Genomic DNA, 72,089 nt, shown 5'->3' on the forward strand with positions numbered 1-72,089 from the left:
AAAAACTCCACGAGATTTGGATCAATTTGAACAAAAACGAGTTAAGAAATAATAGAAATTGAAGGAAAAAGGATGAGTTTCTTTTGAAATTGAAGAAGAAAAATGTGTTTGGATACTTAGAAAATCAAAATAGTTGAGAGAATTTCAAGAGAAAACTCCTAATCTTATATCTAACAAAATTTTCAAATGATCAAAAGTATGGAGGGAAGCGACAGTGGATGGTCTTATATAGCCAACCAATTTTTAAAATTTAGTTTATTTACCATAAAACCCCTTCCTATTCTCTCCCTTCTCCAACTAAATCCCCTTTCAATTAGAACTCTTTGTTTTCTCATTTGACCTCTAAATTAAAATTCCGTTTCAATTTAATCCTACTAATTTATATTTATTGACCTGATTATTATTTTATTATTTTTATTATTTTACTTTATTTTATTTTATTTTATTTTCTATGACTTTTATTCCAATATCTCTCTCGAACCCATGACTTAATTACTCGATTCTACTAACCGATTTTTTGGGTGTGACAATCGTTTAGACCATCCTGATCAATAATGATACAACAAGATAAGAATTTACATAGATATTTATTAAAGAACCTGAAAATTCTTCATTTATCAAGTGTTGCTTGTTCTCAATGAAGATTTAAAATCTCACTAGAAAATTTTGAGATTGAATCTCTTGCATTTTTTAAAGAAATATGGGTATCTTGCAAGTGGATATTTTGATATGATTTTAGTAAATGCATCTACAAGTTAATCACATGCGAATTATTAACTCGCAACCTGTAGTTTGCGACATTACTTATTTAGTGATTTTTTATGAACAAAACTTTTAGATTATGCAATCGAAATATTTTTTACTTATGTTTGTGGGTTTATTTCTTAAACTTTAAATGATTAATTTATACTAGATTACACTGCGAATAACTATTGCAAAGCTTGTTGCTTATACATATAAAATGGTTTAGTAGAATTTATGAAGTAAATGCCACCAATTAGTAACTAAATCATATCTTTTGAGAGTAAAACTTTTGTATATGCGTAAGGATATGATATTTTACATGAATTGACACTTGTATGCATCATACCAATAAATTATGTTAAATACTCATTTAAAATTGACTTTTGACCAGAGTCAAATATAACCCATTTTACAAAATTTTGAGTGTGCAATATATGTTCAAGGTGCTCCACCACAATGCACAAAATGGATATTCAAAGAAAGTAGAGAATATATATTAATTATTAATCTTATTGTATTATTAAATGTCTTGAACGAATTGGAAATTTAATTATGATATGATTTGGTGATTACTATTTTAATTTGATAGTTTTCCAACATTAGGGAGAGAAATAACAGTTAAATGAAATCATTAATTGTGATGAGTTATCATTATCTAAATGCTCAGAGAAAGTAATTTGAACCAAAATTTCAAAATGAGGGTTCACTTTGTTGCAAGTTAACAGGTAAGATGTATTTATTGACCTAATAAGAATGTCCAAGTGTTATATACCAAATAATGTGTTGAAATCTAAGTAGGACAACCTATTAGAATAAAGGAAAGTATTGCATGCCTAAAGCATGACAGATTGATTGATTCCGAAAAAGCTCTCGTAAAAAAAATACTAAACCAAGATGATCATATAATGGAAACATGTGCTCCTGAAGAGATCCAAGACATAACGAATTATTAAAACTCCAAAAGAGATTCAGATATCTAAATATGAAAATGGTGAAAATAAAAAATCTCGATAAGTTATGTCAATACGAGATAATGTGGAATCAAAATGAAAAGTTGTCGACAACGGTTTCGCATGCAATACTATTGTTAAAATAATGAAAGAAAAGGAAGATCTTGAATCAATTTGTCAAGAAATATAAACATGAAATACATTGGCTAAAATGAAAAAACGCAATTCAGGTAAAATTAAATTCATAAAGTTTCTAGATTGATACTCTAAACATTTAACGGTATAAAGCCAGTGAGATTCAAATAGATATCTTATTATTTTGGCATTTTATACTTCACACGCATCTTATGATTGTTGCTACAATCTATATTGTGGAAGTTTATATTAAAATCTTTGAAAAATTAAAATGCTAGTAGCATACATAAATTCCCAAGAAATTGTTTCATACAGTTGTGTAAATATTTATATAAATTTATTTGAGCATGTATTAGTATAAAAGACCATGATTAAAGTTTGTTATGATTACTATTGAAACTCTTGAAGAGATAAAATATATTCTCTCAAAAATTTTCTCACTCATGACTTTCAAATGAATGATGATATAAATACTTAGTAAGGTCATTCAAGTGATCATTTGAAAAATTCATATCCATATTAGAACACGAGAATTTAAGATATCATATAATATTATCATGAGGGGAGTAAATATCGCTATACACTTTTTTCTTTAACCAAGTTTTATCCTTCTAGATTTTCCTAGTTTTGTTTTTAATATGACACATTATCTATCAAAAACATCCAAAGAGAAGTGTTATAAATATTTTATTATTAAATATATATCCTTCAAGATAAATTTGATATACATTAAGACTAATGTTTATTAGAAGTAATCTTTTATGTTATATATACTTCTTATGTCTATAAATATAAACTTTGTAAAAACATTATAAACATGATCAATAAAATTTATGATTCTCTTTTGTTCTATCAATTTCTTTATTCTTTACTCTTGCTTATCTTTATTTCATAAGATATAACAATTTATCTGAAGATTTAAATGTATCAAATCCTAAAGCTACTTTATTACACAATCTCGTAAATAAAACATGGAACTCTAGACGGATTAAATTAATATAAATTATATAAAAAACTGTGTAAAATTAAATTAATTTTGCGACATTTGCCAAATGCTTGACCAATATCGAAATATTTTAAAGCAAAAACGAATATTCCACATATTAAGAGCTAAGTCTATCCATGCTCTTGAATTTTCGCAAACACCTCAAAGGACAAAAAGTACCTGAGCAAAAGAAAAATAAAATTAGGGGCATCATGTTGAGGAAATAAAACACAGCTCGTACCCGAAAGAAAACGGAGCAAAATGCTCTTTTCTTCCGTTTTCTTCTTCAGGAAGCAGCCAAAACATTTGTGTCGGAACATATACCGCGGTAACTTTAGCTGCAGACTGCTTCAATTGCAAGTCTCTTAGTAGTACCAGGACACAAGCCCTTATCGAAGTTCTCTTCTGTTAGTTCTATGGCACACTCATTCTTACCTAGGCAGACCTGTCGTGCACAGAACATTAGGAAGGAAAAATTAGTGTTAATTAATATGCATTAATACTATACACAGATATGTGTGTTCACTGAACATGACTATAAATAATCACCTAGATTACGGGCTTATCTGCAATCACAGCTTAGTTGACTTAGTTTCTCCGACATTCTTAGTCCAACTATTTGTGTTATACAAACTCCTTGGCACCAGATTCTGCTGCCAACTTTTCTAATATTTTGCAAATTCTTGGCTACGGTTGATTCCTTGAGTAATTGTACAAAACATGCACATGACTTACGGTGCATGACTTATGGCTATGCGGAGATGCGATAACCTAAACTTTTGGGATAAGCGAAATGGCAATATGTACACAATCTATATCTATCTATACCATATTTAAGCCTCTAAATAAATTGATATCATGAATCAATTAGACACCAACTTAATTGAAAAATGACCAAAAAACATTGTTCTTTTATAAAGCAATAAAAAATATAACTATCAGATTGTATTTATCTTTGTATATTTTATATAAAATCCAAAAATCAATTTAAATCTAAAATATATACAAAGAATTTAAACCTAAAACCATAGAAGTTATAGCTTTAATTTTACTATTTCACCCAAAGTCATATTTAACTTTTATATAAATATGTCATACATATTTCTTTCTTAACATACATTGTGAGTATATCATAATCTAATATATAAATAACACTTACCGAGTCACAAGTTATGTAACTCCATTTACTTATCAAAACCTCCCCTTAAAAATCTCACTCAAATAATAGCATACATAAAAGTGAAACTATATAATGAAAATTTACATATTATATTTTTATAAAAAATCATCCACTCTTGTACTTTTCTCTCCACTGTTTAAGAAACCAACACCCTTTTCCCTTTTAAAACCTACCACAATCTTAAAAATATTAATATTTTTATTACAGCGCATGTATATAAAAACAGCGTATTTATAATTCAGATTTTATTTAAAATAATCTCTAATACATAATAAAATGTATGGTTTAAATTTAATTATAATAACATATGTGATATGTACGAAAAAAAAATAAAACAACAATTTAAATTGTAAGAAAAATTAAAATAAAATTTAATTAATAAAAATTAAAGATTGAATTAACCTAAAGCACTAACACAATCAATGACATTATCTATATATATTGAACATGATGCTGATTGAAAACAATTTTTATGTAAAAAACACCCTTGAAAATTTTATCTTTCCTTTTAAAATTACCACTATCTTAGAAAATATAATTTTCTTAAAAGATTAATCATATATTGATACTATTATTTAAGTCGCTGATCAAGTTGATGTCTTAAATTAATCAGATATCGTTAATTTGGAAAAAGACTAATTCATCTTTTCTATTAAATGATTATATATTATTTTGATGACTATTTTTTTCATACTTTTATATAAGTTGAAGGTTCAAAAGGAATCTTTAGTATTTATTGTATCATTTTATTTATTTAATTATCCTTTCTATTTAATTAGGTCGTCAATAAAGATTTTTTAGTTTGTGTTTTCCTAAAAGAGAACTCCTTTATTGTAACTAAACTAACTAGTTGTAACTTCAATTCATAGATAAAATTCAACAAAACAAAAAGGGTTCTTTTATCATTTTCATTTTTAATGATTCATTTCTCATTCTTTTGTATGATTTTTATGAATCTATAAACAAATGCTTATTAATTGACTGAATAAATGAATGAAAAATATGATTTTTAGAGATCACAATTTCAGCACCACCCCAACAATCTAACATATTTAAGTTCCAAAATATGTTCAATGAATTCATAAACAAGTTCTTACCACTACACCAATAATAATTATTAAGTAAATTTTAAAAAGTAATTTTTACATAAAATGTTTTCTGCCACCTACTAAATTTGACAGAATTGATGTCACGAGATAATCAAGCACCAACTCAATTAAAAATTTTATGGAACTGTCCTTTCATGTTTAAAATAAGTTATACTTTTGAGGTTACTTTAGTTCTTTTATTTTTATAAAAACAAGTGAAAATTACCACTAAAATAAAGCTTTATTTTAATCTAATATTTACGCTTTTAATTGTATTATGCATATCTTATTACCTTCATCAATTATATATATTAATAATATTATTGATTGAGTTAGTATTACAAGTTAACTCGATATCGCCTTAAGATTGATACAACACTATAATAAACAACCGTAGTGCATTTAATATTTTTAATCGATGTATTTATGCTTTTAAATTTCATTTTACTAACAATTAAATCTTTTTTTTCATTTTAATAATGTACATATTGAATATGTATATTCAAAATACGTAATTTTCACGTACATACACTTGTTATACATATACTTGTATTGATTATATTGTTATTGATTGAGTTAGTGTCACAAGTTAACTCAACATCAACTAAAGAATAATAACAACATTAAGATAAACAATAATATTGCATTTAGTATTCCTAATCTGATTTGTTTACATACTTAAATTTTTTTACTCACAATTTAATCTATTTTTTATTTATAATATCGTACATCCTTCACGTGATATTACTAATTAATTTCAAACCATATATTTTATTATTTATTATTTATTACATATTAGTGTCACAAGTTAACTCAACATCAACTAAAGAATAATAACAACATTAAGATAAACAATAATATTGCATTTAGTATTCCTAATCTGATTTGTTTACATACTTAAATTTTTTTACTCACAATTTAATCTATTTTTTATTTATAATATCGTACATCCTTCACGTGATATTACTAATTAATTTCAAACCATATATTTTATTATTTATTATTTATTACATATTATTTTAAACACTTCTTGGTGTTTTAAGCACATAGTTTTCATATGCATTTGCATAAAAGGGACTAATTTATCTTTTTGTTAAATGATTACTATTGTTATTTTAACGGTGCAAAGTTAACATATCTAAATTTTGAGGACATCTTCAATGGATTTATAAACATTTTTTTATCACTGCACCAGTAATAATCATTAAGTAACTTTTAAAAGATATTTTCTTACTTGCATCGTGTATCTATGCTATTATTTAAATATCTGATAATGTCACTATCAATCGAGCACTTACTCAATTAAAATTTCCAAAATGATCATTCATATTTAAAATAAATTATATTATTTGAGATTACTTTAATCTTTTTCATTTTTATAAAACCAATAAAAGTTACATATAGTGAAATTTAAACCCATTCCATTTGGGTCAATAAACAATTAACTTTAACAATAAAACAAAGTTTTATTTTGACCTAATATTTATATTTTAATTGTATTATGCATACTTTATTATTGTAATGTATTTAATTTTCTTAATATGATGTATTTATGTGTTTAAATTTTGTTTTACTCACACTTTAATTTATTTCTTTTATTTTAATACCGTACATATTATATACATTATTATATTTTAAATAGGTTGTTTGCTCACACGTACTGGGTGAAAGGTAGACTAGTATTATCTATGGTTCTTCACCCACTTATACAGCTGAAGTTGGAGTAACCTTACCTTTTCGACTGCCAATGTTGAGTTAGGATCATGGCACTTCCCCATGCTGTAAGACCCACACTTTCCTGTAGGATTTCCGAAGCTAGCAAATTTCACATTAGAAATCAAAGTATTTTTTGGGCACTTCAGATGGGCAGCCGATTTTCCACTTCCACCTTTACGTACTGGCGCCTGGTCTACCATAGGAAAGTCCTCAGCAATGAGAGAACATAGGCCCGATATTTTGCGTTTCGAGAAAGTAATTTTTGTTGGATCTCCACCTTTCTCCTCAAAGATAACCAAAATGTTTCCAGATGGCTTGAACCAAGAACGGGGAACATGGTACCTGGTTAATGGCAAAAACACATTTTTAATCACTCCTCCAAGAAACCTTTTCTATTCCTTTTTTTTGGATGAAGTCTGGAGAATAAAAAGGAAGCCTTTTAAGGGAAGTAACATATTCAAAGTAGAATATGGTGATAAATGTATGCAAGGGACAAAGAGTGATGACGTATCTTAAAATTTCACAATTTTAGTCTAGCTTTAAGTCAATAAAATAGAAAAACGATAACTTGGTGACTTCAAGTTCACCGATTATTGATAAACTAAAATGGAAAACACAAACACATGTAAATTGCCTTGAATAACTAATGTATTACCCATAAATAGACCAAAAAATAATACAACATGATCTATTAACATGGTTGATCGATAATTGAAATTTCTTAACCTCGGATACCTGAAAGATTTGGCAAATATTCCTACGTTTGTCAATATAACCCTTATGGTATATCAACCCCAGCCATGCTTTTGTGAGTTTTTTCTCAATAAAAAATTCTATGGTCAAGGAAATTATATTACTAATACCCATTTATTTAATGCATTTAGTGTGAAGTCTGAGTTCAGAAGAAGAGTAGTTTTAATCATCTCAGACTGGGCTTACCATCTTTGTGTTGGTTCTCCACAACCAGTAAGGCATTTGTCTGGGAAGAATTTTCCTCTGTAATCACACTCCTCTACACACTTTTCATGTTCAGAACTTTTTATTGGCCAGTATCTTCCAATCTCTTCTCCATTTAACCATGCTAGACCTTTTCCCATATGAATCATATCCAGACCAACTGGTTCATTCCCTGATGGAGAATCCACAACAACCTGTCAAAGCTTAAATACTTCAGTTCTTTCCTTTCTTTTTCTTTCAATATTGAACAAAGGTAGATTAAGCAATTAAGTATTTAGCTGCAAAAAATATTTATCCAAAATTAAATTTGACCTGGAAATAAGAGCCTTTTACCTTGTACCATGTCAAAGGCTGATTTTTTGGTGGTTCTGAGGTTGACACCCAATTTATGCTATTCAAACCGTCTGGTTTGTATATACTCAAGTGTTCTCCTTGCAATCCAATCTGCATAGAGCATAACAAGGATAGAAAAAGGCTTTCAGAGTTTTAAAGGCTGTAACTAATAAGATATTCTAGCCCTTCCAAGGCTTAGGAAGATAAGAGATGCTTCCTTTCGGAAACAAATTCTTTGAACCTATGGCCACATCAACCTTAGCCTAAGAATAAATCAAGGATTACAGGGCCCAAATCTAGCTAAAATTAGATTTATTAATATGTGATATTTAGCTAGCTGGACAGCCCATCTTGCTCAAATTAGATTACTAGCATTAAGCACTATAATTGTACAGCTACTTTGCCATAGCATAAAAAAATCTAGGTTTTAAAGTGATAATGCGACAATTTTATCTTATTTTTAAACATTATACGGTAAAATATGATAAACAGAACTCTAGATCTGTTCTGTTTGATATTTTCAGCAATTTCCAGCTTCTAGACTCTGCTGTGTTGTCTCTTTCTTAGCACAAGATTAGCAGAATCTAAAATTGTAGAACTGACTATAATCCACTGTTGAATTATTCAAGACTAAATTTGAAAATACCACTGATGGAGAACATGCTAGCAAGTTTTGGAAGAAAATCTATTCGAAGCCTAAATGGTCAAAACTTTCAAGGGTCTAACCGACTATCATCCCAACAAATTTCAATCCAATATACAGCTTTGCAAATTAAAAAAATAATAATAATACAGTTCTGCACTTTCAAAGACTGACAATCAAATAAAATATGAGATATTATTCTCGCCCAAACTCAATAAAGCCAAATACCTTGTAGGTCCATCTAGACATAGATAAATCCATTGTTCCATTGTTGAGCCCCTCGATCTTGACACTTGTTAGTCCTGCTCCTACCCATTCATATAACCCTCCTGCATTCTAAAACCAGGAATAGTCTGACTTTCAAAAGCATATCATGACTGAAAAAAAATACAAAGTCCCAAGGCAAATTGTACAAAGCTATACAACTAGTAAAATTATAGAAGGGACGAGAATTATCAATTCTAACTTGCTTGTGAACATGATTACACATATAAAAAATATAGCAATTTAAAAGCCCAAGATCAGATGTGGGATGGGGACAGATAAGGAGAATCAAGATATTTCACTATTAGCCACTAATGATCCATTCTATATCCAGTTTAGGATCCACATATAGTCACCAGAATAGGACCCAAATCAGACTCAACATGGTTGACAAGTCAGCCGAAACTTGAAGAATTCAGATAGAAGAAAAAGTTCAAGAAAACATCCTACAGTGCTTATGGACTCTATAGATAATTTCATACTTCACTCATGCTTATAAGCAAGAAATAAAATGACAAATCTCAAAAAAAAGGTTTTGTGTCTATCAACTGGTCCGAATAAAACAGATTCATATTGAAGATAAGCTGTTTAAAACATCAGAGGATCACCCGTATGCATAGGCAGAGGAGTCAGAATCAGCTCGAGAGAATATAGAAAATCACCTAAGGTTCCTAGTACCCTATTTTTGGGTAGTTATGAGGAAGCCCAAGGAAGGAGGGGGCCTCATCTCTCCTAAAGAGAGGTAAGAACTGCACGGCCAAGCTTTTGCTTGTTAAAACCCCTATAAACTTGGTCCAAGGGAAATTCACTCATTAAAGCGGCAAGAAAGATATGTGGAAAAAAGTTCAAAAATGTCTTCTTAAATTACACAACAATTAGATTTGATGCAGATTAGCCTATTAAAGTTTCAGTACTGCGTGTTTCAAATTAGTTGAAGAGAAGGAAGAACCATGGATAACTAGAATATCTAGTAAAATTTTAACAACCAATCAACATGATGCTAAAATTTGAAAGAAGAGGGCAGCAAGGAAACAAAGCCTATCATGTAAGTGAAAACCAGCATTGCTGCCATGGAACTCTAAACAAATATTGGAATACTTAAACAAACATGCAAGCAAGAATGTGTTTTACGAATAACTAACCTGTAGGCCCACTGTCATGCTTAACAGTGCAATTTCATTCTTTCCCGCCTTGAGAGAAATTGGACTCTCAAATTTGAAGGGAGAATGTGAGCCATTTCCAGAAGCACTACCTGTAAAATGCCGGAATTTTTTTAAATTTTATTACAATTATCTCCACGTGATAGACCCATAGCAAACTTGAGGAAATACAATGCTGTTCAATTTATAACTTGCAAAATAAATCAATCAACAATATCCATTAACTAAAAGGCAAGGAGAATCTTTGTTGGTGCACGGGTATATACGCATGCATTAATAGGAACCACTTTAAACATTAGGTTATAGTGGAAATTATGATGGGAAAATATTACTTATATGCCATCTGCAGCCATTTGCTCAGTCTTTAATGATCAGTTAGGTTTTAAAGAAACATGCTTTCAACAATCAACAACCATGAAAGAAATGACAAAGTCAATTAGAAGCAAAGCACATCATATTGATTGTGAAATTTCCATGTGGAATCTGGAGCCCTGAATAATGCTGCAGAGCCATCATCTCCAATGGGAAACCCTTGCAACTTGGGGTTGACAACTTGAATGTCTCAAGTTCAAACCTTGGAGATAGGACAGAATCACCTCCCAATATATAGCAGCTATAGCTCAAGTCCAGTGGAACACCATATACAGCAAAGAAACAATTATTAATGACCACCACCACCATAAATAGTTTCATTGTTGAAATGGTTAAAAGTCAGTTTTGGAATCCTAAACCCTAGTGTTGTAAAATAGTAAAAAGTTTTTCCTAGAGGCTATGACAGTGAAATTATCCTAAAAATAGAAAACCAAAGCTGGAAAACCACATGACATATGAAGCTACTTATGGCAATTGAAGTTTCCAGCATGCTGATCTGGGTTGTTTGTTATTAGTCCCTAAAAGAAAACTAAGCCAGAGAAGAGAAATGAAACTTACACCCAATTTAAGATGTTTCCTATCATGTTATTATCACAAAGAAATATTAAAGTCATGAGATTCATGGCACTCAAGTATAAATCTATATCAATAATGGAGCCTGCAGTCAAGGAAGATCCAAACTATAGACCATAGAGGCAAAGGAACTTCTGCTAAGGTGACAACAATAGAAAAACATGAAAAACAAATTCAAGGCATGTAGTATGATTCCCCAAAACTCACATTGAGAATTTATTAGAATCCACTATCATATATATGTAGAGATTTGTATCTAAACTTGTAGGCAACTTCTGTAGACAAAAATAGTGAGACCCAAAGCGCACAATACACAAAAATCATCTCACAAGTATCAAGTCTCCATAAATATACCACAGGGGATCCTCAGAAATTCCAAATGTGGGATTTGGGGTGTGGTAACAACTAGGTCCTAGAAATGTTCATTCTACTTTCCTTCAGCATCAAGCATGAATTCTGACTCCAAAAGTCTGACTTGTTCACCGAACAATGAGAAGTGAATAATAAAACTTAATTTAAATTAAATTGTCTATCCAGACCAGAAAATGGAGAAGTGCAAAATTTGAGAGTAAGGGTGATAGCACACAAGATGAAAATTGCATATTGACATGCCTATCAATAATTTTATTATAAGATAGTATTTCAAGAAAGGACATTTAGGAACACCAGTAATAACCTTGGCGTTCTTGATTCACAAAAGCATGAAGAGCATGCCCCTTTGACTCAATAAGGAGGAGTGGATGGCTTGCCTTCTTCAGAAATTCTTCATTTTCACCAACAATTATACTGCAATTCAAGGATACTCATACTATGAGCTGGTAAGGCTATATTACAATATCATAGAACCAAGACTTACTAAAGGCATATGCACACCCCAAAACCAAGTTGAATTTGGATCAAGTTAGCATACCAGAAGAGCTCTATATCTCAGATTCTATAGTATAGATAAGAAACTTTGCTTCTCAAATGAAAGAAGGTTTTAAAGTTATGAAATACATACCACAGCAAGAAGATTTTAATTGGGAAAAGAATTATAAAATTAGCATAACACTGATTTCTCATATGGTTCATTTTTTTATGTTAACTATAAGCTTAGAAAGGCCAGAGCTCCAAATACATGCAATTCAGTTTTACGAATCCTTGTTAAGCATATAGCACCCATAATTAATACTATAAGACACTGTACCACAACTATATCAGCATGATTCCTTCTTCAAGCGGGGGAGGCAGTATCGGGCACCTATAAGTTATAACCTCCATAGCTAGTAGAAACATTGAACCACTATCAAGCGATGATAATCAGGTGATGGGAGATAAAATGAGTAAATTCACAAATCTATAAGCACCAAAGATCCATATCATTAAGCCAATGATGGTGGAACAACATGACATGCTTCTACTTTAAGGCATGCCCCTTCATGCCTATTTATCATTTAGTCATCCAAATCCTATTGAACTCCGAAAGACAAGTTTAGCCAGTTCCACAGAGAAATACAAACCTGGTTGTATACCAGAGGTAGTCAGTAGTATCTTTCGTGGTATTTATATGATCCACAAAATCATTTTTAGCAAAGTCAGCTACTCCCCAGATTCCAGCATTCTCCACAAATACATCCCATTTAAGAGCTTTCAAGCGTTTACTTGGGGACGTGACTGATGGCGTCAACTCCTCGGGCATCATTTCAACTAGAGATGCCTGTGAACCTATCTGTTGACATATAGCAATCAGAGGCTGAGCTTTTTTGGAGCAAGAGGGGCCCTTGCCCCCTCCCACCTCCCCCACACCCAAAATTTTGACAATTCTTCACATATATATGAATATATATACATATAAATTCATACTGGTCCCTTCAAAATAAATTTATACATTATAGATTAAAAAAAAAGTAAAATTAAATTGTTTTTTTTTTATTATTTTACTTGCCAATTTTTGTTTTTAAACTCTTCAAATTAATCAATTTGTCATTCAAGTCACTGTCATATGTTTTGTGAACTTAGAACTGATTTTTCTAAATATTAGCCTTTTCTACAAAACTACAAGACATCTACTAAGAGTATTGAAAGGTTGTATTTTTTATATCTTTGCCGTCTCGTGCTTGTCTTCTTCAATTTTCAACTCCAAATCCATAACTAGAACATATATATATACATACTAGTTTTACAAAGTTTCCCATCTTTTATGCATGTGAGAATTCCTTATCTTTGCTAAGTTTTGAATATTGAACAAGAACCCTTTTACTTTCTATGGCTAAAATATATATTAGCTTGTTTAAAAATTAAATTCATTACATCCCAAGTCAGGAAACTCAAAAAAAAAAAATTGTTTATTCTAGGAAATGAGATTAAGAGAGCAAAATGGTATATATTATAGGTATATATGTGTGCATGAAAATAACAGCAAAGTAGATATGTTTGCAATGAATTCAGTCAAAATTATAACAAGAACATGTTCTATGAGATCGCAACTTTTTTCTTAAGCAATTTAATCTTGTAATTGCCCCCCCACCCCTCACAAAGAAAAAAGAAATATATATATATGTGTATATATAAATGTCAAGATCTGCCACTATAGGCAATGGATGAATGTTCAGACATTGATGTGTATAAATAATTTTTTTGAAAAAAAAAAGAAAAAAATTTACCTTCGCCGTGTTAAACACAACATTCTTACAGTCGGGCAGAATGCTGACTGACCATGAAGGCAGGTGATATGACACATTCCGGAACACTACATTCTTGTCAGTTTTATCATCCAGGTTAGCAAGAAAGGCAGCACATACTTCTGAACCATCATCATAAACATCAGCCTGCAGTGAAGTGGTTGTTCAGATAACAAAAGTCAATCAAAAGAATAGAATAATTGAGTCATTAACACACACAGTAAGTTTTATATAAATGCGATAATGCCACATTTTAGAATAACATGGAAACAAGACAACAAAAACCAAAGGAGAAAACAACTAACTCAAATATGTTAACTAAACGGGATTAATGACATAAAACATTCTAGCATCTTGCTACCTATCACAATATAATCAAAATTTCTACTCTTGTCCCGAAAATGACTTAAATATGTGCTGTTCTTATCAAGCAGCTACCTAATGTCCTGAGTATTTGTCTAATTAAGAGTGCAGGTTACAGGATTTACATTTTGGTGAAAAAGTACTTTTTGACCTAACTAAACAAATTCTCGTATCAGAGATTCTAAATTGAGAATCTACTTAATGTCCAGATAAATTTGGCTGATTAAAAATGTACGTTACAGGATTGATATTTTGGTGAAATAGTACTTTTTGACCTAGCTGTTAGCATCAAAAGATTTTGTGAAAACAAATTGTTGTTTCAAATTCTAAATTGACTGTCTCATATTATGTTTTGTGTCTTCAAGGTTTCAGTTTCGCTGAAAAACCTTTTTTTCCCCAGTGCCTCCGAGCGAAGGCTACATTTTAACAAAAACATCAAAAGCAACAATCACAGAAGGGATGTTTAAGATTCTTATAAAAGGGGGTTTTCTTGAACTCAAAACAATATTTTTACTGTCATGAAGGGAAGTTCTTTATGAATAACGTAAGGTAGCAACTGCGACCGAACCTCTTTAGAAAAGTGAAAAGACAGAAGTAAAGGGGAACTTTAAAGTTGGTGATCTGCCCCCATATGAAGAGGTGAGCACCCAAGAGGTGGAGTAGTACTAAGGAAGAGCAACAATGATAGGAGATTAGGAGAGAAATACTGTTATCTGAAACTAACTGGTAATCAAAACAATTTAGAAATCAGGTAATTGCTATACTAGGAAAATTGACTAAAATGTTGCAAATGTTTAAATGGTATGATTTGGAGAACTCAATAATTTTCTAATATGTACTTACGTTGTTTTTTAAGTTTAAATGAATCTAAAAAGATATTTCAAATTGGAAGATAAGTACAAGGTGACGACTGAGCTTATAACAATTTAAGGGAAAAAAGTTAACGCATAAAAGTTGTTTAACCGTAAAAGCAACAAGACTTACATGAATATGCAAATATGATTTACTAACAAAATCCCAGAGAAAGAAAAATGTCATCTCAAATGTTATGTGGAAAAAGTTGTAAAGAAGGAAAGCTTACCTCTTGGGAAGGACCTAGTGATAAAGTAGTTGGTTCACTCTTTAGCAATGCATGCTCAGATAACTTTATAGCTTTATGGAGTTCCTTTAGGTGTCCCCATTTTGGAAGCCTAGGTAACCCTAGAAGAGAACCCACCAAATATTTAAATACTCTGGCAGAGAATACACTTACTGACAGATAGCATTAAACCAGCTTACCATACTCATCAATTGGAGCTTCATAATCATAACTTGTTGTAATGAAAGGTCCACCTGATGTTCGACCAAAGTTTGTTCCACCATGATACTACACGACAGAAAAAAGAAGTAATATACTAAAGAACAAAATGACCAAGTAACACATTAACAAATAAGTTAACTACATGCGTTCAAAAAGATATCTGACACTAGGATTGACTAGCACACCATGTAGTAATTATGTACACTTCCTCCTTTCTGGAAAAATCGAGCAACAGAAAAAGCAACATCTTCTGCTGGCCTGTGAGGGTCTCTTGCCCCAAATGTTTTAAACCTGAAAAAGCAAAATACTGATTGCAACAAAACTGAACAGAAATCAGATGATCATAAAACGCATGCACACAAAGAACCATATATCCAGGTTATTAATCGAAAATACAAGGAAATAAAACCCTAAAGAAAAAAGAATTGTGAAGGAAACACCCCCCAATATAAAGTACATATTTGAATGCAAGATAGTTCCAGTCAAACAAGTAATAAGTGTGGTTATCAAAAGGTTCCCGTTGCTTAAAACTCTATGTTTCTTCAAGATTATGTTGAAAGTTTTCAAGAGCATTTAATAAAACTGTTTCATAACCTAACTGGGAAAATAATACCCTTATTCTATTCTAATAAACTACTAAAAGATAAGGAAAATAATTCCCTTATTCTAATAAACTATAAAAAATAAAATAAAATATTCTTAGAATATCTCAAATGATTTATTCTAAGATTTATCTACCTAAATAACTTTAAAATATATCCCAAAATATATGGGTTTCACATATTTCAACATCTGTATCATCAGAAAAAAAACAAAATTATATTTGATATGCAAGATTACCGAACACATCCAACATGAAATTAATCAACTGAAACAAACAGTAAATTAAAATATTACCATCCAGGCCAATTTTCAGTCCAAATTTTGGGCTTGTTTGGAGAATTAGGTGTGAATTGATCACAGTAAAAGGAGTTACAAGTATTAATCTGCAACATAGAAGAAACGTTATGGTTAGTCTTTATGCTAAATAGATAAGTTTTTTTATCATGTAATAAATAAAAGCAATAGCTCTGAACATTTTCTTTTATTGCAAGCAGCCATGACCCAATTTAAAATTTTAGAAAACATAAAACCTGAAGCAAGAAGCGCAAAGTTGTTATAATAGAGAATATAGTAGACACTGAATCTTAATAATCCAGAAAATCAACTCAAGACAACCATATAGCTGCTACCCTAGTAGCATGTATATAATGAATGCATATTTGATCCTATTAGTCTATGCCGACTGTTTTAAGGCAAACAGCTAACGAGTGCTTATAGGCCATAGATAAAGGTACACCTACAGATATCATGGAATCCCAAAATATGGACTACAGAGGTTGGCAGGACAAGTTTTATCTTTTTAATATCCTTGGATGTACTGTTATACATGAGTTCTTCCTTTCACTAATATTTAACTATGTAGTATGTGTAGATGCAGGGAATAAAAAATGAAAATAAGAACAGAGAAAACAAGATTTCCATATGAAAAGTAACTGAAATTGTTGGACATGAGTGGATTCTAAGAGTTATTCATGGGAGGAAATGTTAAATTTATAAATGCAAACTGTATTTGGCTTCTTAACGTAACAACATTGATCTGAAATGAACGAACCTATAATATCACAGAAAAATAAATGTCTACTGGAGAATAAGGAACAGCTTACGCCTTTTTCTTTTCAGGAACTATGAGAATTCAAGATTATGAGATACTGAAAAGTAATCGATTTTGGCATCTTACCCTAGCCCATTCAGAAGAACTATGGGACTGAAATTTATTTTAAAATATAATAGAAGAAAGAATATGGCACACATTGGACACATGCAAACAGAAGGAATCATACTTCATTTGTATTCATTTGGCAGAAAATTTAAGTTAAAGTGATAATGTGAAAGTGAAAATGGATGAACGGATCGATGGATAGAGAAAATAGGGATAAAGACTGAATCTGTCATTAGAAAGAAAAAAAGAAAAAATTAGAAGTGAAAAAAAATCTCACCACAGGGTCAGGAGCATCATCTTGTTGACACATTATCCAAGGTACTCCAATATTCTGAGAAACTGCCATTCTAGCAGCCCATGTAACATAACGCTTTGCCCCTTCTCCATAAAATTTTTCGTAATATCCATATTCATTTTCAACCTGCAGTTAAGAGGACAATGTTTAATGTACACTGACAGCAATTGCTATGAACCGGGAGCACATCAATTGATTGAAAAAATAATAAAAAGATGCTTCAAGCAAGAAGCAGAATTGAAAATGAAAAGGCAAAGAAATAAGCATAAACTAATGCAGCATTCTTCTTTCTATGGTAAGAACTATTGATATGTCAATCTTTCAATATATCAGCACTTAACTTTACATCAACCCAGGCTGCATAACTAGAAAGTTTACTGCTATCCAGTATTGTTTTCAATAATATCTCATGAATTCACTTAAACGTTTTCACACATCCATTCAAGGAAAACATACACCATGCGTGATCTAAACGAACTCAACTTCTTGAGAAAGTGGATATTCTTCTAAGAAAAATACCATTCTAAGTAAACAAGTCATAATTGATATGGTTAGATTCAAAAAACTCACAATAGTATCTTCGATTACAATTTCAAAATTGTAAAAATTGTGAAGATGCCCCTAGAGTTATTATACTTGTTCCTTTCACGTAAACTCAAGGATGGAAGATTCGTAAATAATATTTCTGTGAGATTTTACTCATGAAAAATGGAAACAGCAAAATAAACTGTTTCATTGATAACCAAATCATCCCAATGGTAAGGAAGAAGTCCTAGAATGTTTATGTCCCAAGTTCAAGTCCACTACATGTTTTAGTTCGACTTTATGTTGGTTCTGTTTTCTTTATTTATTCTTTGTTTGGTCTGTTTATTGATTTCTTCCATAAATTACTACATGATTTACATTGAGATTCGAAAGTTATTTGATCGCAATTAGAATTTGTACTTTTAAATGAAAATGTGACCTCAAAAAGAACAAAGTACAATTCAAGGATTTCAAGCTATAGCATAGCATCTCTTAGAGTCAAAGGATTAGAGGAGAGGACCCTCCATGTATAGATTTTCTATTCAAGTGGAACAAACGAAAATGAATGTTAACAAAAGTTAACAACCTCTCTATTGCTAAGTAACGAATTTCTCAAACCATTAGTCACTACGATAGCACAAATTTAATCAATTTATCACGACGTCATACCCTCAGATGTAAGCATTCTTGAAATATGTGAAACCCATATATTTTGGGATATATTTTAAAGTTATTTAGGTAGATAAATCTTAGAATAAATCATTTGAGATATTCTAAGAATATTTTATTTTATCTTATTAGAATAAGGGAATTATTTTTCTTATCTTTTAGTAGTTTATTAGAATAAGGGAATTATTTTCCCAATTAGCTTATGACTCTTTTCTTTATTTAAATTCAGTTGTTTGTTTAATAAAATATAGAACAGTTTTATTAAATGCTCTATTGAAAACTTTCATGGCATCTGAGCTAGGTTATCTCTAGTAACATCATGGTTAAAACAACATTCATTGGAGATAAGTGATCCAACAATCAAACAGACGAAGAAAGTTTTACCGTTGAAACAACTAATGAAAATTATGAAGGCCAAAGTTCTCTAGAAGGGTCGCCATTCACTAAACAACAACTAGAGTATCTACACAAGCTTTTTCAATCACCACAATTCCGGATGAATTTTTATCTTCCTAACTCATCCAATAACCCTTTTTCCTCCTTTGCCCAATTAGGTACTGATTTTTCTGTTTTTTTCAATGCCAAGCCTTGTAAAACAAACACGTGGATCGTTGATTCTGGAGCTAGTGATCACATGACTAGTAGTCATTTTCTTTTTTCAACTTACACACCTTGTGCAGGAAACAAAAAAATCAACGTAGCAGATGAGTTGTTCTCGGCAATAGCCGAGAAAGGCACTGTTAAAATTTCGCCTTCCTTGGTTTTACATGTGTCAAATCTAGCTTGTAATCTCATATCGGACAGTAAATTATCCCAGTCCTCGAATTGTCATGTTATATTTGACTCCTCTATGTGTAAATTTCAGGACATAATCTCAGGTAGGATGATTGGCAATGCTAAAGAATCTATTGGAATTTACTTTCTTGACGACGACCATCTAAGTCAACCAACAACTACTTTATGTTTAAATCCTGCTTCTAGTTTTGATAAGGTTATGATTTGGCATTATAAGCTTGGACATCCTAATTTTTACTATTTAAGATATTTGTTACCTGATCTATTTAAAAATAAAAGTCCTTCTCATATCACTGTGAATTTTGTGAATTGGCTAAAAATTATCGGTCATTCTTCCCACCTCAAAAATATAAAGCTTTCAAACCTTTTTCGTTAATTCATAGTGATGTTTGAGTACCTTCAAGAGTCTCAACTTTTTTAGGAAAACGTTGATTTGTCACATTTATTGATGATCATACTCGAATTTGTTGGGTGTTTTTATTAAAAGATAAGTCTGAAGTTAAAAATGGGTTTCAGTCTTTTTATGCTATGGCGAAAACACAATTTGGTGTGAGAATAGAAGTACTTCGGAGTGATAATGGTGGGGAATTTTTTAGTGACCAATTACGTGTTTTCTTAACCAAACATGGTATAGTCCACCAAAGCTCTTGTACAAATACACCACAACAAAATGGGGTTGCAGAAAGAAAAAACCGACATCTTTTGAAAGTAACTAGAGCCTTGATATTCACTAGTCAGGTAACACATTATCTTTGGGGTGAAGCATTGTTAACAGTTACATGTCTTACTAATAGAATGCCTAGTAAAACTCTAAACTATAGAACTTCTTTCAGTCTCTTTAAAGATAATTTTCCTAACTCTAAATTGATCACAGATTTATCCCTCACAGTTTTTGGGTGTAGTGTTTTTGTTCATCTTCACAGCCAAGGTAAACTAGATCCTAGAGCAAAAAAATGCGTCTTTTTTGGCTATGCTTCTAATAAAAAGGGTTACAAATGTTACGATCCAATTGATAGGAAGATTATTGTTACCATGGATGTCACATTTGTTGAAACACAATCTTACTTGATTCTAATCTTTAGGGAGGGAATTATAGTAAGGAAGATTCTATAATTGATCAAGAAAACACTAGAATTATACAACATAGGGATTCTACTAATGGGGAAGGTGAATTTATGATTAACACGGAAATTAATGATGTTAATGTTATTAATGAAAAGTAGTATGAAGGTGTAGAGTCTGATTATGAGAATAAAGAACAAACAAAGGAGTTAATTGTTTACTCAAGAAGAAATCGAAATCAAGAAAGTGAAGTCCACCAGATTCATCACCAAGAACTCGACCCGCAAGATCTTGTCAAAAGTCCAAGTAAAGCTTATAATCTAACCAATGAATTTTCTGATTTAGATATTCCAATTGCTAAAAGAAAATGTGTTAGAAATGTTGTCAAATATCTCATGTCTAACTTTGTGTCCTATAAAGCCTTGTCTTTGACATTCTCAACCTTTATTTCGTGTCATGATACTGTGAAAATACCCAAAAATGTGAAAGATGCTTTATAAGTTCCTGAGTGGAAGGAGGCTATTTTAGAGGAGATGCGCGCTCTTGAAAAAACAGGTACATGGGAAACAGTGGAATTACCTGTAGGGAAGAAAACTATGGGCTGTAAATGGGTGTTCACAACCAAATTCAAACCGGATAGATCTTTAGATAGATACAAAGCCCGACTGGTGGCTAAAGGGTACACTCAAACATACAGGATAGATTATTTTGAAACATTTGCTCCAGTAGCCAAATTAAATTCTGTTAGAGTTCTTTTATCAATTGTTGTTAATCTTGATTGGTCCTTACAGCAACTAGATGTCAAGAATGTTTTCCTAAATGGGAAACTTGAAGAAGAAGTTTACATGGATCCTCCTCCAGGTTTTGAAGAAAAATTTGGAACTCGAGTATGTAAGCTCAGGAAATCTTTGTATGGTGGAAAGCAGTCTCCTCGAGCTTGGTTTGAACGGTTCACTAAAGATGTTAATAAACAAGGTTACTCACAAGGGCAAGCTGATCACACAATGTTCTATCGACACTCACAAAGGGGTAGAATAGCAGTTATTATAGTTTATGTCGATGATATCATTCTTATAGGAGATGATGTGGATGAAATAAGGCGTCTAAAGGAGCATCTAGCATTGGAGTTTGAGATCAAAGACTTGGGTCCTTTGAAATACTTTCTTGAAATGGAAGTCACTCGATCAAAGAAGGGTTTGTGGTCTCTCAGAAAAAATATGTGATTGATCTTTTAAAAGAGGTTGGAATGAGTGGTTGTCGCCTAGCTGACACACCAATTGATCCAAATGTAAAATTCGGAAATAAAGAATGTCAATTAGTTGATAAAGGGTAGTACCAAAGATTAATCGGTAAGTTAATTTACTTATCACATACAAGGCCAGACATAGCTTTTGCAGTGAGCTTAGTGAGTCAATTTATGCACTCCTCAATAGAGGAACATGAAGAAGCAGTGTTTCTGATTCTGAGATACTTGAAGAGTTCACCTGGAAAGGGCTTATTCTTCAAGAAATCCGAACAAAGAGAAATTGAAGCTTATACAGATACAGATTGGGCAGGCTCAATAACAGATAAAGGATCTACATCAGGATACTGTACATTTTTTTGGAAAAACCTTGTGACTTGGCCAAGCAAAAAACAAAATGTTGTAGCAAGAAGTAGTGCAGAGGTTGAGTTTAGATCAACAGCTCAAGGAATTTGTGAAATGATGTGGTTAAAAAAAATTATGGAAGAGCTGAATAAACCAATAACTTCACCAATGAAGTTGTATTGTGATAGCAAAGCTGCCATTAGTATTGCTCACAACTCAGTCCAGCATAAAAGAACTAAACATGTTGAGATTGATAGATACTTTATCAAGGAGAAGATTGAAGAAGGCCAAGTGTGCATGTCGTTTGTTCCTTCAAAACAACAGATTGCTGACATACTCACCAAAGGGCTCTCTAAGACGAGCTTTGATTTTCTTTTAAGCAAGTTGGGCATGATTGATATATATGCACCAACTTGAGGGAGGGTGTTGAAATATGTGAAACCCATATATTTTGGGATATATTTTAAAGTTATTTAGGTATATAAATCTTATTTGGGTAGATAAATCTTAGAATAAATCAATTGAGATATTCTAAGAATATTTTATTTTATCTTGTAGTAGTTTATTAGAATAAGGGAATTATTTTCCCAATTAGGTTATGACTTTTTTCTCTATTTAAATTCAGTTGTTTAGTTAATAAAATATAGAACAGATTTATTAAATGCTCTCTTAAAAACTTTCAAGCATAATACCTATCATGCAGGGTAAATTTTAAGAGAGCATCCCACCTTAAACAAATCATCTGTAGGTGGAGAGACCTATGTCATATAATGTGCCCAGCATACCCCAAAATTGTTTGGGAGTTTTGTAACCACATAACACTCCTCATCAAATGTTGGGGCATAGACAAGATACCAAATTTAATCAAGTGTAATTTTATCATGCTTGAAAGAATTGGCTCCCTACATTTTTAATTTGTCCATGATATTTCAATGCATCCATCATCGCCAATCAAATATGCATGATCCAACAAAAAAAAATATGCATGATCCAACAAAATTGAAACTAATACATGCTAATCGTGATTAAAGATGTAACGGAAAGTAATAAAATGAAAAATAAAGGAGGGGGCTGGAGCACATGTTAATGCACAGCTCAGACCAGCAGGTTCAGAAAAGGAAAATTTCTCAAAGGCCACTTCCAAGTTTAGTATTGTACTTGCCTGGGCCAGGATGATTGGACCTCCTTGCGGTGCAAAAAGCTTCTCCTGCTTCATGAGGTTCACTATGAATGTTGTGAAATTCCGCATGTAATACTAAGCCACAAAAAACAACCAACTCAATAAGTTAGCAGTAAAGCACGAAATTAACAGTTTAACAATAAAGGTAGAGATAACTACAGGGGCCACTATTCCCCAAACTAGAACAACAACAGATCCAAATTCTCACCTTGAAGGGTTCATTATCAGTTCGAAACACAGTTCCAGGGACATAGTGCAACCAGGCAGGTACCCCCCTGTATTAAACACATTTTATTTAATCCAAGCAAGGAACGCATAGCTCCTTGATGCTTTAATATAATCAAATCAATATATGTTTAATTCAGTGACTTCAGGCATCAAGCATCATCATTTTAAAATCTAAGATAAAAATGTAAACACACCCAAAATTCCATTCAGCAGCTACAAAGGGGCCAATTCGAAGAATCATATACATCCCGGCTTGCTGAACAATCTTTACAAATTTGACTAGATCGTATCGCCCTTCAAAATTGTACTGCAAATTAACAATCAAAGGTCAAAAGCTTTGAGCTTCGTCGACAAAAAGTACGTCACATTTTGAGCAGTATTCGTCCAACAAACCAATGCAACAGATTTGGGAAACTCACTTTTCCTGGAGAAAGCTCATGTCCATTCCAAAATACGTAAGATTCAATGACATCAACCCCTCCTTCCTTTGCTGTTTGAACCAGCCCTGGCCACATCTGCCACATTACAGTTAAAGATTAAGCTTATGAAAATTCAGAATGTACATTCCAAAGAAACCATAAAAATGGATAAACAAGTAATAGGTGAATTGCTTAAACTGAGAAAGAAGCAAAATTGGATGAAGAAAGTTAATTAGGAAAATCTTCGCATCGTTGAAGAGATTGTGACACCGCATCAATTACATGACTTCCGCATTGAAATGAAGCTTTGTATTAAGTAAAGTGAATGGGAAAAAGTGTAGTAAAATGCAAATGTGCACCAGAACTAGCCAAACGAAATTAAAAACAAAAAGAACGAATCAAATCCCATTAGAAATTAGGCAAATTGGTTGTGTCATTTTAGAAAGAGTAAAGTATGTAAAATAAAAGTGAAAAAGAAACCGCCTTACCGCCGGAACGCTGCGGGGGTAATGAATGGCAGCGGAAATGAGAAGCTTGCGTTGGCCATCAATGATGAGAGAGCGGCGGTCATAGGTTACATTGCCAGCGAAACAAGAGTTAAACAACGAAGTAAAGAAACAAAACAAGAGAAAAAGGAAGAAGATCTTCATTTATTTTCGTTTTAATCTGGATATTTTTAGATTTGAGCTCGACTTTAAGTGTTTTAGGTTTTATAAGAAAGAGGAATTAAAGCTGAAGAGAAGAAAGAGTGAGAGTGACAGTGATGAATTCATGTGCATAAGCGTTGGCATTGCTGACTGCTGAGACACTCAATGTGACAGACAGGCGTGGGATGTGGGAAAGAGTAGTGGATAACAATGGACAACTGGGAAGATTTGCCGCGTTTTCTTTTCTTCTTTTTTTTATTTTTTGCCGACAAAATATCTAACAAATTGATCCTGATCGTAGGTGTTGGACGACTGTTTGGATAGCTTGCAATCTATATATCCAACATCGTCTCAAGTAGAGAAATCCAATCTGATCATACATTAGGCGAAGATCCAGTCAAAAAAAACTTGTCAGAGGTACTTGTATTAAATTCTAGTCTTCATTTTTTAGACTTAATTTAATTTTTTTTTGAAATAAATATCAGATTGGGCTAAATAAAACTTAGGAATTTACATAAGAGATCAAAAACATGAAAAAACAGAAACCCAGTAATCAGACTAGGCCCAACAAAATGAAAAACAAAAACATTAATAAAAAGGAAACCTAATCACCTAGGAAATGAAAAAAGGAAACAACTCAACAGCACATTAATTAGCCGTTCCCTCTGCCCAATCAGCCTCAACAGTTATAACGCGTCTTGTCCCTTCAATTTCAAATCACCTTTCAAGACGTTTTGAAAATCAAAAGCTTAGTATAGTAACTCTGAAATCTACTTTACTCCGAAACCATCTCTTCATTTCTCCCTTATCCTGCTTCAATCTGGTTCTCTCACCCTATCGATTTCTGCTTGAATCTCTGCGACTCCAGGGACTCTTCCGACCAGGTAATCTCCTCTATTACTTTTAATCGCTTCAGATGCTAGAATATGCGCAAGGTTATTTGTAGATCTTGGGGTATATTCGAACTTACAATCTTTAAAGTATAGCGAAAGCTGATGGATATCATGAATAAACGCACTGACCAGTGATTTATCTGGATTTTTTGTTTTACACTTCTTTATTATTGATAACGAATCTCCTTCAATAATAGCTCTGTCCCACTGCATGTGAACGCCGATCTGGAGGGCTTTCCTGCATGCAATTGCTTCCGCTCCAAAAGCTGATGGAACCCATTGAAGAACCTTCGAACAAGATAAGAGAACTGAACCCTCTTCGTCTCTGGCTACAACTCTAATAGCTGCTTTATTTTGTCCTCTTACATAAGCTGCATCAAAATTGATTTTGACAAAACTGTCCGTTGGTCTTATCCATTTTTCCACAGTTGTGGAAGATTGTCGACTAGTTTTAGCAACTGAGTCTAACTCAATAATGTAACTATTAACAAAACTCCTCATTTCTTTTACAGATTTACTTCCTTTTTATGTAATATGTTGTTCCTATCACCCCCAAATGGCCCATACTGCAACACAGAAAATCCGACGGTGGGATGCTGAACACTGAGAAAAGACCCAGGTTAACCACTGTTGAAACCCCATCTGGTTATCCTGCACATATCTAAGGAATGATAACTCTCTCCACACTGATATTGTAACAGGGCACTCTCGAAAAAGATGTTCTATGGATTCAGACCCAAAACCACACCGAGGACACACTAAAGACCAAAACCACACCGAGGACACACTGAAGTACTCGTTAGCCGTCTAAGTAACATATTAGCGCGAGTAGCTAGGAAGTTCCACGAGATCTTCCAAACTGTAATTTTGATTTTTAAGGGTATATCGAGAAGCCATAGTTTCCTATAGAAGTCCTTGTAGTCAATTTGTAAAGCATAAGCTCTAATATTTTGTAATAGTTTATAGGAGCTACGTACTGTGAACTCCCCCGATGCTTCGGCACTCCAAACTTGAAAGTCTTCGTGTGGTTTTTCAGCCAGCGGGATACTGAGAATCATCTCTGCTACATCTTCCGGGAAGGTATGCTCTATCAACTCTTTTTTCCATGTTCTACTGTTTGAATCAATTAATTCCGCAACCTTGCTATCATTCAAATTCAAATTCATAACTGGTAGTATAACACGCGGTAAAACTGGAATCCAATTATCACGGCTGATCGAAATATTTATGCATTTACCCACCCTCCAGCATAATCCCTCAGCTAAGACACCCTTAGTAGCCCAAATACTCTTCCATGTATACGAAGCATTATTTCCCAAACTTGAATTTAAAAAATCAACTTTTGGAAAATACTTCGCTTTTAATACTTTTGTTACTAAAGAATTTGGGTTGTTCAAGATACGCCACCCCTGTTTAGCAATAAGGGAAATATTAAACTGAGCCATATTCCTAAATCCCATTCCACCCTCATCTTTAGGACGACATAAATACTTCCATTGACACCAATGAATACCTCTTCTTTTATGCGCTTTCTGCCACCAGAACTTAGCAAATATGTTTTCAAAATCTCCACAGAGAGTCTTTGGTAATAAGAAACACGACATAGCATAGGTAGGGATGGTCTGTAACACTGATTTAATAAAAATTTCTTTACCACCTTGTGATAACCATTAGTACTCCACCCCTCAATCCTAGTAAAAATCTTCTCTTTTAACTGTTGGAAGGATTCCTTCTTCCTTCGACCAACCATGTTCGGAAGCCCCAATTAACGTTCTAAGTTTGTAGAAATCCGCACCCCCAGCTTTGTCGATGCTTCTTCCTTCTTCTCCTCAGATGTATTCATACTAAAGAAAATTGAAGACTTATTGAAGTTAACACATTACCCAGAACACTCACCATATTCCTTCAAAATATTCTTTAGAATACTAGCACCCCCTATCTGAAGCTTCCCCGAACAAAATACAGTCATCTGCAAAAAGCAAATGTGTAATTTCTGGTCTACTTCTGCTCGCTTTTGCACCTTTTAGCATTCTCGCCTTTGAAGCCAACCTCATCAAGGATGATAATCCTTCACTACATATCAAAAAAAGAAAAGGGCTCAAAGGATCCCCTTGGCGTAATCCTCTAGTTGGTGAAAAGATCCTACCACTTCCTCCATTGATATTAACTGCATAAGATGTCGTGGAAACACAATTCATAATCAGCCTAACCCACTCTGCTGCGAAACCCATTCGTAACATTACGTCCTTCAAAAATTCCCACTCAACCCTATCATATGCTTTGCTCATATCAATTTTTACTGCCATATATCCTTTTTTTCCTATACGCTTCCGCCGAAAAGTGTGCAAGATTTCATAAGCTAGTAGCACATTGTCAGTTATTAGCCTTCCCTGAACAAATGTACTTTGGGATTCATCAATACATCTTCCAATAACTCATTGAAGTCGATTAGCAATTGTTTTTGCGACCATTTTGTAAATTACCGAACATAAGCTAATGGGCCTGAAATTAACAATACTTGTGGGATTTGGGATTTTTGGAATCAGTACAATATCTGTATGATTAAAAGAACCAAAACTGGCACCGTTATTTAAGATATCCAAACAGAACTTTGTTATTTCCTTACCCACAATATGCCAGAATTTCTGAAAGAAAATAGCTAGAAAACCGTCATGTCCTGGGGCTTTTGTAGGTCCCATTCCCTTTAATGCTGCATATAATTCGTCTGCTGTAAACGCTGCCAATAGCTCTCCATTAGTATCAGTGGAAATATTTTCATTTATTCCTGATAACAAATGTGAACATTCCCCCACTCTTTTTGTCGTAAAGAGCTCTTGAAAATATGAGGACGCTACTTCATTAATCTCACTCTCCTCAATAGCTTCTCCTCCTTCAGCTTTCTCCAACCTGGAAATTGTATTTATACGTCTACGATATGTAGCAAATTTATGAAAAAAGGCTGAGTTCTTATCCCCTGCTTAAAGCTAGTTCGCCATTACCCTCTGTTCCAAGTAAATTTCATCTTTATCAATTTCCATATTCAGGTGAATCTTGGTGTCAATGATTTCTGTCAACGTGTTATCATTCCTGTCCTCTGCCAGTAACTTATCAAGCTGCTTTATTAACTTCTTCTTTAATCCTTCTCTTCCTTTCTTGATTGTTCTCGCCCAAATTAATAAATCAGCCTGCATTTTTCCAATTTTCTCGTCAAAAGCACTTGTTCCTGATTCCCAAGAATCTCTAATAGCTCTTTCGCACGTTTCTTCCATCAGCCACCACGCCTCAAATTTAAACTTTGAATTACCTTTATGATTTCTATCACCGTCCGTACTAATTAGAAATGGGCAATGATCAGACATTGTGTAAGAGAGATAGTTAACCCTACCTGCCGGAAAGAGGAGCCTCCATTTATCGTTTATCACCCCCTATCTAGTATTTCTCTAATATTTGTCTCAGGTAAATTTCCCATTTCCCATGTAAACCATACTCCTGAATATCCCAGATCTTCTAAATGACATTGTTCAAGGGCTTCTCGGAATGCATGCATTCTGCTCTCGTCTCTTTGGATGCCCCCACACTTCTCATAAGAGTATAAGATCTCATTAAATTCACCACTAACCAGCCATGGATAATTCTTATCAAGCCCCAAAGTTATCAATAAATCCCATGAAACATTCTTATTCTGAACATATAGAGAACCATAAAACCCTGTAAATCTCCACTCTTTTTTAACCTGCTCCTCTTTAACCAAAACGTCAATATGGTTTTTAGAAAAACTCCGTAAACTAATTATCAAATCTCCTTTCCAAGCTAAACATAAACCTCCTTTTGAGCCTTCAGCCTCGACATCAATTCCATGCATATAACCGCAACTCCGTCTAACCTTTTCCATTTTCTGTTTATCAACTTTAGTCTCCATCAAGAAGACCACTTGGGGATTATGCTACTTTAGGAAAAAACGCAGCCTTCTACCAGCTCGTGGACTCCCCAATCCACGAACATTCCAACTTACAATTTTCATTGCGTCCGGTCGGCTTGCCTATTGGCAGCCGCCGATCTCATTAAGTCTTGTACTTCGCTTTGCTCAACATTATCTGTCATCATCACTGAAGGACCAGTGTCATAATCCACTTGAGTATTTCGTTTTAGCCTCTTAATTCCATCTCTGTTATTTTCTTGAAAAAAGCTTGTCAAATCTGCATCTAAGGACTTCCTCTTCCTCACATAACTTTCAGCTTTTGTTGTTGTTTTGCCAGTTTGTACGCTTCTCATTATCTCCCCCTCTTCCATTAGACTTAAATTTTCCTGTGAAGCCCCCATCTCAATCTATGCGTCCTCAGCATGTTTTATACTAGTGGGTGTCTTCTTTTCCCCTCCAATGTATGAACTTTGCAGCCCCCTTTGCTTCATCAAGCTATTAAATTTCATACTTTCTTTTCCAATTAATTTTGATTCTGCTTTTAATGCTACCGAGTAAGAGGGATTATCACTAACTTTACTTTTTTTTTCAGGTGGTATCTGAGTGCAGTTGCTCAACCCATGCCCCATTCTTCCACATCCAAAATAGAACAATGGTAGATTTTCATACTTAAAAGGGATCCAAACTTTACTAACATAATCAGTAAAGATAAAAATACCTCTTCTAAGTGGTTTCTGAGCGTTTAAATTAATTCTGAGTCGACAAATTTCTTCACTAACTTCAGATCTGAGAACCCCACCAAACGTTCCACCAATAGCATGCAATAAATCTTTTTTATCGAATTCTGGAGAACACGATTCAATTTTTATCCAAAATGGGGATGAAGTAAGCTTGATCTGATCCCTCTCCATCGCTTGACTAAGTCTGTCAAACAAAATTAAACTTTTCCGAAAAAGCCAAGGCCTCCCCTCCAAAATCAATTCCAGATCTTCTTCCAACTCAAATATTATTAGAAATAAATTTTGTCCCGCCACCTGTATCTCAAACTTCTTCCTTGTCTTCCATATACCTTTCATATGAGCCTTAAAGTTATCTGGGTTATAAATCTTTTCTGTCCAAACCGTACATATCAGTGTAGGTTTAGAACTGGGTACCACATTCGAGCCTTTGACTGATAACTGAACTAGATCTTCAACAAGAAGAGAGATCTCATCCCTCCCCTCTCGGTCATCGCCACCACTTGCTTCCATCCCAAGCCGCAGCCGTTACTGCTATCTCTAGGGTTTCTAAGCAAAGTACTATTGGGAACAGATAGAGTTTAAGGGTTAGGGAACTTAATTTAATTAGTATTAATATATTTGTCAATATAAAAAAAATGAAATTCGAGTACACTAAAATTTATTATCCTCGTATTAAAAGTTAGGTCACACTGAGATATTCATGAAATTAATATTAAAGAAATGATATTTCTTCAGTCCAATTCGATCGGAAATTATAAAAAGTTAAAAGTTGGTTTATAATTTTTATAAAATAAATTCAAAAACTATTAAAATATTTAAAATTTAAAAATAAAATTATGAAAAATATAAATGGTACCAAAAATTCAAAATGTATTATTCATCCCGTGAATAGTAATAAAATCTCTAAAATTTAAACTATTTTTTAATCTATATTAAATCGAATTTGAACAAGTATTTTTAACTTAATGTAATTCAATTATATATAAAAATATTTAAATTTAATTATAAAATATTATTATGAAATAATCTTAAATAATGGTACAAACTCTAAATCAGTTGCAATTGTGCAATTGTATTTAAGTTATTATATTTTTATAGAATAAATTATTATATTTTTAAAATGCATTATATAAAATATTCCTACAACCTGCAAATATAAATTCCTACGATAAAGCCACCAAATATAAATTCTTACGATAAAATAACAGTAAATAGCAGTATATAGTAGGATCGAATAAATTTAAGAAAATAAAATATATGGATAAATAAAAAGAATTTTAAGCTTAGCCTTAGCCTCGATGTACTACAATCTTGAATCTATCCTTAAAATAGATCTTCCCTTCTAAGCACTAAACTTAGCCTTAGCCTTAGCCTTAGCCTCGATGTACGCCAACTTTTCTTTATGTAGTCGATCCCGATACGACTTGCAAACTGACTTTTGTTAAATTTCTAACTGCGATACACGTGTTCACAATTTAAGATTTCGACAGCCTTACAATCTGAAAAGCCTAACTCGAATTAATGGTCTCAACTGCGTGGGTCGTTTGAATCCAATCTCTATCTCCCTTGATAGAATCCAACTGGCTTTTTCTAGTTAGACACGCCAATTTGTTCGCGGGAATTCGAACACAGCATAGCTTTTTCGTCTTCCCAACTATACGCCAAACAACTCCTACCCAACATGCACTTTTTAAATCGAAGATGAATCAATTTTAAGGAACGAATTTGTACTATCCTATATACTGGAGAGATAAAAAATACTGCGTTAAGAGGTTTTTTGAGTGGGTTCGTATCTCATGATTGTTTTGTTAGAGCAATTTCTAGGCTAAAACTAAAAAAAGTTTAGTTAATTATGGAAATAATTATGCTTTGAAAATAAATTTGTGAAATTATAGGTGATGGAAAGGGGAAGGGCCTTGAAAGGTAATTAAACTAAAATGGTTGAAAGTAAAAAAAAAAAAAAGATTTCCAGAATGTAAATGGAGCAGGAAAGGGAGAAAAAAATTATTAAATGCCAAAGCAAAGTATGTGTTTAATTATAGTGATTAAGTATTTATACATATTTTTAGTGTTAAAGTGTGGTTAGATTTTACTAAATATTATCACTAAATAATTCAAAATTTAAATTTTAAATTTAAATTAAAGACTAAATTTAAATTAATTACAGAATTGTAATAATATCAAAATCCTTTAATTTTATCCAGCCACTTTTTAAAATAAATCTTCAACCCTTCAATCTTTTCCGGTCATCATTAAATATTCAATCTTTCAATCAAGCTCTCATCTTTAGTTTTTATTTTAATTTAGCCCTTTTTCGTAAGAGTTTGAATTCAAGACATCAATTTTATTCCGATAAGTAAACTCTAAATTTAATAATATTTAATTCGATAATTAACTAAAAAATATATTAAAATACAAATTTATCTTACTATCAATGTTCTAATAATTTTTTAGTGAGTAATCGAATCTTAGATTTTTTTGTCCATTTTCCAACCAAGTGGTTGGAGCGGCAATTATGAAAACGTAAAAGTCAATATCTATAGTTTTGTTCATTTGATCTTTACCCGTATAATAAATATCTTTATAATAAATTTTGTTTTAAAATTATTTAAATTTAAAAATTTTGCACAAGTTTAATAATTACTGTAAAATTTATTATTACATAATTTTATTTTAAAATCCTTTTATAGAAATAAATCTTAAATTGACCTACAAATCGAAGTAAACCATTTTAAAATATAATAAAATAATAACACGTAAATCATTTAAAACATAATACAATAATAAAAAGTTCTCTCTAAATTAAATGACTATGAGAATCACTTAAATATATTTTGAAAAGATAAATATCTTAAGTGAATAAATTTAAAGTTAAAAACAAATAATTTGGGCAAATTATATAAAGTATAATATACAACATAAAATAATATTGAGAGAATAATTAAAACATGACATGAATATTATATCAACTAAATTATGTCGCACCGTGATGTTACTGTTAAATAAAATTTCTATGTAAAGTATATATTTATTAAAACAAATTATTTATTGAAAGAAGTATAGGTGGAGTGATCTTACGTCCAATTTTATTAATTAACCATTCGTGATAAGTGTTAAAAAAACATATTATAATCTTATTTTTAATGCGATTTTGGGTGATTATTCAATGTTAATGGTGAATTTAATGCTCCTAATACTTTAAATTCATGTTTTTTATATTTAAGAGAGTATTTGGGAGCAAAAAAAGTGAAAAAACGAGCGAAAATCGGAGTGACCTATAGAAGCTACACTGGCTAACCCCTTCCACATGACCGTGTCACTTACACGGGATTGAAGACTCTTAGTTAATTTATTAGCAGGTTATGTAACAACCCGATAGTCACGGGTGTCGAAAAGTGCATTTTTGAGACTCCGTTACCATAAATCAGACTCGTAAATATTCGAAGCTAGTTGTGTGGTTAATTAGGTTTTGGTTAGGTGAATTTGCATGAATTAAGAGTAATTAGGTATAAAGAATAAATTGCATAAAGGGTGAAAGTTGAATTATAAACTAAAGAAAAATTAAAGGGACCAAAGAAGCAATTATGTCATGGCTTATAAATAATGCAGCATAAGATAGATATTTATAAATTTATTATATATTATAATATAAAACCTTAATATTTAAGTATGTATAATATATTATATAATAATAAAACAAATAAATAAAAAGAAAAAAGAAATAGAAAAAGAAACAAAGCAAAACGAAACAGGAAAGAAAGAAAGAAAGCCATGGCCTTAGGGGCTTCAATTGTTCAAAGTTCAATTGGTTAGTTAATTTAGTCCTTTTTTCTTATAATTTTTATGATTTTGCAATCCCGGTGTTAAATACTACCCGACCCATGTCAAAATTTTAGAAATTATTGAGTTTTTAAGTGTTGTTGATGTTGAATAATTTTAATATTAGGGATTAAATTGATAGATTTTAAGTTAGAAATGAAAAGGATTAAATTGTAGATTAAATTGTAAATTTTAAGTAGTAGGGACTAAATTGTAAAAATTTTGAAATTTAGGAATTTAAGTGAAAATATGAAGTTAAATTTAGTTTAAAGTGGAATTTGTATGAGAGAAGAAATAAAATTAGTCTCGGTTTAGGGACTAAATTGGAATTTAGGCAAATATTTAGTAAAATTTAAAATTTTCAATATGAAATTAAATTGTGTTGTATTGATGAATTTTAATTGTTTTAATTCAGTAGCTAATGTCGTATCGAATCCTCCACTAAAAGGAAAAAGTTAAAGTCGACATCGAATAGTTTGAAATTTCTGGTTTGTATTTCTATAATATGAAACTAGTTATTAATTGTTGTATTTTTTTTATTAATACATATGATAAGTGTTGAGGTGAGTATTCGACACTTTGACATTGAATTGAATTAAAGTTGATTGAATTGATATATATATATATTATGAATATATTGATTATTGAATTGAAATGAATATATCTAAGTGTGCAAATATGATAATTGAATTTTGGTTGTATTTGGAAAGTTAAATTAAACCCCATTAACTGTATCAAGCTGAGTCGGATATAGATGACATGTCATAAGATTGGATGAGTTCAGAGACTTCTTCGACTTCGAGTCGATGAGACATTGGGTGTCAATTTATCACTTCGGATTTATTCGATGAGACATTGGGTATCAATTTACTACTTCAAATTATCCAATGAGGCACTGGGTGCCAAACTGGCGTGTTTGGTTGGATCTGTGTATCCGTCTAAGTCCGAGTTGTGTTAATAGGGGTAAATGAATAATAAAGTTTTATAATTGATATTGAAATTACATGGTATGAGAAATGGAAGTGAAATAGTGAATTGAAAATAGAATGTGAAATATGTTGGCAATACAAGGAATATATGAATTATATACTCATGAATTGAGTAGGTATGAAATGATGTATTCATGAATCGAGTATTGCATGACTGATGCCATTGTACGAATAAATATGGTTTGATATGTGAATAACCATTTATATAGCAATTGTGTGAATTAGGATATTGTTTAATAAATGAAAAATGATAGTTATGATACTAGACATTAATATGTCCTTATAATTTAATTGTGCCTATTATATTATATTGTCTTTAAATATTCGAATTATAGAAATACCACTAAGTTTTTACTAAGTGTACGGTTTTGTTTTCCATGCGTAGATTAGGTACAGTGATTTTGAAGAGTTGTAATTGAGGTTGTGAGCATCCATCTCATCACATCTTCAAGTGCCAAGACGGTACGTTTCAAAATTTTGAATAGAATGACATGTACTTAGGAAGATCAAGTGTGTTCCAAGTAGTAAGGACTAAAATATAAGTTATATAATTTTTTTTTAATGTTCAAATATATTAGTGATTCGCCAAAATCACTTTGGCACCAAATGTAATATTTCTTTATCAGGTTCCTTGGGTCGAACCGGGTATAGAGGTGTTATATTTAGTGGTATCAGAGCTTTGGTTTTCTAATTTCTGGGTAAATAACGAGTCTAGAAGTACATGTCATATATGATATATCGATGTGATGAGATGTGATATCAATATTAGAAGTATTGATAAGTTTGAAAATCTAAATTGTTACTAATAAGGAAATGATTTTGAATTAGTTAGTAATAACTCAAGAGGGAAATAGATAAATACTGAAATTTGATAAAAACTTATTTTTTGTCATAGATATTGGAAGTAATGACAATAAATCTGATATTACCTGATGAGATAACAACTTCAGCACAGAAGGAGAAAGTTGATAGGATGATGAGAGAAGTGCAAGATTATAGAATGAAACCAGAAGAATACATTATTCAACACATTATTACTGTAAATCGAAAGATGCAATAAGTGTTATGGAAGGGTCATGAACTAATTAGAAAGAATAAAGTGCAATACTTGACCCTTAGAAGGATATTAATAGAACGAGAGCATCAAATGATTTTAGACCAACTTTGGAAGAAATTGGTACCACAAACTTATTGGAATATAGTTATATACTACGTGAAGTTTATAATCTCTCATGGAGCAAGGAAAATAGCGAGAGAAAATGTAGGTTCACGAAAGTTGACTGGGAAGCAAAATGTCTTTGACATGCTATGGATGAAAAAATTAGTTGTTAGGAAATTACCAGGAGAATTTATAGATTCAATACCCGTTATAAAAATGGAAGAGGAAGAAGATCCTAAGGAATTTCCAAATTGGATCGTAGAAGATGAATCTGAAGAGAATTTAGAACTTAATATAGAGAATTTTTCCGGGGAAGATACAGAATTAAAGATGGAAAAAAAAACATAAATGGATTTAAGTGGTTAAAAGTAAAGACAAAGTAAAAGTTAATGACTAGTGAATGTGAAGGAAAATGAGTATATATATAGTTGTACATGTACGAATGAGAACTTAGAAAGTTAGAGCTTTTGAAAGAAAAGTTTGATATATTAATATAAGGTTAGTCTTTTGGAAATGGAAGAGACAATAGAAATATGAGTAGTGGAATAGAATAGTAATATTTTCCAATTATGAAGATCAAAAAATGATTTTTTTAAGAAAGAAGTATAAAAGAAATAAAAACCTTAGTTAAGTAAATAATCAATATTAATAAGAGAATAAGAGAAAATAGAGGTTATTGAATGAAAATAATATAATAAGTCTAAGAGATTGATGGTATATAATATTATAATGTATTAATAGAGATAAGTTATAGTTAAGAAGCGTAGTATTTTGTTAAAAAATGTGAACATCAATGGTATATTTTTAAGGTATAAATCCTAGTGAGAAGATGAATTGGAGATTTTCTTGAAAAGTACGAAAAAAAGAAAAGAGAAAAGAATTAGGTAAAAGAGTGATGACAAGTTCAATTCTATCACAATCAACTAAGAAAGGTAAAGAAGCTTAAGAATTTGTACTTGTATACGAACATAAATAGCAAGATAAAATAGGGCCAGGTTATCTCCAAGGTAAGTATTAAAGGTTTAAGGAAAAAAACTATTCAACCTTGTGCTAAATGCAAAAAAAGAAAATCTCATTGAGGTGAATATTGGATATTTTTTGAAAGACGCTTTAAGTATGGCTCTAAAAGGATTGTTCAAAATTGTTGAGAAAACCAATAAATAATCTATAATGAGTATTAATAAGAGGATAAACTAAATATAGAAAAATTCTCAAAATAGATTATAGAAGATAAGAATAGAATTGACCATGAAAAATAGTGTAAGTACTTTAGAGAACATAAAAATGTAGCGAAATGATTTTAAGAATTAGTTAATAAAGAGCGATCTAAAGTGTGAAAAGAAGAAGAAGAAATAGCAAAGTTGTAAATTGTGTAATAAAAGAAGCAAATTTTGGAAAGAACAGTTAACTCGATGAGACTATTGGCAGTGGTTGGGCCAATAGATTTCTAAGAGGTTGGATTAAGAGTAATACTCTGATCCATAACTGGGATAATCATTGTCTGCCTCGAAAAGAGAAAGAAAAGAAATGAAAGGAAATGAGAATGAGAATATAAAAGTATAACAAAGTAGAGTCTAAAAAAATGATAAAAGAATAGTGTCATGATTTGTATGACGTAGTTCATAGTTGTGATAAGAATAATAATAAAAATAAATGAAAAGAAAGGATATATAATAAATACAAATGATAAGGTAGGTAAATATGTGCAGAAAGGAACTATAGAATTATATAGATGAATTTAGGAAAACTAAATGAAGAAAAGACTTCTGGTTAAGTGGAAAGAAAAGAAACAAGAGACCAATTGAGTAAAAAGGAAATATAGGATTATAAGAATAACTCCAAAGGTAATCTTCTAAAGGTCTTCAATTCTTATGGAAATGATTTTTTTTTTGTTTATAGTGATGTTTCCTTGAGCGATCTTAGTTGTGTTTTAATGCAAGACGGGAAAGTGATTGCTTATGCATCTTGTCAACTAAAAATGCATGAACACAATTATCCGACACACGATTTAGAGCTAACTACTGTGGTTTTTCTCTAAAGATTTGGAGACACTATCTGTATGGTGAAAAGTGTTATATTTATACCGATCATAAGAGTCTCAAATACCTCTTATCTCAAAAGGAATTGAATTTGAGACAGCGTCGTTGGGTAGAACTTCTAAAAGATTTTGATTGTGTTATTGATTACCACCTTGGTAAAGCTAATGTTGTAGTTGATGCGTTGAGTAGGAAAGCAACAATTGAAGTACGAGCAATGTTTGCTCAACTCAGTATCAATGATGATGGAAGCCTATTGGCTGAACTAAAATCAAACCGATAATGCTTGATCGAATAAAGTCAAACAGTTAGAAGATAACAAGTTGGCGAAGAAAAAAGAAATGATTCAGAATGGTATATTAGAAAATTTCAGCATTGTTGATTATGGTTGTTTGAGATTTCATAACCGAATTTGCGTTCTGGATGTTTCTGAATTGAAAGAGTTGATACTTCACGAAGCTCATGATAGTTCTTTTCCTTTGCATCCTGGAGGAACGAAAATGTATCGCGATCTGTGAGAATCTTATTGGTGGCCAGGAATGAAAAGAGATGTGGTCGAGTATGTGGCTAAATGTTTAACTTGCCAGCGAGTTAAGGCAGAACATCAGGCTTCCACCGGATTAGTTCAGCCTATTTCTATTCCTGAATGGAAATGGGATTGTATCACAATGGATTTTGTAACGAAGTTACCTTTATCGGCAAGTAAGAAAAAAAATACTATTTGGATGATTGTTGATCGACTTACGAAATTGGCTCATTTTATTGCAGTCAGGACTAATTGATCACTTCAAATACCTAGGGAGATGAACTTTATGATGGATTCTATCGTTTGATTTTTATTTTACGCAATAAATACTTGAATCTTGTTCTTAATTATGTGTGCTTCATTCTTGGTTTGATATTTCTAAATTATTGATCAATGTTTGATATACTTAAATCAGAGGAGGAATAGACCCTGCTTAAGAGTAGATCTTGCGTAATTGAGTGGAGTTGCATAGATGTCAAATCTAATAGGAGAATCTACCGGATTAGAGTCAAATCTAATAGGGGAATCCATAGATTGAGTTAATGTGATAATAGGAGTTTTAATTAGAAAGGAATTTCAATTAATCAATATAGAGCTAGTTGCTCTTACTCTCGAATATAGAGTTAGTTGCTCTTACTTTCGAAAAAGATATTAACATAATTTAGGTGTTTCTACATATCAATATACTAAGTAAATAAATTAGGCAATTTAAATTGATAATGACAAATGAAATTTAGGTGAATTTTTTTTCTAGGTATTGTTTCACTTCTTGGTTGTTAATCGTTTATTTTCCTAATTTGTTTTTGTTGTGTTCGTAGTTAATTAATTTAGTTAATTTTAGTTTTAATCATTCACTCGAATTTATCGGTTAAATAATAGAAAGATGGTTAATTTTAGTTGCTTTTACTCTTCGTGGAACGATATCTTTATTCACTGTAGCTATACTATTAATTGATAGGTGCATTTGCCTTAGTCAGATTTTTAGTTAGTTTCGTGGACATCAATTCGGCATTAATAAGAATTATTGAGAGGTTAATTTTGAGAGTTAGTAATTAAGACTTATGAACTAATTTGTATGGTTAATAAAAATTAGTAGGATCAAAGTTAGAATAATAAAAAAAATGATTCAATATAGTAGAAGTCCTTATGGTGTAATTTTCCCAAACCCATATCAACAAAATACCCATTTGAATTTCGCAAGATGAGGGAACGATTTGGGTGGTTATTTTTCAGGATTATTTTTTACAAAACGTAAAGAAATTCTCTTAAGTTTTTCTCTCAGAATTTTCCATCAAACCTTTGATTTCTCTCTTTTAAGATTTCAGTTTTGACAAGTTGATTTTCATTAAAGTCTTTCATAGTAACAATATTTTATGATCAAAATTTCAAAATTTTCTGACTTTTCTTATTAGTTGAGGTTGGAATTTTGAAAGAGTAGAAGAGTTTTGTTTTCGTTGATTTCTCTATTTAATCAGTAAGATAAATATTTTCTAACCTTAACATGTGATTTTTAATCCATGAAAACATGATTCTTCTTATCTATCTTAATTTTCTAAAATATTCCGACCCTAACATATCGAGCTGGGTTAGAAGCAGTCGAATTCGATTTTTTTTCATCCTTATTGATAAACTCAGGGACTAAAATAGACATTATTCCTTCTTAGTAAAATGTCGGTTCATTTGAAAATATTAAAATGCTTACGGTTGATTAGATCTCATCAGCATCAACTAAAGCTAAAACACAAAAGGGCATTTCTCTACCCAAACGCCAAACCTATTCCTCCATCGTTAAACCTTGTTTAGCCAGACATGGTCAACTGTATTTCCATTATCCTAAATATATTATAATTTAATAAATTAAAAATAATAAAAGTTTAGCTGTTCTTTTATAATTAATCAGAACGATTTATACAATCCTGAATCTTCTCAGGTACCAATGAAATATTAAAAAAAGTGAAAAAGATATTAATTTATATATAAGCTTTCGCCAACAACAAAAATCTATTATAACAATTAGAGAATAAAAATGAAAATATGAAATTGAAGTAAGAGAATCGTGGCTACAATATCACGTGACGTTAGGAACAAAATCAATCTCATTCATAAATTTAAATTAAATAATAAATAACACAGAAACATGTTACCTAGACCTTAATTTGGGTCCCATTCCATGTGAAGAAAATATTCGTTCTGTCTCGTATTGTTAGCTCATTTTAACTCTCACAAAGTTAACAATAACTTCAAGCAGTTGAAAAAAATCATTAACACTGTTAATAAAAATCATCAACACTCTTACAAAGTACAATATTTTTATTATTATAAAAAGTCTAGCATATATAATATTAAGTTTGTAATTTTATTTATTAATCGTTTCGTATTTTTAATGATAAAATGCAGAATTCATGGCATGGATAGCCACTATTTTTTATCGAAATGTTGATTTCTTTCTATATACCGTTTTAATTTACTGATATTTAAAAGAAATTATTTAATACATATATATATTTTAAAATATCAAATAAAATTAATTAATTTTAAATATAAAATATTTATTAATAAATCTAAAATATAAAATATTCATCAATTATATAAAATGTTGATCAATAAATTTCATAAATAAAAATTCATTGTAAAAGAATACTTTATTAATTACCTTATCTTCAGCTAGAGCATATTGTTCCAACTTTTACGATTCGGAACTAGGTGAAAAGAGCCGATTTGGCTGATATTAACCGAAACTTTCATAGATATGAAAAAGAAAATTTTATATTTTGATTTACTACAAATTGATGCACACCGATGAATTGAGTGTTAAAAAATTAAATACAAAGTGTAGGGAATAAAACCGATTAAACAATGAATAAAGTGAAGAAAATAAGAATTGAAAAGATCGAACACGTAAATTTTAAGTGGAAAGACTCCTCAAAAGATGATAAAAAAATCACGAGCAAAAGGAGATTTTACTATAATAAATGAGAGTATAAAAGATGGAGAGAATTAAAAGAAAACCCGAAGCCCCACAAAAAAAACCCTTCGAAACAAAGAACAAAATTCTCCCAATTTAAATATTTTTGTTGTATAAAACCTAGAGTAACTAAGGTCTATTTATAGGCTGAAATTCGTAGCATATATGACTACAACTCTAGGTTAATTAGAGTTTAAGTGGGAAACTAAAAACAGAGTTTAACTAGGAGAAGAAAAGCCAAAATAAGTTTTGGTCAAAATAAGAGTCATTCTCCCACAAATCTCCACCTTTACTCGTATTTGGACCAACTCCTTTGCCGAGCCTTGTTATGAGCTTAACTAATTCTTAGTCTAATATTTACCAAGCCCAAGCAATGCTCGAACTTTAAAACTGGAGACTCTTTGTCAACATGCCAACTAGATTGTGTTTTGTGCCAACTTTAAGAATCTGAATATCCCCTTGAATGACCATCTCTCAAATAAAATGATAACGAATGTTTATGTGCTTCTTTCTCTCATGATGCATTTGATCTTTGGTGAGATGTATGACATTTTGACTATCACAATATACGACAGTTGCCCCTTTTTCACTTACTGAACAGACCCCTTAACCAAATGGCTTTTTTTTTATTGCTTTTGTAATTGCCAACCTTCTCCCACTCAATATTTGAAAAACATGCAAGGTTTTTAATGTCCAATTTCAATCATGAATGATTAATATATACATGACAAGTACATATGACATTCTTCCCCAAACTATATGGCATGCTTATCATATATATGTATGAACATACATTCTTAGTCATATAAATATCATCATGCTTATCAAATAAATAAAAACATAAACATTTAAATGACTCTAACCAACCAAAGTTTCCATGATTTCATCTTAGTAAAAATAAAAAATATTACAAAATTCACCCCAAAGTATAATTTGGGTCTTCAATTTTTTCCACCACAGACTTCTGTTGCGGTATCGGTTCATGTTTCTGTTGTCACCATCTTTTTGTCGTTGTTTTCATGTCATTGCTATTGTCGAAGTATTGTTGACCACCGCTAGCCACCACCAGCCAGCACCACTAGTGACCCTTCCTATCGATCATCACCGTCAAACTATCGGCAGCCTCCTGTTGTCGGACCACTATCAGTGGCTTAGCAGTTTAGCTAGGTCGAGTTTGTGTCTTCTCAATCGGCCTATATGCATCTTGATTCTCTGAGTTTCGTTGGAAAAATATATTACAAAATTCTTTATGTTCGTTTCTGACTCACATATTTTATTCTAAAATAAATAATAAAATAAACTCTACGTTAAGATGATAGTCCACGATTTAAAATATATATGCTTGTGAACGTAATAAATTACATTTAATTTTTTAAAAATCACAACTTTAACAAAATTATCTTATCATACATAATAATAAAATAATATCATACATTCATTCGCATACATCCCCTAAACATGCCTACAATTACAAGGCTCTGAAAAAAAAAAAAAAGAATGTCACCTGGTAGCTTTTCGCGCGCGTTTTCTTTTTTCTCCAAGAATTGGGCGATTATGTTTCTTGCTCGTGTTCGTGTGTGTCTGCCTTGGCGTTCAATGGCAGTAGTGGTGAGCTGAAGGTCTTTGGTGTTGCGTAGCGGTGCTTTTTGGCTGTTTCTGTTTCTCTTTTCTGGCGTTTGTGATTCGTGGTCTGTTGTGGGGGTTTTCGTCAATGTCCTGTTGATAAAGAGAGGGTTCTTGTTAGGCATGATTGTTGACCGGCTTGATTTTGATTGTGCGGCACGGAGTTTCTGAATTGATGCGACAGGGCTTTGGTCGGATTGGACGTCTCTTGCAGACTTTTGCGTTGATTTTGGTGTTTTCTATTCGTTTTATTTTTGTTTCTTGTGTTCTCGTGGTGCTTGCATGCAAAAAAGATTTTGGCTACGTGGGTTTTTGCATGGTCATTCGGGTTTTCGCGATAAAAAATTTTGTGTGGGACCGCGCTGGCCAGATGTTATCCCTATTGACTCTCTACGTCCCATCATCGTCGCGCTTGCATGTTTAAGGGTTTTATTTATTTTATTTCTTGCGTTGATGCATGTCGTTCTTGTACGATTGGTCCTGAACGTTCTTGACCCTGCTATGCTGACTGTTCCACCATCGTCGTCGGAAGGGATTTAGTGCCCTTTTGGGTTTGTTTCGTTTCGTTGGTTTTCTGGGTTTTGTGGGGGTTTGTTTTTCCGGGAGTTGTGGGGGGTCTTTTGTTGGCTTGCCCTGTTCTTGAAACCTGGGGTGGGGTTCGGCTGTCGGACGTTGGGCGTTGTTTCTTTGGGGGGTTTGTCTCGTTTATTGTGGTTTGTCTCTGGGTGCAGTTTCCTTCCTCCTCTCGTAGTTCTTGTTTTCGCGCATGTCTTGTGGGTTGAGTTGCTGCGTCCTCTTCGGTGGCGGGGATCGGGTTTTCCCTCAAGCCTAGTCAAGGTCTTTGAGTCGGTAGGCTAAGGTGTTTTTGGTGGTGGTGCCCTTGTAATCTCCTGGTTTCCTCCCTCCTCAAGGTGTCGGTTTGCTGGGATACAGTTTTCTCAATGAAATTCTTGTGTTGGAATTGCCGTGGTCTGGGGAATTCTGCTAAAATAAGGGAGCTAAAGCAACTTATCGCTGTCAACAACCCTGATGTTATATTCCTTAGCGAAACCAAAATGTCTGCCAATGATTTTCATAGGGTTCAGAATAACTGTAGGCTGCAGAATGGTTTAGCTGTTAATTCAGAGGGTAAGAGTGGTGGGCTTGCGTTGATGTGGAGGGAAGGGATGAATGTGTCTATACAAAACTTCTCCAAACATCATATAGACTCCAAGGTTAGACTGGATGACAACAAAACCATTCGGGTTACGGGATTCTATGGGCATGCGAATCCGAATTTTAGAAGAAGCTCTTGGGATATTTTGCGGAGGGTTGGGGAATCGGTGAGGGAGAAGTGGGTGGTAGGAGGTGATTTCAATGCTATACTGAATGATGCTGAGAAAGAAGGAGGTCGCAGGGGAGTCAGGGTCCAAATGAACGAGTTCAAAGAAGTCATGGATGAGATGGCTTTGGTGGATATTAAGCCTGACAGTGGATGGTTTACATGGGTAAACAACAGAAATGAGGGGAGCCTGATAAAGGAAAGACTTGATAGATTCCTCACCTCGGTGGAAGTGGTGGAAAATTTCCCGTTTATAGCTACTAAAGTGGTTCGACAAACCCAGTCCGATCATGACGCTATTATTTTAGATTTATGGGGTAGGAAACCGAAAGACTACCCGAAAGACAAGAGATTGTGCTTGAAGTTTGATGTCTGTTGGGTTGGGGATGAGGAAGCTAAAAATGTTATTGAAAGAGCCTGGAATAGAGAGGATTCAGACTACGGGGAAAAGATGGAAAGGGTGCGATCGGCTCTGGGTCCCTGGCAATGTCAGAAATTTGGGAAAATGAAGAGTGAAATGCGGAAATTGGAAAAACAGATTGAGTCGATCATTGATTCCGCCAGCAGAGTGGATAGTGGGAAAAAGCTAAAGGAAGCTCGCAGAAGGCTTGACTTTCACTATGCTAGGGAAGAAAGCTACTGGGCTCAAAGGTCTAGGTCGAGATGGCTTAGGGAGGGAGATCGAAATACTAGGTATTTCCATGCTAAAGCTACTGGTCGCCTGAAAAAGAACAATATTGAGAGGATCAAAGATGTGGAAGGAAATTGGGTGACAAATAGTAAAGACATTTGTAAGGTGGCTAAAGATTATTTTGTGAGTCTGTTCCGGGCAAACGGCCAAAATGTTGAAATCCAAGAGATGGGGTACATGAAGGAGTGCGTGACAAGGGAAACAAATGAATGGCTCAATATGACCTATACAGAGGAAGAGGTTCTTCAAGCTATCAAGCAAATGAACCCAAACAAAGCCCCTGGTATTGATGGGCTATCGGGAAATTTTTTCAAGCACCACTGGGAGATAGTGGGAAAGGATATCATTCGGACTTGCTTAGACGTTCTTAACGGGGAAAAGGATATTTCTAGTCTTAATGATACTATGATCATATTAATCCCTAAAATTAGAGATCCCTGTGAGATTACTAACTATCGCCCTATAAGTTTGTGTAGGTTTGTATACAAGATCATCTCAAAGGTGTATGCAAATCGGCTAAAAAGTGTCCTACCTAGCTGCATCAGCCAAAATCAAAGCGCTTTTGTGCCGGGTAGGATGATACACGACAATATCCTAATAGCGCATGAGCTCCTCCATTACCTTCAAAGCTCTAAAAATGGGCCCAATAAAGGATTTGTGGTTAAGCTCGACATGAGCAAAGCATATGACCGCGTTGAGTGGAATTTCATTGAAACAATTACGAAGAAAATGGGATTCGATGGAAAGTGGACTGCTAAAATTATGGAATGTGTCCGCTCGGTTAAATATATGGTTAAATGCAATAATGTTTTATCTGATTCTTTCATCCCTGAGAGGGGTCTCCGCCAAGGGGATCCCCTATCTCCATATTTGTTTTTATTTTGTATGGAAGCTCTGTCGAGAATGCTTATTCATGCCCAGGAGAATAACTCTTTAAGGGGCATTCGGGCAAGTAGGGATGGTCCTAGAATAAATCATCTATTCTTTGCTGATGACGCACTTTTGTTTGTCAGGAATAAAAAGGGTGATGTGGAAAGTCTTGTTAACATGCTCAATACCTTCTCCAATATTTCAGGCCAAGAGATTAATCTTGAAAAGTCAATGCTTCTTTTTAGCCCAAACACATCACGTGATCAGAGAGCTTTGTTTAGTGGCCTCCTTGGCATGACGGTGGTGGAGAATCTAAACAATTACCTTGGCCTCCCTATTCCTGTAGGTAAGAAGAAATCTGCGGCTTTCAAGGAGATTACTAATAGGCTGTCTTGCAGGATAAATAGTTGGATAAAAAGGTTGCTCTCCTTTGGCGGTAAGGAAGTCTTCATCAAAGCGGTGCTCCAATCTATTCCCACGTATGCTATGTCGGTTTTCTTGGCACCCAAAGGCATTATTGATGACATCCAGGCAAAGCTGAGCAGAGCTTGGTGGGCGGGAAAGGAGAAAGGAAGATACTGGACTATGATCTCGTGGAAGACCTTATGTAAACCGAAGGCTATGGGAGGTCTTGGAATTCGTGATGTTCGACTTTTCAACATGGCTCTCTTAGGGCGTCAAGTGTGGAGACTAATAAACAACACTGACTCCCTCTGTTTCAAAGTCCTGTCTTCAAAATATTTTCCTGACGGTAACATTTTTAAAGCTAAAAAGGTTGACAAAGCATCCTTCACCTGGTCAAGCATTGCGAAAGCAGCGGAAATGCTAAAAGAAGGCTTTGGTTGGCAGGTCGGAAATGGTGAAAAGATAAATATTTGGGCCGATAACTGGGGTATGGAAGGTCTAAATGGGGACGTCATTAAAAGCAACACCTTAAACCAAAATGAAAAAAGGGTGAAAGATCTGTGGCTTGGGGACAGCAGATGCTGGGACGCCAACAGAGTCGAACAAGTTTACGGACGGGACTGGGGCGACAAGATATGTAACATTCCCATTGGAGATGTGGGACAAGCTGATAGAATGATATGGTTTCATAACCCTCATGGATATTTTACCTCAAAGTCTGCCTATTCCTGGTTGCTGTTGAAGGAAATAGGATATGGCCCTCATAGGTTTTTTTGGAAAGCCATTTGGAAGCTAGACACCTTACCGAAGATTCGTGTCTTTACGTGGAGAGTGGGGCATGAAATACTTCCGACGAACTGTAAGATCGCCAGCATCAGACAAGGATTCGACAAGGGATGCCCAAGATGTGGAGCTGAAACCGAAACGCTGTTACATGCGTTAAAAGACTGCCCAACCTCAAGAGCTGTTCTTTCGATAGGCGGATGGACCAGGAGCTTTATCTCTAAGAATTACGATCGGTGCATTGACTGGTTGGAAGAACTGATGCGAGTCCTCGATAAGAGAGCTATGGCCGACCTGATGACAATTCTTTGGAACTGCTGGAATAACAGAAATAATTTTATTTTCAGGGGAAAAGAAGAAGAGGCTAAACAGATATGGGAAAGAGCCAGTAACCTACACAGGGAATTTCGAATTTGTAACCTGCTGAAAGAACCATTATTATCGCAGAACATAGAGGAGAAAAAGTTGAAAAAACCCCCAAAGAATTTTCTCAAAGTAAACTTTGATGCTACTGTAGGTGAAAATAGATGCGGGTATGGGACGATTATAAGAGATGAAGAAGGCTTTGTATTAGGAGGGGGTGGGGGTTTCAAAGAAGGCAGGATGTCGGTGGAAGAAGCAGAGTGTATGGCGTTCGAAGAAAGTATAAAAGTTGCATGTAATTTGAATTTAAAAGATCAAGTCATCTTTGAGACAGATCACGTGGGGCTGGTCAACAAGTTTAATAAATTAGCCCATGACGTCACCACAATAGGCGCACGGATAAAGGATTGCACAGCAGCTTTCAGCTTTTTCAAATCGGCCAATTTAATTTGGACCGAACGGTCTTGTAACACTGTAGCTCATTTAATTTGTAAAAAAATGTGTAGTGAGGCTAAACATTGTTTGTTCGAAATGGATTATCCGCCGGAAATCCACAATGCTGTAATTTGTGATGTTTCTTAATAAATTGTGTTGACCCTTGGGGTCGTTTTGTTTCAAAAAAAAAAAAAATTACAAGGCTCTGAAGATATGACGAGAGTTCTTGATAAAAAGGTTATAGCAGACCTTATGACTACTTTGTGGAATAGTTGGAATAATAGAAATAATTTTATCTTTAGGGGGTAATGAAGATGAGGCGCGGATCGTATGGGAAAGGACCTGTACCCTTAGTCAGAATTTTTGCATTTGTAATCTGTTGAATGAGCCGCTGCTTTCTTTGAACCAAGTAGCAAAAAAATGGCAGAAACCTCCCAAGGGTTTTTATTAAAATTAATTTTGACGCTTTAGTTTGTGAGGACAGAGTAGGTTATGGTGTGATTGCTAGAGATGATGAAGGTTTTGTGCTTGGGGGTGGAGGGGGTTTTATAAAGAAGACTATGTCGGTGGAAGAAGCAGAGTGTCATGCTTTTGAGGCTAGTATCAAGATGGCGTGTCAGCTGAACATTAATGGTGATGTCCTCTTTGAAACAGATAATGTGGGTCTTGTAAATAAATTGAAAAATCAAGGCATTGACATAACTATCATCGGCGCGCGAATTAAGGTATGTAAAGAAGCCTTCAACAATTTCAATTTAGCTGATTTAATTTGGACCAGGTGGTCTTCTAATGTAATTGTTGACTTAATTAGTACGAAATGTGCAATGAGGCTAAAACTTGGTTTTTTATATGGATTACTCGTTGGATATTCATAATGTTGTAATGAGTGATGTTACTTAATAAATGAGTTGACCTTGTGGTCATTTTCTGTTAAAAAAATTATAAAAATGTCACATCTTATCAAATATAATCATACATGAAAAATAGAGAATTTCTATCTCGTTTTATACTATAAACATAGCACAACCTGACACTTTGATATCAATTGTTGAAAAAAACTTGGTCCGAAAATAATTTTCTTGTACAACGATAAATTAAAATTTTGAAAACCAAGTTGGTTTGTGATATTTATAGTGTCGAAACCATTTTTTTGAAAAACAAAAATTTTAGATTGTCGACTTTAAAAAATAAAAATTAGGAGTCGCCACCAATCTTTTATTGAGGTGTGATTGGGTCACCTAAAAATGATTTTGGTCTACGATTTTTAGAAAAACGGGTCCGGGAGTCGGTTACGTATGAGGAAGGATTAACACCCTCATTATGCCCAAAAATTGGTTCCTAGTTAATTAATTAATGTCTTAATGTCGAAAATTTGAAAAATATAATCCTTAGCAAAAACTTAAAAACGTTACGTATTAAGACCCTTATCATTTCAGAGAAAGAAAATGCCACACCCAATGCGTTAGGGCACGGCATTCTAATTTCCTCAAAAATGAATTAGGCGTAATAAAAATTTAAAAGAATATTCATTTATTCAAGATTTAAGAAATCGCGGCCCAATACGTTAGGGCACAATTCCTCCAAAATCCCAAACTTGGAATATTTCTTTTATTATTTTTTAGAAAAAATCTTCATTTCGAGAAATCAATGTGTCACATCCAATACGTTAGGACACAACGTGTTGAATTCCCAATAATGAATTCTTATTTTTTGATTAAAGAGAAATACTTGATTGTTAGATTTAACGAAGAAAATCGGAACCCAATACGTTAGGGCTCAATTTCCTTGAAAATCCTAAATACGAGTATTATCTCTATTTTGAAAAGTTCTATTTTTAAATTCAAGTAAAAAGATGATGTAATGTTATATTGAATGTGTGTGATAAAGTCACAATAACAAGTACAACAATTGTATAGAAATAATATAAACAATAAATAAACAAAATTAACATAAAAGCATGCTTTTAAAACATAAATAAAAACATAATATCGATAAACAAAAGAAGTAAATAAACAAAACAAATAAAGAATAAAAAGGTACATAATATATTTATTGAAATTATGAGGAAGAAAAAAACAAGCACAAGATTTACATATAAAATTTTGAATTATAAAATTTATATAAATATATAATGCATTTATGAAATAAAGAAAAATATAAAAATATATAGGTTAAAATATGTATTAAAAATATATATGTATGTGAGCATTTTAAAAACATAAACAAATACACGTATGTAGATAAATATAAAAATATTCATTTTAAAAATATAACAATTTATTTACATATACATATATATAATAAATCTGTACATATATATATAAATAAAATAATTACATGTATACATAAAAATAATGATTACTCTATATTAAAATAAATAAATATGCGTGTAAGAAGATAAATGAAAATTAATGTACGTATCAATTATGGGAATAAAACAAAAATAGTAATAATAAAATAATAATGCTAAAAGGTAATAAATTGAGTAAAAAAAAAGTCACATTGTAATTGAAATCGAATTAACAGGCAACAAATGGGATTAGAAGTAAAATGAGGGACGAAAATGCCACACGTGAATGACATGGGGGTCCAAATGGGCAATAACCCAACTTCCCAAAACGTTGTGTATTGACATAGGCTAAAGTGAATAAATTGAAAATGAGCCGGGTAAATTTAAAAAATAGATCTGGAACAATGTGAAAACACCGAGGGGCGATCGCGCAAATTACCCATTTAGGGTGAAAACGCGTAGACCCAACCTGCGAGTCGGGTCGACGCGCGGACCCACCCCCAAACCGAACAGTGTCGTTTTGCCCATAGGTTTTAAAACAGTTTTCTTCCTTTTTTAAAAAAATATTTGCAGTAGAAAGAAAAAATAAATAAATAAAAACAAATGCTCTCTGCTAGGGTTTCTTCTTAACCCATTTTGCACCGCCGTTCGCCTATGCCAACACTCCGATCGCGACAGAGATGGCAAACATCCGATGATTTCGACGAAAAAAGGTAAAATCCCTTTCCTCCTTTCTTTTCTTCATATTTTTAAGCGGAATAAATAAATAAAAATAAAATAAAAAACGAAACTACGAATGAAGAATACCAAATGGAAAAAAAATAACCTTCTGTGTTAAAAAATTTTGTATCTCCCGCTATTTGAACTCTCTGTGTTGCAAAAATAATAGCTTTCTTTTTATTTATCTCCTTCCCTCCTCAATGAAGGGAGATGCCTCTATTTATAGCTGAGCATCCCCAAATCTAACGGTACAGATCAATTACATCAACGGCTAAGATTAAAGGGTATCTACAAATTAAATCTCTAAGATTACAAAATCATATCTTCTAAGATTGTATATATCATATCTAAGATTGCATATATCATATCTAAGATTGTATATCTTCAAAAATTATGTTTCCATATGTGAGCCCGGGCTAAAATTGAGTATTACATATAGCAATAAACCTTAAACTGAATTTGCACTTGTGTTTTCGACTAGACAGATCATTGTCATTCTTTGCTTTCAACCGAACTAGTTTTCTCCGCTAATCTTATACCACGAACTGCTTCAAGCGTGTGCTCGAGTGGTTTGAGTCAAACGTAGAACCAGAAATAGTACTGCTTCGAGCGTGTGCTCGAGTGGTTTAAGTCAAACATAGAACCAGAAACAGTTTTCTTTCTTTTAGTGTGAAAACGAAAAATCTCTTATCAGTAGAAACCGATAGAAATTGTTATTTCGTAAAATAGATTTCATAGTTGAGAATAAATTCTCTCTATTTTCGGGTAGAGTAACAATATCTTAAAGTTGTATGAATAGTCCTACTGGTGCCATCTATTTATAGGGAGAGGAAGTAGAACCCTTGTTAAATTTTAGAAGTTTATTTCAACTAAAAAAATGAACTCATAGTCTATCTAGGAGTATAGGGGGCGACAACCCAGGTTAATAATACTAGGTTTGTCCTCCCCCTCATTAACATGAGGGGCTTTTGGGCCACTCCCATACCGGGTCCAATTACAAGTACTTTTCAGACTTTTGACCCAATACTTTATAATTTGATCCAACCAAATATTTTTTTTTCTATTTCCCAAAATAAACATCTCAAATAAATCAATTAAATAATCTTCTCAACCCAATTCTAATTCCGTTAAAATCATGACGACTTTACCTTAAAAGAATTTATAAAAAATATATATTTAATATTTCTACACACAACGAGTTTACTATGACGAAATGATTTATTTCCATTTTTCGAACTTCATTTAATTTGAAAAATATAAATTCATTTCCAGATCATTTTAATTTTGTTTTTCATTTTCGAGAAAACCACATTCATTTCAAATGATTTCATTTCTCCATTTTTATTTTCATTTTGGAAAAAACCATAATCATTTCCAAATGTTTCTCATTTCTCCATTGTCACAATTTATATCCATTTATGTTCATTTGATTCAACATGCAATTCATTTTTGGTTTCAACGAACTAGTGGAAGGACCGATTGGACATATGCAATTGAGGCTCAAATTGTTTATAGTTAAGTTCCAACTTTTCACCTATTAATTATAAACTTATTTAGCCATGAAGTCATTCCATTATAGTATCGTGATTGAGCTCTGCCTAACTGTATACCATAACAACAACTTGATTAGCGCTCATCTAATGACTTTGTCATAAGTGTGTTACCCTCATAGGATGTTTTTAATCTCTTTGGGATAATATTCGATCTCCCAATATGATCCTATTTTATCTCATGGTAACCATTACATATTTCTTAATGAAAATTCAATTACTATCAAATAGTAATCAAGTCATTCACTAAAAAGACGAACAACCCGTGGCCACGTTTACTTTTCATCAACTATTTAATGCCAATCAGAGCATATCATTTACCCATATCTTGGGCTATGAATTTCACTATTGTGAATGATGCTACATACGGTAGAAGTCGTATACCCAATGCATCAGCTTTTGATTCCTTATCTATTTGAACTCAGGCTTTTACTTGCATCAAAGTATACGAGTCACACATACATAGTTTATCATCCACTCAGGATTTAGGTATATCATACTATGAACATTACAAGTGAATAAATTCATAAATGGATTCATGATTTATTTTTCTTGGGTCTTGTCTAATGTATCAATCCAGTTAATCGCATCTATGTCTCTATCTTCTGGGTGTCATCCACTCTGATGCCCAAGATAAAACATCTCCCTAATTGGATTTAATAGACAATATATTAGACTTTCAATCGGTTTGCTCATTTACATTTAGACTAAGGACATATTTAGGTTCTTTTACTAATATAAGTTGTATTTCTGTATTATGATCTGACAATGTCAAATCGCTTAGTATTAGTTTAAACACTAGACAACCAATGAATTAATATTTGCTCATATTTTGCTTTGTGTGTAAAAATCATATGAGGACAATTATACAAAATATATTAATGTAATCCACGAATTTATTTTATTAACCAATTTTTTTGAAAAATTACAAGTTTACAAATGAATATACTACACTCAGGACATTAGCTCCAACAATCTGTAACACCCATTACCCAAGCTCACACCTAAACCTAAGTAATGAATGCTGCATTTACATATTGTTCACTTTAATTTTAGTTTTAAACTATACATTCAAGTTTTAGACCAATTTAAGGTCTTTTAGTACTTTTGAAACCATTTCTAAATTTTTCTTACAATTTGGCTTTGATTGAGAGCCGTTTGAGGGCATTTCGGAGAAAAATAAGATAAATTCTAAGTGCAGGTGTCATAGACTTAGATTTTTCCCATGTGATCCGTGAGACCTTAGACAGTTCCTTTGCTCAAAAAATGTCTAAGTCAGCCTAACTCGCAACAATTGATGATTCAACATAATTTCTCTTAGGCACCCACGAAGAACAGTGGAAGAACAAAATTAGAAAGAACTCAAAGATGAAAAAAAGCCACAGAAAAGTAAGAATAATAGAGAGAAAGTTTAAGTAAATGCTCTCAAAATTCTATTATTCACTGAATGAATTACAATGAGGGGGAAAGGCCTTTATTTATAATCGAGCCTCCCAAAATCAACGGTATAGATCAAAATACATCAATGGCTAAGATTAAAAGCTATGTACAAATCAAATCTCTAAGATTATAGAATCATATCTTTTAAAGATTACATACCATATCTAGGATTACTTATCTTTGAAGATCACGTTCCATATTTTTCAAGCTTTGTATATGGGCCTTCGATCTCTCCAAGCAACGGGCTAGTCCGATTGGGCCAAATGACCCATTTTGAACTTGATGGATCGCACAAGTGCGCTATGGTTGCTGATTTCCATATGCAACCCATGACCTTCTTCCCCACTTGTTCTAGTATACCCTTGTCGCGTCCTCCTCATGGAACTGGTTTGTCTTTCTTTAGAACTGCCACAATGTCTCGGCAGGTTCCTAACTCGCTTCACTGTTGGAAAATCCCTTCCATTGAACTAAGTATTCATGTTACGGCTGATGGTACTTTCGTCTGATCACACAATCTGCCTCGATACTTTTAACTTTACGATCGTAGCAGACCTTTACCCCCATCGGGGCTTGTTCAGACTTGTCTCGATTTGGGTTCTCTTGATCCTTATGGGATGGCTTAAGCATGCTCATGTGAAACACTGAGTGGACTTTGAGCTTTGCTGGCAACTCAAGCTTGTAGGCCACCTTGCCTACTCTCTTCACAACTCGAAATGACTCCTCACACCTTCGCACAAGCCTCTTGTGCAAGCCAGTATGTCACAAAATCAAGTGTAGTTTAGCAATGACTGAATCACCCACTTGAAATTGCACATATCTTCGATTCTGATCGGCTCACTTCTTGTTGCGTTTATTTATGTAAACAAGCTCTAGCCAAGTCATTCTTCTCTTGCCAATCCTTTACAAATTGATAAGCTACTGGATCTGGCCTTTATAACGAGTAACAATAGCGTTGGGTGTAAGTGGTTGTTGGCCAATCACTATCTCGAACAGACTTTGATTTGTGGCCTTACTTCGTTGCAAGTTGTATGAAAATTGGGCCACATCAACAACTTTGGCTAGTTCTTTTGTATGGCACTCATATAGTACTGAAAATATGTCTCTAACAATGCATTCACTCGTTCGGTTTGCCCATCGATTTACAGATGCATGCCAGTTGAAAAGTTTAAGTCCGAGCCCATTGGCTTGAACAACTCTGTCCATAATTAGCCCGTGAATCACCCGTCTCGATCACTGATGATAGACAGTGGTGTTCCTCAATATTTCATCACGTGTCTAAGGAACAAACAAGCTGCCTCTTCAGCAAGACACTTCTTGGTAGATGGAATAAATGTTGCATACTTCGAAAACCAGATCCATTACAATAAGGATACTTACAAACCCATCAGACTTAGGCAAACCAACAATAAAATCCATGGATACACTCCTCTATAGTCTTTCCGGAATAGGCAAGGGTTGTAGCAAACCTGCCAGAGTCTTTAACTCAACCTTGTCTTGTTGGTATATTAGACAAGTTTTCACATAGGTCTCTACATCATCACCTATGTGAGGCCAATAGTAACGATCCTCCAAAAGGGCCAATGTGTGGTGTATTCCTAGATGGCTCACCCATCTCAAGTCATGGCATTCTTTCATGACTTTCTTACGCAATTTTCCATAATGAGACACATAAAGACGGTGCCCATGAGTGTATAGCAACTCCCCCTCAAGCTAAAATCTTCTATTTTTCCCCTCTTTGGCAAGCTCGATCATGTTTTTGGCTGTGGGATCATGGGACAATCCCTCTTAAATACGCTCTAATAAGGAACCATCAGGTTGGCTGATTGTCGCAAACTTTATCTTTCGGCTAAGTGCATTAGCCATAGTGTTGACACTCCTCAACTTATACTCCATCGTGAAACCAAACTCAACTAGGGAAACTTACCAAAATGCCTGTTTGGGAAACAAATTTTTCTGGGTTAGAAAATAATTATTGGCAACATTATTGGTAAAGACCACGAACCTAGAACTCAGTAAATAATGCCTCAATATGCGCAAGCAATGCACCACAGTAGTCATCTCTTTTTCTTGGACCTTGTACCTCCGCTCCGTCTCATTAAGCTTTCGACTTTCGAAAGCAATTGGATGCCTATCTTTCATCAGTACTCCCCTAATGACATAATCTGATGCATCTGTGCGTACTTCATATGGCTTCAAATAATCCGGCAAAGCAAGTATGTGCTCCTTCGTCATCACTTGCTTCAATTAATTAAAGGCCTTCTCACATTGCGGATTCCAATCCTATACCTTACCCTTTCTCAACATGTCCGTCAAAGGTGCAGTAATTTTGGAGTAGCTTTCGATGAAGCGTCGATAATAATTTGCCAACCCAAGAAAAGATCTCAACCCCGTCACCTTGGTTAGAGGCTCCCACTTAACAATGACCCGAATTTACTCTCATCCATCCGGATCTTGCTAGGTTTCACAATGTGGCCTAGAAAAGACACCTCTCGTTGGGCAAATGAGCACTTCTCCTCTTTGACGAACAACTTATTTTCCCTTAAGGTTTGGAACACTTCCCTTAAATGTTCCACATGCTCCTCGAGCAACTTATTATACACCACAATATCATCAAGGTTAACAACCACGAAATGATCAAGGAAAGGTTGAAGTACATTATTCATTAGGGTGCAGAGTGTAACTGGGGCATTCGTGAGTCCGTAAGGCATCATAAATAACTCAAACGGACCATACTGCGTCACACAAGTTATTTTTAGGTCGTCCTTCTCAACTATCTGAACTTGATGGTACCCCGATATCAAATCCAACTTGGTAAACCATCTCGCACTACCAAACTGATCAAACAAATTAGTAATAAGGGGAATAGGGTACCTGTTTTTCATAGTAATCTTGTTTAGAGCCCGGTAATCGATACACATCCTTAACGACCAATCATGTTTCTTTTGAAACAACACTGGTGCACCATATAGAGATTTAGATGGCCTAATGAATTCCACATCTAAAAGTTCCTTCAATTATTTCCGCAGCTCTTCTAATTCCGGTAGAGACATACGATATGGGGCCTTTGCTGGCGACACCACGTTGGACACTAACTCGATTCTGTGGTTCACCTCCCTCTTGGGTGGTAAATTCTTGGACAACTCGGTGGGTATCATATATCGAAAAGACTGCAATAATGGACCCACTTCTTTCAGGATCTCACCAACAGACTTAACGGTTTTCTCGATCTTCAAGGTGGCTAAATAGAAGACTTCATCTCTACGTACTCCTTTAGCAAATTGGATTACCGATAATTTTTTCCCTCCATGCCTCTCTTTCTTGTCATTCTTACAATGCATTGATGTTTCGAATCCAAAATCACCATGTAATTACCAGAAGGAATAATAGACACATTAAATCGATCAAGGAAACTTAATCTAACCATAAAATCATAGTCATCAAGTGGTATTACCTTAATGGATGCCTTATCGGTCCAATTACCAAATTGGAGATCCACTCCCTTTGCAACCCTCTTGATTGGAACACTTTCTGAGTTCACCGTTTTGATTTGACTAGACTTATTTTGAATCTTGAGACCTAGTTTACGAATAGCTTCTTCGGGCATGAATAAATCGGAAGCACTTGTGTTGACAAGCGCACTCAATTTTGTGCCAGCCACCATGATGTCTACAAAAATTAACCCATAACTCGTCTTGTCTTCGACACGCCCTAGTATCGAACCAATATTATTGTTTGCCTCATCTGCCTCTTCCATTGCTTTCATAACAAAAAGTGCAGCCTTTTTTAAATAGTCCTTGATCACATGTAGACCATCACAATGGAAGCAACTTATAGACTCATTCTTCTTTTTGTCCCAAGGCTTCTTACCGTTGCCATTCTTAGCAGGCTTTTCTTTGTCTCCCTCACCATTTGTTTGAATTTGGGCTTGGAAGACTCAGGCTTGTCTTTCTTTATACAAAAATCAGCAAACAATTCTACTATGGTCATGGCATTGGTAAGCTCTTAGACTCCTCGGCGCTGCAAATCTTGCTTCGCCCATGGTTTTAACCCATCCATGAAGGAAAATAACGCCTCTTTCTCACCCATATCTGATATTTAAAGTATGAGTTCGATAAACTCTAGCACATACTCCCTCACAATGCCTTGTTGCGCAAGCTGACGCAACTTTGCCTGAGTCTCATCATCGACATGCTTTAGATAAAAATGTACTTTGAACTCATTTTAGAACTCCTCCTAAGTCCTAATTTCGATCCCACCACGTCTCATATTAGTGGACCTACGATGCCATCACAACAAAGTCAGTAAGATACATAGCAACAATAATTACCTTAGTGGCATCGTTTGTGATACGTTGGCACAAAAGTATTACTCTATTCCCTATAGAAAATTGTTCACATCTCTTGCAGATATTATTTCCTTGAACTCATTAGGCTTGGGAACATCCATATTGGGCTTAGGTGCAACAGCAGCTAACCCTCCATTGCCCAAAGCAGCCTTGTAATTGTGAGTTCACCCTTGAGCTCCACAATCTCCTCTTTCAAGGTCGTCATTATAGCCTCGATCGCATCATCCCTACTGGTCAGCTTTTCAACGAAATCCAACATATAATCTCTGAGTTGCTCCTTCATGGACTGTAACCCATCAGTGACCCTATCATCGACATTATTAATTTTCTCTTTGACATCCTTCATAGATTCCTTGAGAGTGACGACTCGGTCTTCCAAAGCCGACAGTATTCCCCTTGAACGACTAGCTTTTTTGGCCTTCCAATGAGTTTCCATTGGCTTAAAATGCTAAGAAATTTTTTTCGACATCTTTCAACGGTGCCTTCGAACTCGAGCTCGGATACCAACTATCACAGACTTAGATTTTCCCACGTGATCCATGCGGCCTTAGGCAGTTCCTTCACTTCAAAAATGCCTAAGTCAGCCTAACTCCCAATAATTGATGATTCAACAGAATTCCTCTAAGGCACCCATGAAGAACATCGAAAGAACGAAATGAGAAAGAACTCAAAAGATGAACAAAAGGCACAGAAAAGCAAGAATACTAGAGAGAAAGTTTGAGTGAATGCTCTCAAAATTCTATTAATCACTGAATGAATTACAATGAGGGGGAGAGACCTCTATTTATAATTGAGTCTCCCCAAAATCAACGGTATAGATCAAAGTACATCAATGGTAAGATTAAAAGCTATCTACAAATCAAATCTCTAAGATTACATATCTTTGAAGATCACGTTCCATATTTGCCAAGCTTTGTAGATGGGCCTTTAATCTCTCCAAGCAACGGGCTAGTCCAATTGGGCCAAATGACCTCCTTTGAACATGATAGATTGCACAAGTGCGCTATGGTTGTGGGTTCCCATGTGCAACCCACGACATAGGCCTGTGTGTCTCAAAACATTACCTTAGAAATACAAAATTTTGATTCAATGTTGCCTTGTCTCAAGACAATAAACACATTTATTGAGAGAAAGCAGCATATGTTTCGATCCAAAGCTCAATATGTCTCGAAGCATGATATTAGGATAGTAGCATCAACCTTGAAGTTTGTTTGTCTCCAGACATAAGCCCACATGTCTCGAGACCTAGGATAGGTGATAATGATATGTGTGGAACAAGACCACAAGTTTATCCAAGTCGCAAATTAGGCCTACGACACTAGAAGAATGAGGAAATTTGAATTTCAATTCGACCTAAATTTAAAAAAAATGTAAAGTAGACAAAAGATAATTTAAAAATCAAATTGGTAAAATTTATCAAATTCAAATTCTAAAAGTATGTTTAGTTGGCTCGAAAAGTAGAGAAATTAAAAGAATAAAAGTGAAAAAAAATATGTGCTTAATAGAAAAGCGAAAAATGAAAGAGATGATTATTTTTCATTCTAATGTATAAAAATCAATCCTCTAAATTAAAAAGATAAGTGAAGCGAAATGACAAAATATGTATGCTAATTCAAAATAATATATTTTTCAAATATATATTTTTTCATTTTCAACTTGAAAACTATTTTTTCTCATTTTTTGTAATTTCTTACTAAGTGGTATTTTACCTAAATGTTGGACGGAAAAAAGTTTTACTTCAACCCGAAGTCATTTAGGGTGAGTTTAGATGGGCGGTGTGTTTACCTGCGGTTAATGTAAAAACAGCGGTGACGGTGAGATTAGATACTGTAGTGATACTGTAGCGTGAGACAAAAAGTAAGCTAAACACACCGCACCACACCCAATCGCCCATCCAAACCCACCCTTAATCTTCGAGAAGAGCCCAGTGTCACTTCCGAGATTTGCAACACCATAGTCATGATCCAAATTGTCGTAAATCATTTGACTCCTTTTTTTCCTGGAAAGGTTAAAATTCCATAGATTCCGAGAAATTTGGAATTTTACAAGATTTCAACTTAGAGTTGCAACATGATTGATCACACTATCATTTTCCTTCGTGCAAATATGATCTAAAACTAGAATGTTTCGCCCGCTTGATTTCAATTTTTAATTATAAATATAATTATTTACTAAAATTGTTAATATAGACTTCCTAAAGTTTAACAAAATAGAAAAAATCAATATTAAAAATATTAAAATTGTACTCTTGTGATGACATTATACAAATAGCTAATGAAATTATAAATATTAAGGTACCAAATTATATAAATATAATATAATATAATAGAAAAATTAAATCTTAAATGCTAAAAAAGTATAAAGACCAAAAATAAAATTTAAAATTTTATGTAATCTAAATAAAATAAAAAGATTAGAGTTGAAGTTAGAGGTGATCATGGGCCGGGCTGGGCCCAGAAAAAATTTCAGCCCGCATCCTAGGCCCGACCTAAAATATGGGTTTGAAATTTTGTCCAGGCCCTGCCCGAGAAAAATTCCTAAGCCCGAGCCTGGCTCGGTCCGGCCCATTTTTTAATAAACACCAAAAAATTATTTTAAAAATAAAAAATAAAAAATATTTTAAAAATATTTTAACATTAAAAAAATATTTATTATATATTCGGGTCGGCCGGACCAAAAAAGTGGTGCCCAAAGCCCAACCCATTTTCTAAACAGGCCTCTTTTTTTGCCCAAACCCATATTTCGGGCATATATTTTTACCCGAACCCTTTCATACTCGGATGGGCTGTTGGGCTGAGCCGGGCCACCCGACCATGAACACCTCTAGTTGAAGTTAACCATAACCATTTTATGTTTACAATTAAAAAGAAAGTGTCTTGAACAACTGTCAAAGAAGGAATGGCCTTAGGCCTTCCTTTTATATAATAGTAGTATTTATATATATAGTAGTATAGATACTGGGTTTAGCTTTTGCTTAATTTCCAAATGAGAAATCGTGAGTGTAAACCAAAACCATTTTTTTATATATTAAATTGAAATCTAAAATATTTCAAAGTAAAAATAATCCCAGTCTCATATGGATAAGTAAATTATATAAAAGAATTCACATAAAATATATTCAACATCAACATAAAATATTGATTAAGATAAATTACACCAAAAGTCACTCAACTTTGATACAATTAATAAAACAATCACTTTAATTTCAATTCAATCGTTCAACTTTGGAAAAATAACAAATCAACCACTAATTTTATCGAAAAGTGACAAATCAACCACTCGTTAACATTTTCCGTCACAAGCTTAACGGAACCGCTGACGTGGCCAGTTAATTAATTGATGTGACCAGTTAACTTGCCACATTGGATGAGGTAAAGTTAAGTGACATTTTTTTCGTCATTCCTTTTTCGTTTTTTAAATAAATGACCCGATATTTTTACTTTTTGCATAAATGATCTAATATGTTTATACTTCTTTTTCTCAATCCAACAATATCTATTTTCAAATATGATGATCTGCTTCACTCTACCATCAATCTCTTTTGTCTCCTCTATCTTCCAATCTATCCCCATCAAGATTCTATCATGCCAAAACCAAAAATCACAACTTCCAATCTATGCCCTCGTGTATGCCATTATTGTGTCGCCAAACCACAACTTTCAATCTTATGTCGCCAAAACTAGAAACAAATATTGCAACCTAACTGCTTGTGAAAATGTCACAATGAGCTACCCTTTTCAAATACCAACTCAACCTCCCAAATGCGGTGCCATTGGTTCGAACTCGAGTGCGACAGCAACAACCGCACTATTTTATCCCTAAACCATCCCTAAACCATGACAAATTCTACGTCCAAAGCATCTGGCACGAATACTCTACGATCTGAGCTATTGACGTGGCTAATTAACAAGTAAAAGAAGAAGAAATGGAGATGACCTGAGATGAGATGGTGCATTTGGCCGGATACGGTGAAAAAAGGCTTTCAACTATTCTCGTCATTGGAACTGTTCTTTGTGAAGCTTATCTCACCACCGTCGCCACGATCCACAACCTCATGTTGCTGCTAAATCATTCTAGAAGTTTTCTCTTCTTTTTCTTCTTCTTTGCTTCTTTTTCTTTTACTGTCCAACCTAGCTAGGGATTTAAATTGGAACCGTTTACACAGTAGGATGTCATGTCACTTTTTCGTTACTTTTATAACGGAAAAGGATTAAAAAGACTGATTTGTTATTTTTTAAAAATTGAATGACTGAATTAAAATAAAAAAGACTATTTTATCAGCTACATCCAAGTTGAGTGACTTTTATCATAAAATAGAGCAAATTCTCCGAACACCAAAAACAACTTTTTATAACTATGCAATTGGATTTGTCACCAATACAACACCCACATTATATAATAAACCATAGCGAGAACAGAAACATACCACTACCACAATAAGGTTAAACCGTGGGACAATCCAAAAAATCAAGAATGAAAATCTAAAACAAAGAAAAGAAAAAGAAAAGAGTTTACTGAACTGAGAAAAGGAAACCCACCGAGCTAGTTAAAGAAGAGCAGGAAAATAAACGAAACGGTAAATCAAAAAAAGAATAAAGAAATTGTATCCTACTTAGTATAAGTGCCATTTTCACACAGATGTCACTAGTGATTAGACATGGGTGGAGGTAGCTTCAACGATAGCTTGCCACGACTTTTTTTTAGATTGCGAAACCCAAATGTCAGGAAAATAAAACGACGTTTGGAATCTTTTAAACTACAGGTATAGATAACATGCTAATTTCAGCCTTTTGTTCATATCAATCAGCAAGCTTAATGGGACCCCTATTAGATGGCTCAAATTGTTAATCAGACACAGCAACTTGGGCATGCATTTCCACCAAAATTCAAGGAAATCATACGAACAATCAAACCACTAAAACGAGACTATGTTTTGTTTGAAAGGTGCAGCTTAAAATACTTTGACAACAATACTTGATAACCCATGAACATCCCGTGAAGGGTCAATGGCAGTCAAGTCACAAAGTACATTATTATTAGGAGGTGCAACATCATCTCAGCCTGAAATCTGTTCTTAGGTTTCAGACATAACAGAAATTACTAAAAAAAAAAAAATCCTTCCAGTTTCGAAACTTCCATGACCAAACTTGCATCTCATTCTTCAGGTGAGTCTGAGCGGAGAGCTGATATTATACCAACAAAGATGTCATCAGAATACATTTCATTAATGGAAAATAATGATATCAACGAAACGTTATTCTGAAAATGGATAAAAAAAATATAGAAGGAATGACCAAAGAGTGTGAAAACAATAAATGACACTTGTATCCCTGTATGTCGCAGACAAATTTCACCTGATAACGGAAGTATTCTACACATCTTTTCAATCATATGTCAGCATATAATCACATATTTCACATATGTCATGATTCAAGACAAGTGAAGGTGTAGTTAAATACTACGGATAGAAGTCGTTTGATCAAACCAGAACTTTTTTCTTCACATTTTTGCAATTACACTGATAAAAATAATGTCTATCAAAGAAAAGTAACACAACGGGCAAAAGTTAGTATACAGAAACCGAGCAAATCATGCAGGCTCATACAGCAAATAGCGTGAAAGTGTGTTTTGGTTTGCAGGAGTTACGCAAATGATGCAGGATTCAAACCAACAAAAAGTTCATAACTTTAAACATCCTATACTAAAGGGAATTCCAAACCAATAAGCATCCACAAAAGGTTTAAGCTTCTAGATCACTTCACCAGTTATTTTATTTATCTAATATTAAGCAATAGAAGCTAGCTAGTTCAATATCTCACCATTTCTATCAAGCATAATTTGCAGAGGTTTTCTTTCTCACCAACAAAAAAAAAACTCAATAAATAATACCCTCCATTTAATCCCAATAGATAACGTAAAGGATACTAAGTAGGCTTGCTCATTATAGACTTAAAACTGTAGGCCAATGCATCAAACTAGAAGCGGATGGCACAAGTGACTGATCAAACTCCATAAGGATTCATGCAAGCAAAACATAGTTGATGTAATTAGGTCTGACCAACATGCTTCAGCTAGCTATGTCATGTAAACCAGCTGGATACGAGCTTTGAGTCATCAAGCATTATCCTAAAGAATTTTAAGCCGAAGTCAACTACAAGAGTTAATTTCAATCAGGGAAAGCACTCCAGAAAACAAAGAATTAGGAAGGTAGAACGTCTTCAACATACTAGCTGAGCGGCTAAAGATTAGCGACCATATCTGGCAGATGCAAAGAACGAATGAATACGCTGCAAAAACCTAACCAAACAAAACATAGCAAACACCGTCCTTCATTGCATTGGTTCAAAAGGGCACGATTTGAAGAAGAAATCAGAGAAAGTATCAACCAAACAGATCCAAATTTAAAATATTTAGGGTTTCAATTTAATTCCAATTTTGTGTTGTTTTAGCTAAAAGAGTTAGTAATCAGACGAGCAACATAAAAAAGATTTCAAATATATATAATAAGTTAAAACAGCAACGAAATTACATAAAATGAATCAGAAATGACAGGGAAGAAACCCCAGATCTAACATATAAAGAAGGAAAAGAGAAACATACTAGGCTTTTCAGGCTTTCCATCCGTCCACTTGGAGATGGAGAAATGAACTTTCTCACGACTAAGGGCTTCAGTCTTGTATGGTTCCTTTAAGCAGTTCCTAACGAGGTTGGCGCATATGTTCGAGTAGGTTATATAAGTCATGCCGGATGCACGCCAGAATGGAACCGCCGCATTCGACGCCATTTTCTTCTTTCTTTCTTTGGCTGTGTTGTGGCGCAAAAACTAAACTGTGGAAAATGGGGGAGAGATGTTCGTTCTTCACGGCTTTATTTATTTTGTGTCTTGGTTTTGGGCCTCTTAGCCTGAGCTTCAGTATATTTTGGTTTACCGTTTTATCCCAACATTTATCTTTATTTTCATTTTGGTTTAGATATCCCAATATCTATGTACTGTTTTGAAATATAAATTTTAACTTATTTATTTTAATTCTGAGATATTAAATATTTATACTTTTATTATTCAAAAGTTTTGGTCTCTCGTCTAATTTTTCCGTATTTACGTAGCAGTTAAAAATGACAAAATAATTAACCCTCAATTTTTATATTTTTTATTAATATGATCATTTTTTAGACTACATAAAAATTTTAAAAAAATTAAAACATAAAAATTATAATCTTTTAAAAATTCAAAAATTGAAAAAACTAAAACTCTTTAAAATATAAAAATAAAAAATCATTTTAAAATTTCAAAATTATTAAAATATAAAGTTTGTTATAAAATAAAAGATGAAAGTAAAGAACAAAGAAAATAGAAGAGCAAAAGAGAAAGTGTATTTTATTGATCAATTGGAATATTTACAAAACTTCTCCAAAATCTCTATTTATAGGCATAAGAAGTGAAGTAGAGATTTAATTCTAATGACTATTAGAATTTAAAGCACATCAAAACTTATCTTCATCTTGATGGACATCCACTTAATAAAATATTCATAACACTCCCCATTAGATGTCTATTGGTAGATAATGTGCCTCGCTAAAACCTTATTAGGAAAAACCCTATGGGATAAAAACCTAATGAATGAAAAAAAAGTACACAATTTTCTATTACAAGTTGCCTCGATAAAAACCTTTACCAGGAAAACCCAATGGGACAAAACCTTGGTTAAGGAAAAAAGAGCACAGTGCCTATTTACCTCCTCAGGAAAACATCATATAATATCTCATATTTTACGTATTCAATCTTGAATACTAGCTTTTCAAATTTATATCACCATTTTTTTGAAAGTCATGAGGGAAAATTGGGGAAATATATTTTGATCTCTTCAGGAGTTTCAACAATAATCATAGCAAACTTTAATCATGATTCTTCTATAAAAATACAAATAGGTATTTTGGATCATTTTATAATCCTCCTTCAACTATTATTCACTAAGTCAAATTTACCACATATGTTCAATTATTTCAATTCATATAATGAACAATTTCGAGAATTTCAATATGCTTCTATCATTCTAAATCCTTTAAGGATTTTAATATAAACTTTATTATATAGTGATTCATAAAAGGTTATAACAACAACCATTAGATGCAAATTAAATCTTTTATGAACTATCGGTTTAATAATATATCTAAAGGTTATTGCATCCACACACAAAAGAATATTATATCTTTTAATAATCAATATCAGGACTTAGCAAAAACTTTATATTTTTATTCCACTTTTTGCAAAACTACTTCATTTGTACTCTCACTGATTTTATACCTTTAGATATTTGGACTGCTGGTCCAAAAACTCCACGAATTTGAGTTGCGTTTTTCTATTTTGACCAATCTATTCCATATCTATATTTCCTAATAAATTTATTCAAGATTCTCCTTTTATTTTATTATTTCAACAATAATATTGCATGCAAAACCATTGTCGACCACTTTTATTATTTGTTCAACATTTTCTCAAATTGACATAACTTATCTAGATCTCTTATTTTCACTATTTTAATCTTCAGTTTCAAGTACCTGAATCTCTTCTGAAGTTTTACTTATTAGTTATGTCTTGGGTCTCTTCTGTAGCACTCGCTTTCATTATATGACTATCTAGATTTATTATTTTCTTTTATGAGAATTTTCATATTTGAAACTTGTAATGAGTTATCATTGTTGAACTTCTAGTTCAAATTACTCCTCCTAACTCATTACAAGTTATTATTTATCTACCCTAGTGTCGGAAAACTATCAATTCAAAATAGTAATCACAAATCATGTCATATTTGAATCTTCAATACATTTAAAACATATAGTAATACAAGGAGATTCGTAATTAATATATATTCATAACTTTCTTTAAGTATTTACTCATCTTTGTTGTGGTGGAGTAATTGGAACATATACGTACATACAAAAATTCAAATATGAGAAATATTTAGCTCTTAACCAAAAATCAATTGTAATGATGAGTATTTATAACTTATTGGCTTGATACATATAACACGTAAATAAACATAATCTCATGTTGGAATAGAAAATTTAGTTTTCATAAGTAATGGTTTAGATATTAATTAGAGGCATTCAATCAATAATTTCTCTAAACCATTATGCGCATAAATAACAAAATTTTACAAAAAATTTCAAACTCAATCAATAAAAGAATGAGATATAAACTCATCAAGATTAGCAAGATGAATTGTCTTAATTGCGGGATCTCAAATTAATTATTTAAACAATCAATTTTTCAAATGACATGTTGCAAGTTGATAACACATATGTGATTATTTTGTAGATAGATATACCAAAATCATATAATTTTAAAATCATCCACATTGTGACACCTCAAACCCGACCGGGACGGACCGACCCAAATCCGAAGTGACACAATAGCCACCGAAGTGACTCTCCAACTCAAGACCACCCAAAACACACCTCAACATTATAACACCTCAATTATAACCAATTAACTATCTAATTTTAGTGCGAAAGCGATCCATTTTTAAACTATTTTTAATTATTTGACCATAAGGGTATTTTGGTCATTTTACCATCTAAAGTTAAACAGTCCCGTTTTTAGTTTTAAATTATTACCAACCTTCTTTTAGTCAATTTATGCAAGCCCTAAAAATTTTAGTTTCAATTGAGTTCATTTACTAAGTCTAATTATTATTTTATTAATAAGATCTAAAACGTAAATCTTATAAACTTTTAATACATTACTCAAAATATTATCTAAGAATATTTCTACCAAGTTTTAACACTCACAAGTTTAATTCTAAAATATTATCGAGTTTCCCTATTGTTAAAATATTATCTAAGAATATTTTTCAAGAGATTAGTTTAATAATATATTCATTGTTTACATTAATATCCTTTGTATACTATCCTCAACAATTTTTGCACGCAAAGCAAAATGGAAGCACATATTGACTCACTAATTATTTAGTGTTTAATTAATATTAAACGGTATTACATGGTCAGATTGTAATGTGGAAAAATGAATTGTATTAGTAGATAATCTAAACATTAACTTAATCTAATTAGAAATGAGCAAACCGATTGAAAGACTAATATGTCATCTTTCAAGTCTATTAAGGAGATGATTTGTCTTGAGCAGCGGAGTAGATGACTCCCAGAAGATAAAGACATAGATGTGTCTAACAAGACTAAAAGTACATCGGACAAAACCCAAGTAGAATAGATCCTAGATCTGTTTATGGATTTATTCACTTGTGACATTCATAGTTTAATATACCTTAATCCTAAGTGAATGATGGAATATGTATGTCTAACTCGTATTCTTTGATGTAAGTGAAAGCCTGAGTTCAAATAGATAAAGAACCTAAAGTTGGTATGTTGGGTATTGAAAGCCGAGCTGGTTTGTGATATTTATAGCAATAATTTTTTTCCTAAAATAATACATGTGATTTGAGCGAGACGAATCTTAGACATTCCCTACTTTCAACCAAACGGTCTTCTCCACTATTCTTGTACCACGAATTGCTTCGAGTGTGGGCTCGAACAATTACGAATCAAACATAGAATTATAAATAATTTTCTTACTTTCAATAGAAAAGTAAATCTCTCTCTCATAGAAACTGGTAGGATTGTTATTCTCGAAATATAGAATTTATACTTAGAAATAAATTCTCACTATTTTCGTGCAGAATAACAATATCTCAAAAATTGTGCATAACTTATTGTTGTTTTTAGCCCTATCGATGTCATCTATTTATTGGGAGAGGAAGTGAAACCCTAGTTGAATTAGTAGAATGCATTTAATGCATATTTAATACAAAAAACAAATCCCCTAGTTGAGCTAAGAAGGAGGGGCTAATAAGGTGTGCCTCCCTTAATACGTATTATGATGGAGATTCAAGCCTCTCTTATATTGAGTCCAATTATATGTGCTTCTTGAACTTTTGACCTAATACTTTATAATTTAATCCAACTCAGTACATATTTTTCTATTTCTCAAAATAGACATTATTTATCAAATTAATTTTAATTAAATAATTTTCTCAACCCGATTCTAATTCCGTTAAAATTATGACAACTTTATCGTAAAAGAATCTATAAGAAAATACATTTAATTTCTACAATCAATGGATTCACAATGACCAATAAATTTAATTTCATTTTCAAACTTGATTAATTAAATAATAATTAAAAAACTTAAATTAATTCTCAAGCCATTTTCATACTTAGTGAGAAACCACATTCATTTCCAAATGTAACTTATTTCTCTAACTTTATCATTTATACCAATTTCTGTTCATTTGATTCAACATGCAATTCATTTTTGGTTTCAATGAGCTAGCAGAGGGACCAATTAGACATATATGATTATGACTCAAATGATTTATAATTAAGTTCCAGCTTTTCGCCTATTAATTATAAACTCATTTAGTCATGAAGTCATTCCACTATAGTATCGTGACTGAGCTCTCCCTAATAACATACATTACGAAAGCTACTCGACCAGTGCTCGTCCAATGACTTTGTCATAAGTGTGTTACCCTCATAGGATATCTTTAATCTTTTTGGGATAAATTTGTTCTCTCAATATGATCCTATTTTATCTCATGGTAACCATTACATCTTCCTCTAGCTCGTTGAAACGAGAAATGAATTATGTGTAGAACCAAATGGATAGAAAGAACAAAAATGAATGAAAAAGACTTGAGAATTAATTTAAGGTTTTTTAATTATTATTTAATTAATTATAATTAAATAATTAAAGTTTGAAAATGGAATTAAATTAATTAGTCATTATGAATCTGTAATAAAGTGTTAGGTCAAAAGTCCAATAAACACATATAATTAGACCCAATACATGAAAGACCCAAATTGTCCTCATAAAGAAGGGAGAGGCAACAACCCTAATAATATTTACTATGATGTGTCACCGACCCTTTCTCTTAGTTAGAGTAGGAGTGTGTTTTTTATTAAATAAATATTATTTATCAATTGCTTGCTTAACTAGGATTCTTGTACTTCTCCCTATAAATAGATTACACTGATTGACCTAAATAACACTCTTCATAATTATTGAGTCATCGTTATTCTATTAGAAAGTACTGAGAATTTATTATTTAAGAATAAATTCTAATTTTTTGAAATTACAATATTTGTTAGTTTCCATTGAGAGAAATTACTTTCCCACTAAAGTAATAAATTTGTTTGTTTTCAGTGATTTGGTTCGTGATGCTCAAGCCCACACTTTAGCACAATTCGTGGAATGAGGATAGCGGAGAAGGTCGTTCGGTTGAAAGCCAGGATCGACTTGATTTTGTCCCACACAAAGAACATGTAATATTTAGTTAAAAGTTTATTGGTATAAATATCACAAACCGGCTTGATTTTGAAAAAAAAGTAAACTCTTGTTGTAACTGTAAAACCATTTTCTTAGTCGGATTTTTACAATATCTTCCCCTTTTCTCTTTATTTTTGTTTCAATTTTTTATTGTTTGCTAATTGTATTTGTTTCTTCTTCTAGGTCAAATTTGTGTCTTCCTCGTGTCAAACAACTTGAATACGATCTTGGTTTGTTGTCTATATCATTTGTGAAATGAATTGAGAGGTGTAGGATAAGTGGGAGTTATCAGGAGAAATTGAAATTGTAATAGTTGATTTTCAGTGATGTCAGAAATAGTGGTTCGAGGCCACCAAACCCGGCAAGTAAGTTCGTAAATATTATTATTATTTAATATTTATGGGTCAAATATGATTTTAGAAAGATTTTTTTTGAATTAGCAATTAGTGTTTTATGAAGATTTATTCAGTTAAGTGGTTTTAGAAAATGAGGTGTTCTATAAACCAAGCTGTAAATATTTTTATAAATATTTACGGAGTGTCATTAAAGTGGTATTAAAGTTTCGTTAAAAAATTTTAACGTTTGGATGGTTAATTAATTAAAAGGGATCAAATTAAAAAAAAGTGAATTCCTGGGACGCCATTCCCGTAAATCGGACTCGTAAATATTTTTAGTAAATATTTACGAAGCTAGTTGTGTAGTTAAATAGGTTTCGATTAAGTGAATTTGCTTGAATTAAAAGTAATTAGGTATAAGGACTAAATTGCATATAGGGTGAAAGTTGAATTATAGATTAAAGAAAAAGTAAAAGGACTAAAGAGGGAATTACACCTTTTTTCTAAAGTTGAGGCGGTTTATAAGAGAAATATCAAAGATATTTTTAATTAAAATATAAATATTATATTATATTAACTTAATAGATAAGTAATTATATTATATTATATTATAAACAAACAAAAGAAAGGAAACAAAATGAAAATTGAAACGAAAACAGAGAAGCAAAACGAAAACAGGGGAGAAAGGAAAGAAAAAGGAAAAAAAGGGAAGGAAAGAAAGAAAGAAAATTTGGGATTTAAGGTTTAAGGTTTGATTGATAAGCCAATTTAGTCCATTTTCTTGTAATTTTTGAGTTTTGGAGTTCAAGAATAAAATATGTCATGATTTATGTTGAAAATTTGAAAGATAGTAGATTTTTAGACATGAGTTGTATTGAATTAATTGATGAATTATGGATTAAATTGATTGAATTTTAAGTTAAGAGTTACTAAAGGATT

General features: G+C 32.9%; 3 protein-coding genes across 4 annotated transcripts; all 3 read right to left on the reverse strand.

The window, feature by feature from the left end:
* Positions 1 to 2,817: 2,817 nt before the first annotated feature.
* LOC105762574 (beta-galactosidase 10) lies at positions 2,818 to 24,917 on the reverse strand. 2 transcript variants are annotated; one of them, XM_012580332.2, is made up of 20 exons: positions 24,435 to 24,917; positions 23,947 to 24,042; positions 23,722 to 23,834; positions 23,508 to 23,574; positions 23,282 to 23,374; positions 17,463 to 17,606; positions 16,321 to 16,409; positions 15,609 to 15,714; positions 15,402 to 15,489; positions 15,205 to 15,323; positions 13,743 to 13,907; positions 12,600 to 12,808; positions 11,777 to 11,886; positions 10,138 to 10,247; positions 8,960 to 9,067; positions 8,089 to 8,199; positions 7,738 to 7,949; positions 6,816 to 7,140; positions 3,139 to 3,259; positions 2,818 to 2,994 (listed from the first exon to the last, which is right to left on the reverse strand). In XM_012580332.2, exons 1-19 carry the CDS (start codon positions 24,594 to 24,596, stop codon positions 3,149 to 3,151), a joined length of 2,538 nt encoding a protein of 845 aa, XP_012435786.1. In that variant the 5' UTR covers positions 24,597 to 24,917; the 3' UTR covers positions 2,818 to 2,994; positions 3,139 to 3,148. The 2 variants fall into 2 exon arrangements, with proteins under 2 accessions (XP_012435786.1, XP_052480722.1); XM_052624762.1 differs by having other exon boundaries at positions 2,818 to 3,259; positions 24,435 to 24,916.
* A 1,075-nt stretch (positions 24,918 to 25,992) lies between these two features.
* Positions 25,993 to 27,236, reverse strand: LOC128035332 (uncharacterized). Its single transcript, XM_052624767.1, has 3 exons — positions 27,000 to 27,236; positions 26,464 to 26,895; positions 25,993 to 26,082 (listed from the first exon to the last, which is right to left on the reverse strand). The coding sequence occupies exons 1-3, from the start codon at positions 27,234 to 27,236 to the stop codon at positions 25,993 to 25,995; spliced, it is 759 nt and encodes a 252-aa protein (XP_052480727.1).
* A 36,170-nt stretch (positions 27,237 to 63,406) lies between these two features.
* On the reverse strand, positions 63,407 to 65,350 carry LOC105762576 (ATP synthase subunit epsilon, mitochondrial). Its single transcript, XM_012580334.2, has 2 exons — positions 65,076 to 65,350; positions 63,407 to 63,658 (listed from the first exon to the last, which is right to left on the reverse strand). The coding sequence occupies exons 1-2, from the start codon at positions 65,257 to 65,259 to the stop codon at positions 63,630 to 63,632; spliced, it is 213 nt and encodes a 70-aa protein (XP_012435788.1). The 5' UTR covers positions 65,260 to 65,350; the 3' UTR covers positions 63,407 to 63,629.
* Positions 65,351 to 72,089: the final 6,739 nt, after the last annotated feature.

This window comes from Gossypium raimondii, chromosome 12 (assembly GCF_025698545.1).
Source record: "Gossypium raimondii isolate GPD5lz chromosome 12, ASM2569854v1, whole genome shotgun sequence".
In the NCBI taxonomy this organism is placed as follows: domain Eukaryota; kingdom Viridiplantae; phylum Streptophyta; class Magnoliopsida; order Malvales; family Malvaceae; genus Gossypium; species Gossypium raimondii.

Bases quoted from the DNA above. Each gene is read 5' to 3' on its own strand.
- LOC105762576 (XM_012580334.2), bottom strand. From the start codon at position 65,259: ATGGCGTCGAATGCGGCGGTTCCATTCTGGCGTGCATCCGGCATGACT. The intron at 63,659-65,075 runs GTATGTTTCTCT...GTATAATATCAG, and splicing joins TGGAAAGCCTGAAAAGCCTA to CTCTCCGCTCAGACTCACCT.
- LOC128035332 (XM_052624767.1), bottom strand. From the start codon at position 27,236: ATGGTTGGTCGAAGGAAGAAGGAATCCTTCCAACAGTTAAAAGAGAAG. The intron at 26,896-26,999 runs GTATTCATTGGT...ATTGCTAAACAG, and splicing joins GAAAGCGCATAAAAGAAGAG to GGGTGGCGTATCTTGAACAA. The intron at 26,083-26,463 runs GTACGTAGCTCC...CTCAGTGTTCAG, and splicing joins AAGCATCGGGGGAGTTCACA to CATCCCACCGTCGGATTTTC.
- LOC105762574 (XM_012580332.2), bottom strand. From the start codon at position 24,596: ATGAAGATCTTCTTCCTTTTTCTCTTGTTTTGTTTCTTTACTTCGTTG. The intron at 7,950-8,088 runs GTAAAAGGCTCT...AAGCTTTGACAG, and splicing joins AGCCTTTGACATGGTACAAG to GTTGTTGTGGATTCTCCATC. The intron at 3,260-6,815 runs GTAAGGTTACTC...TGTGCACGACAG, and splicing joins CAACATTGGCAGTCGAAAAG to GTCTGCCTAGGTAAGAATGA.